The sequence below is a fragment of the Oreochromis niloticus genome, unplaced genomic scaffold (assembly GCF_001858045.2).
Source record: "Oreochromis niloticus isolate F11D_XX unplaced genomic scaffold, O_niloticus_UMD_NMBU tig00007510_pilon, whole genome shotgun sequence".
NCBI lineage: Eukaryota > Metazoa > Chordata > Actinopteri > Cichliformes > Cichlidae > Oreochromis > Oreochromis niloticus.
Genome location: NW_020328614.1, coordinates 1,026,714 through 1,091,502, shown reverse-complemented (window position 1 = coordinate 1,091,502; position 64,789 = coordinate 1,026,714). Strand labels below are relative to the sequence as shown.

At 40.5% G+C, this 64,789-nt stretch overlaps 2 protein-coding genes and 3 long non-coding RNA genes across 6 annotated transcripts; 2 read left to right on the top strand and 3 right to left on the bottom strand.

Annotated features, from left to right (window-relative positions):
• Window positions 1-1,735: 1,735 nt before the first annotated feature.
• Window positions 1,736-11,026, bottom strand: LOC109196983 (uncharacterized). The gene is made up of 2 exons (XM_019351768.2): window positions 9,717-11,026; window positions 1,736-1,832 (listed from the first exon to the last, which is right to left on the bottom strand). The coding sequence occupies exons 1-2, from the start codon at window positions 10,985-10,987 to the stop codon at window positions 1,736-1,738; spliced, it is 1,368 nt and encodes a 455-aa protein (XP_019207313.1). The 5' UTR covers window positions 10,988-11,026.
• On the top strand, window positions 5,027-6,555 carry LOC109201512 (uncharacterized). 2 transcript variants are annotated; one of them, XR_002061570.2, is made up of 3 exons: window positions 5,027-5,556; window positions 5,631-5,716; window positions 5,789-6,555. It is a non-coding gene; the product is annotated as an uncharacterized LOC109201512 (long non-coding RNA). The 2 variants fall into 2 exon arrangements; XR_002061569.2 differs by having other exon boundaries at window positions 5,027-5,716.
• Window positions 11,027-13,413: 2,387 nt separating the features above from the next.
• Window positions 13,414-64,233, top strand: LOC102080049 (alpha-2-macroglobulin). The gene is made up of 36 exons (XM_019357189.2): window positions 13,414-13,508; window positions 13,588-13,768; window positions 13,867-14,020; window positions 15,920-15,972; window positions 16,078-16,098; window positions 16,649-16,814; window positions 16,890-16,974; window positions 17,073-17,223; window positions 37,468-37,585; window positions 37,679-37,788; window positions 37,885-38,052; window positions 38,291-38,518; window positions 43,233-43,296; window positions 43,391-43,536; window positions 43,936-44,085; window positions 44,819-44,962; window positions 45,069-45,171; window positions 45,267-45,402; window positions 45,807-46,032; window positions 46,555-46,681; window positions 47,638-47,759; window positions 47,857-47,908; window positions 48,177-48,260; window positions 55,260-55,436; window positions 55,687-55,762; window positions 56,601-56,757; window positions 57,340-57,414; window positions 61,555-61,717; window positions 61,792-61,979; window positions 62,490-62,702; window positions 63,198-63,322; window positions 63,433-63,523; window positions 63,611-63,679; window positions 63,760-63,865; window positions 64,013-64,057; window positions 64,170-64,233. The coding sequence occupies exons 1-35, from the start codon at window positions 13,429-13,431 to the stop codon at window positions 64,048-64,050; spliced, it is 4,347 nt and encodes a 1,448-aa protein (XP_019212734.1). The 5' UTR covers window positions 13,414-13,428; the 3' UTR covers window positions 64,051-64,057; window positions 64,170-64,233.
• Window positions 27,471-28,037, bottom strand: LOC112845477 (uncharacterized). The gene is made up of 2 exons (XR_003218301.1): window positions 27,705-28,037; window positions 27,471-27,547 (listed from the first exon to the last, which is right to left on the bottom strand). It is a non-coding gene; the product is annotated as an uncharacterized LOC112845477 (long non-coding RNA).
• On the bottom strand, window positions 30,946-33,740 carry LOC112845475 (uncharacterized). The gene is made up of 2 exons (XR_003218299.1): window positions 32,587-33,740; window positions 30,946-32,491 (listed from the first exon to the last, which is right to left on the bottom strand). It is a non-coding gene; the product is annotated as an uncharacterized LOC112845475 (long non-coding RNA).
• Window positions 64,234-64,789: the final 556 nt, after the last annotated feature.

Sequence of the window (64,789 nt, the reverse complement as noted above, 5' to 3'; positions counted from 1 at the left end):
TTGTGGAGCAAGAGAATTCAAAATAGTACTGAGGCTATGATTATAATAAAATACCAGATCATCTTTTTGATTTGATTGATTTTATTGATTAGCATTCAAATATCTCAGTGAATATAGAATACAGAATAAAGATTACTACAAAGCAAAAAATCATGAGACAAGGATAATCAAAAGGTATTGGCTGAAGCATTTGCTTATTACGCCAACCCTTTTAACAAAAAATCTTTTGCATGCAGCTCCTGTACACAGGGCTCGAAGCAAAGAATAAAACAAAGCAAAGCAAAAACAAACAAACAAACAAACAAACAAAAAAACTTTCCACCTTAGATAACTACATCAAAGCAAAACAATCAAGAGTTTCAGAATTATTATTTTTGCTCTTTTCATTCTTGATTAATATATTTTTCTAATACTCTATTTTTAAACATGTTTTTAAACAAGGAAAATGAACTACACCTTTTTAAATCACTGTCATAACTATTCCACAGGTTAACTCCTCTAACAGAAACACATCTCTGCTTTATGTTTGTCCTTATCTTGTTTTTTTAAAGACATCTGTTCCCCTTAAGTCATATTGACTCTCTCTGACTTTGAACAGCTTCTGAGTACTGTGGCAAAGCAAGTTATTTTGTGCTTTATACATTATCTGTGCCATTTTATATTCGACCAAATCATAAAATTTCAGGGTATGGAGATTAATAAACAAAATGTTAGTTGGTTCTATATAGTTTGATTGATTTATAATTCTTATAGCTCTTTTTTGTAACTTGAAAATAGGAAGAGTATTTGTTTTATATGCATTACCCCATATCTCCAGACAATAAGTCACATATGGAAGCAACAGAGAACAATAAAGTGTGTATAATGATTTTTTTGTTCAGGACATGCTTTGTTTTGTAGAGAATAGCAATAGTTTTTGACATTTTTGTTGTCACATGATTTATATGAGACTTCCAGCTCAGCTTATCATCAATTAGCACTCCAAGAAATTTATTTTCATACACTCTTTCAATTTCAATTCCATTAACCCTGATTTTAGATACATTTACCATTTGTCTAGTGCCAAAAATAATCAATTTTGTTTTCTTTATATTTAATGATAACTTATTTACATCAAACCAGTTTTTTAATATATTTAACTCCTTTTCCGCTGTAGTCAGAAGCTGTTCTAGGTCTTTACCTGAGCAATACAGAGTGGTATCATCAGCAAACAATACACATTTTAACAGTTTGGAAACACTACATATGTCATTTAGATATAATATGAATAATTTAGGGCCCAGCACAGAGCCCTGAGGAACACCACAAGTTACCTTCAACTAATTAGATTTTACATTATTGATTTCAACATATTGATATCTGTCATCCAGGTAACTTTTCATCCACTTATATGCTATCCCTCTTATGCCATATCTCTCTAGTTTATTCATTAATATAGAATGATCAATTGTATCAAACGCCTTTTGTAAGTCTATAAAAACACCAACACTATATTCCTTATTATCTATTGCATTAGATATCCCTTCTACAAGTTCCATCACTGCCATCGAAGTGGACCTTTTCACTTTAAAGCCATATTGGTTATCACTTAGGAGATTATGCTTCTCTATATATTTATCAAGTCTATTAACAAATAACTTTTCTAAAATTTTTGAGAACTGTGGGAGTAGTGATATTGGCCTGTAATTGGTAAACTGACATCTCTCTCCGTTTTTATGGACTGGAATAACTTTTGCTATTTCATTTGTGAGGGAAACACACCAGTTCGAAAGGACAGATTACAAATGTATGCGAAAGGTTGCACTATATATTCTATAATACTCTTAACTAATGTGAGATTATTCGGTTATCATATGTTACCTTATATATGTAATCAAAGTAGTTGAATTATGATACTGCTGTAGATCATATTATGCCCCTTAATATAGAGTGTGTGATCAGTATGTAGTTTTAGTTTGCATTATACTTCTGACTTAAAAGAGTGTGAAAATCATTAGATCTATTGGATTGACCTGTATTATTCGACACTGTTGAATGTGTTACACTGTTTCTTGACATTTCATACTGCTGAATCATGAAGAGAATGTTGGGTGCAGAGGACCTTGTGCTGATAATAGAAGAGACAGACCACATTCCATACCCCCACCTTACAGAGAGCAGAGAAAGAAGGAGCCGAGGTCATAACTTAGGCGCCGTGTGAGAGAAAGAATGTGAATGTTTAGGCTTTTATGACTAGGTGGGGGCTACTAGAGGCTATAAGAAGCTGAGTAACCTGTCACCATTTTGAGACTTGCTGTGACCCTCTGCAGGCAGGTCTCCCCATCATGATGGTTCTTATGCTCTTAAGGGTTGAATTGTATGGAAATAAATAATTGTTGATTGAGCATTTATACACCGAGTATTGTCCTTCCTTCAGCCCAAAGATTAAAAGAATTGGGAGATTTTAACAACTTGGTGCCTGGTGACCCGGATCTTTGGCGTGCTGAGGAGGGGCAGATTTGGCCTGTGGTGAGATCGTGGGGCGAGGCGAACAGAGGGCCGGCCTAAACAAAAAGGTAAGCACAGCCTGTTGTATTATAAATACCAAATGTGCATATTGGGCTTTCCAAATTAATCTGTTCGCTGAGTTACACGTATTTTCACATTAAATTTGTAGGTGTCTGGTTTTTGGCGCAAGATACTAACAACATAAGTTGAGGCTGAATTCCAGTGTGTCAGATAAACTGCTTCTACCAAGATACTAATAATATAGTACGTTGAGCCTAGTTGCAGATGAACTGCTTCTACCAAGATACTAATAACATACTACGTTGAGCCTAGTTGCAGCCCACTTTACCTTCCACATTTAACTTTGTCTAAGACTGGCTTCTGTAGCAATAAGATATTAGAATCTCTTTCGTTGATGTGGCCATAAGTCCAGTACATTGAATAGAGGCAATAATAAGCTTCCGCTGGTGAGAGGCGCTCTCTGTGTGTCTTACTGCTGGTGAAACGCGTTGTGTGTGTGGGTGTGTTTCTGTGTGTGAGACGCGCTCTGGGTGTGTTTCTGGGTGTGAAGCATGAACACAGGGACAGTGACGGTTGATGTGTGAATTGGAGGACACTAGAGCAAAGACACATTTTAGGATCAAAGGTTGATGTCTAGTGTACCTGTGGAAATTAATTTTGTTCATGGTGTGGCAACCCCAGTCTGTGGACGCACAGGCCGGTCCAGCGTCGTCTGGGTGCCGAGGTGGTGACTTGGGAACTGAGGACTCCCGCATAGCTACAGAATAACACTGGAACGGCCGTGTAATCACGGGTTCACATTTATTCTGGACTAGAACAAGACACATTTTGCGATCAAAGGTTGAGTTCTAGAGTAGTCGAAAAAAAGAAAGGTTGAATTCCTCGATTCAGTGGTTGAAATTGTTGTGTGCCTGTCCCCTGACGAGTGTGAAATTAAATAAAGAGGGAATTTGGAGCCACATAGAGATAGACGGGCATAATTGGGTGTATTACTCTGTGGTGTAATAGAAATAAAAATAAAAAAGAGAGAGAGTAAGAGGTGTGTAGTGGAGAATTATTGAGAAGCAGAGAGAGGAATGTGTTGGGAGACTGGCGTGCAGTTTGCGCTGTCAAGGTGGGCGTGTTGCCTGCTTATCTGTTTAACAATGATGAAAATGATATTAAATAAATCTCTTCGTGTGTTAATACAGGAAGCTACGGACCTGGACCAACTGCCCCCACAAGCACAGCGGCCGAAGCAAAATTATAAGTAATGGGAACCACACCCAGCACGACTCAGCAGCTGTGAAACAGACAGCAGCGAGGAGAGAATTAGAGGAGAAATGAAGGTTTTAAGAGCACATGAAATTGGGTTGAATTTTGGGGCCAACAGACTTGTGGAGGTTGGGAAGGCGTCCGGAGCATCACAACAAGAGGTGAAACAAAAACACACACAAGCAGAGAAATGTGAGAGAAAGGCTCCTTTAAAGGTAATGCCTAGTTTGAGAAAAAGTTAAAATTAACCTGCCTACAAATGCACACACATGCAATGAAAAAAACAGCTTACACTCATGAACATGTGAAGATTTTCCAGCAAGGTTAAAGCAGCAAAAATTAACATACACCTGTTTTTTTGTTTTTTTTAATGATGAAGTTTATCCATTACTAACAAATAAACCCTCTGGGTTGCAGGACAACAATTTAGCTTCAAAGAAAAAAAGAAAATAAAGAGACTGGTATGACCAACTAGTGATGAAATAACAAATTTAGTGGTTAAGAGTCAAATTGTGAGATGTTTTCTGATGATTGAACAACACAAGTGATTACTGACGGAAAGAAAATTCTCTTTTGTGAGTTTAAACATGATCTTAAGAATTTGAACATGTGCATGTTGTCCTGTCAACTTGGTGGGTTATGAGTTGATTATATTGTGAGGAAAAAAAAAAAAAAAAAAAGGGGGAGAGAAGGCTGACACAGGGCCTGGCCCGGTGTTTCTCCCCTCTCGTTGTAACATAGCCAACACGACATCATTTTCCTGTTCGTACACTTCGGTTTGTTTTTGGTTTTGTTTTTTGTTTTTCTCTTTATGTTTAATTACAGGCTGCTTTGCCGGCCCTGAAAGCCGAGGCTGACCTGGACTCCTGCTCTCCCCTCTACGTGACCCTGACCAAATGCTGCAACAGCTGGACCCACAACAACAACCTGAAAATGTCAACAGTGCTGCAGGAATGCGATCTCATGCAGCAGAGACGGAGAGCATTAAAACCAAGGCCCGTTTCACTACACGGGGGAAAATTCTCCGACAGCTTCAGCTGACAGAGCTGTGACGAGACGCCCGCCAAACCCGAATGAAAAGTAAGGCCGAGCAAAAGAATGCTGACCTTGATAACTCTGCATTCAAACTGTGCAGGACAGTGATGGACCAACACGGCAGCGAAAAGGGCGTGACCGAGACCAAAGGACCAACTGAGGTCAAAAGGCACCTCAGAATGGACAAAAAACACAGAAGAAGAAGATGCAGGTTTCACCTACGGTGAGCATGGACATTGGAGAAAGGACTGCCCCAACTGGGGTCAGAACCAGGACGGACTGAACTTTGAACAGCAGCAGCAGCAATGGTCGCAAACGGACTGAAAAGGAGGAGGGCAGGACCCCAGGGCATGCTTCAGGCCATGGTTTACCCAAGACACCAGAACAGGAAAGTGATGAGCACAAACACACACATCTACATACACTGACTCAGAATGAAGAGAAACACATACACTGATTGCTTCAGTGAAAAATCACACACACACACATTGAAATGCTGATTCACTGAGAAGTGATCCACACACATGTAGCCGGATGGGCTACTCGCCTTTCTTTTCTCTCTCTCGCTCGCTCGCTCTTACTGCAAAACTAGGTCAATTGGGAACCCACCTGCATATTGATTGCAGGCTGGCATCAGGTATAAAGCTGAGCTGGTGCTTCTCTGAACTATTCCTCCCATGCATTCAGCGCAAAGCAGCAGTAAATGCTGGCACTCTGCGACGGACTGATCAGCAAGAGTAGATCATATGACAGCCACAGGTATGCTCTCGCTTAACCTCAGATTCCCTCAGAGTACCTGAATTTGTGTTAATAGTTTTTGCGGCCTGTTGTAGCGCGGCAGTTTATTTTATTCCGGCGTTGCGGAGAGAGGTGCTCGTGTGATCCCCACCAGTGAGAGTATAGCGCCTCCGGTCCTGGGGTAAGCCGTTAAAACTATTTTTTATTAGCATTCACAGCTACCAGAGGCTAAGGTTGCATTTATCTGTTTTAGGGTTTGATTGCTGCATTCATCTCTCCGTGGCAAATCGCCCCAACCTAAATCGGAAGAGTGAAACGCCTGCTTAGCCATTGTTGTGAGGGCTCCTCCTCGGTGGAGCCTGCTGTCTTGTCTTGTCTTGTTTGGTTTTATTAAGTAGGCCTACCATTTCCTGGTTCGCCTGGTTTTATTTTATTTTATTTCTGAACTGTGGCGTGTGCCCACGCTTCTGTGATCGGGCTGAAGCAATCCTTTGCCCGAGTGTCGTGCCGGGAATTTTAAATTGCCTCCGTTGCTGGTCTTAGCCTGTGGGGAGCCAGACCAGCTGGCGATTGAGGCTGGGACGACTACTACCAGTACGAGTGGACCCGTGGGGCATAAGCCTTCCATTGTGGTGTGTGTGCGTGTGTGTGTGTGTGTGTGTGGTTTCTTTTATTAAAGTGTGTTTTAGTTTTTTTTATTATCTGTAGCGAGCCAGACACTCAGTGTCCCTTTTATTCTGTTAACATATTTCTGTGTTTTATTTCAGTGGACGAAGGACGTGCCAGTGGCCCTGGGACCTCAGGTGGTGAGTCGTTTTCACACTTTCTTTTGTACAGCACCGGGTGGGCTGCAGTGATTTTCGTTTTGTGTGATTTTCTTTTGGGTCCACGGCTGCTGGTAAGTCCAAGTTCCATGATTGTTTTGTTTTCATTTTAGGACACTGTCAACAATGACGCTACATCTTGGTTTCTAAATATTTTATTTATTTTTACTATAAATAAAACTGTTTTAATATTGGAGCCAACCTGCCTCAGTGTGCATCCTTGAATCTGTGCGGCCTCCTTTTATTCTTTTTTTTTTATCTATTTTTCTTAAATATATTTCCTGGGGGTGAAATTCCCCTAGGTGGCGTTGTCATTTTATTATTTCTTTTATAACCCCGCCGACCACTTGGTCACACACATACACATACACATGCACACGCTTGTGCAACGAAGAGTGATGCGCACACACACACACACGCTGATGCAATGAAGAATGCTTTGCTAACAAATGCTTATGCTGATATGCAAAATGCTGCACACAAATATCCCAATACATAATTGTTATGAGGAGCCATTGATTACCATTGATTACTTAAAATGTGTTTTATGTCACCCAGAGGATATTTATGTAGATTTTAGGGGTAAGGTCTGAAACAGTTTGGTTATGAAAACAATGTCTGTGCGTGATGTCTGTTTATGGTTCATGGCCTTGACTGGATTCTTTGCACAGCCTGATGAGGAACAGAGGCACAGAGTGAAAATGTTGAATTAATAGTGTAAGTTTTAGGTCGGAGTGCGGCATTTTCTGTGATTGAGATTTAATTCAAGGAGGAACAAAAGGTGCTACGGCACCTGAGGTTCTCATTCCTACACAATATTGTCCCGGCAGGAAGCAAAATGTTCCTGTGAATTTCTGGTTGATTTTTGGGTTTTGCTTAGCGCTAGCTTGATTTTATCAGTGAGCTTTGGCTTGTGTTCTTTCTCGTAAGCGAGAGAGGGATAGTTTTATGCTTGGACATGTCTGCAACGGGCCCTAGTATGTGTTATTTTTATTAGTATTTTGTTGGTTACGTCTGTTTTCGTTTTTGTTACAGTGCACTGAGGAAAAACATCTGAGAGGTGTGATCCACCGGTGGTGATATTTTGTGAGTTCATGATTTAACAATCAGCTCTTTAAACCAGGCCTGAAAGATTGAGATTTAAAGCGGTATAAAATATTATTACTGTAAACAGTTGCAAAGAGTGTTTCTCCATGATTGTAATTGGCTTGAGAGAAATTCACTTATAGGGGACACTGATCACGTGAGAAGTCCTGAGTCTAAAAGGATTGCAGCGAGACAATCCACTCCAAAAAACAAGGAATTGTTTTCTTTTAAAATGATGACGTCATCTTGCTGGTGATGGATACTCGAATAGGTCGCGCGTGAGACTCCATTATCAGCAATATCTGGTATGAATGTGTGTGAATGAATGCATGTGACTGGACTGTGATGGACGGACTAAAAGTTTTGACTGACTTGATACTGAGACAATGACTGCACCAACTTTAGGATTAGTAAATGCCAACAAACAATTCACCCAGCCGGCAAGAGAAGGGTGGATGCTTCGCTTTGTTTTGTTTTGTTTTTGCAGGAGGATAAGAGAGACCAGAGGAGGAGACGGTAGCTTCACATGAGAGTGTGGAACTGCAGATTAACCCATTGGTTGCTAATGCTAATTTTGAGTTTTGAGATATGATGTCACTAACCTTCTCTTTTGATTTTCCAGCTCCGATGAATTGACACATGGGAGTGTGTCAAAAAGGGGGAAGTTGAGTCTGAACATCAAACAATGGTTTTATGAACATTTTATGACCTTATTTGTGTGTTTGATAATTTAGGTATGGTAAAACTTAAGCTTATACTGTGTTAGACTTAGAAATGGTTCATTAATTTTTTATTTCTTTTACACACACATAGATAATGATTAGAATGAGTTCCTTGGTCAGAGAGTCCTGAACATGATATTTTAAACCAAATTTGCATCACCGGAAGAACAATGGATAACAACATTAGATTATCAAGGCTAGGGAGAGAGGTGTTTTGGTTTTCTGCTTTGCAGGGAAGTGAGCGGACACCAGACGAGGTCACGGAGATACGAGGACCCTTCACAGCAGAGACAGATGTAGGGACTCCCGAGACAGCAACTGGGGTCAAGTGTCATGGCGTTTGGGCTCCTCGAGAAGATGGATCCCATAAACACAGCAATAACCATGAAGGGGTTGGCCAAAATCTAGGAACACCAGACCAACGAGGTTCGAGAGGCTCTTGGCAAAAAGGGGGACACGGCGGTGACCCCAAAATACACAGATCTTTGTTTGAAATCGGGGCAGAATAATCCCCTGATCTGTGCAACGACTAAAGGGTGGTCTAACCCCGGAGGTCGAAGAAAGAAGCTGAGAATCACCCAACTGGAAGATACTGGTAGCTGCAGCAATTAAATAAAGGTTAAAAGCTCCTTAGACAGAGGTTCTAGTCTGAGTACATTTGAAAGGTATAAGGTGGCACCAAAATGGGGGTGGAAAACTGGAGCACCAAAATAAAGCTGTGGGAGAACTGGAAAGTGATGGGAGTGTCATCTGTACTTGGTTGTTGTAATCATAGTTTTTCTTGCATTTGACATGCGCAAACACAGAGGTCATTCTACATATGGTCGACCCATAAAGGGGGACAGAGGGCCTCAGGACCAAGAAGAACTGGACCTTGCAATGCTGGAGTGTATGTTATAAGTGATCTCTTTTTAAGAGGGGGAATTGTGAGATTATTCTGTTATCATATGTTACCTTATATCTGTAATCAAAGTAGTTGAATTATGATACTGCTGTAGATCATATTATGCCCCTTAATATAGAGTGTGTGATCAGTATGTAGTTTTAGTTTGCATTATACTTCTGACCTAAAAGAGTGTGAAAATCATTAGATCTATTGGATTGACCTGTATTACTCGACACTGTTGAATGTGTTACACTGTTTCTTGACATTTCATACTGCTGAATCATGAAGAGAATGTTGTGTGCAGGAGACCTTGTGTCTAGAATAGAAGAGACAGACCACATTCCATACCCCCACCTTTACAGAGAGCAGAAAGACAGGGAGCCGAGGTCATAACTTAGGCGCCGTAAGAGAGAAAGAATGTGAATGTTTAGGCTTTTATGACTAGGTGGGGGCTACTAGAGGCTATAAGAAGCTGAGTAACCCGTCACCATTTTGAGACTTGCTGTGACCCTCTGCAGGCAGGTCTCCCCATCATGATGGTTCTTATGCTCTTAAGGGTTGAATTGTATGGAAATAAATAATTGTTGATTGAGCATTTATACACCGAGTATTGTCCTTCCTTCAGCCCAAAGATTAAAAGAACTGGGAGATTTTAACACTAATTTCATGTCAATACCAAAACAGTCGGTGGACTTTTTATTTTTAAATGTCTTCACAATGTTAATTATTTCTCTATGAGTTACAGCACCAATAAACATGGAGGACACATTCTGAGTAATATGTTTATTTAGGTCGTTATTATTTCTTGACTCTGGAATTTCTTTTGCTAAATTAAAGCCAACATTTACAAAGAAATCATTAAATTCATTTGCAATGTCTTTAGTTTTATCAAGCACAATATCTTTATCTTTTTTAAAATAGTCTGGATAATTCTTATTTTTTGAGCCCTTTTTGATTATACTATTTAATATCCTCCATGTTTCTTGTGTGTTACTTCTATTTTGCTCCAATAATGTGTGGTAATATTCTTTCTTACTTGTTCTTATAATATTTACTAATCTATTTTTATATAACTTGTACTTTATCTCAGCATCTTTCGTCCTCTGTTTTATGAATATCTTATATAGATTATTTTTCTTTTTACATGCATCTTCTATCCCCTTTGTGATCCATGGCTTATTTGATCTGTGATGCTTTCTAGTGATTTTCATTAAAGGACAATGTTTTTCATATAGTAAAATTATAGCTGATAGGAATGCATCATATGCACTACTTGAATCTTCATTTGCAAAAACCTCATACCAATTGTGTTCCTTTAAGTCCACCTGGAGGGCAGCAATGGCTCTTGTTGTTCTATGTCCTATCATATCAAATGTTTGATTCTTTTTTTTAGTTTTAATCCCAAAATAATTTTGAAAAATTGCAAAAACAGGAAGATGATCGCTTATATCAGTTATAAGAAGTCCACCTACTATTTCATGGTCAATTTTATTTGTGAATATATAATCTATCAATGTAGCTGTGTCAATTGTTATTCTACTTGGTTTTATAATTACAGGGAAAAGGCAGTTACTATACATTGTACTGATGAAATCTGTTGTTTTCTGATGTCCGTTTGGGTTTAGCAAATCTATATTAAAATCACCACAAATTATTTGCACTTTTTTATCATTTAGGTTGCTAAACATAGCAGCAAGTTTTTCATTGAATGTCTCAAGGCATGATCCTGGTGTCCTATAGATGCAACTTATAATTATATTGCTAGCTTTTTCAACATGGATTTCAATAGTAACACATTCCATTACGTCATCTATGATGCTTGACATACATTCAATCAGATTACATTTCAAAACTTTATCTACATATAAAGCAACACCGCCTCCTTTTTTATTCACCCTGTTCATTGTAAATAATTCGTATCCTTCCAGTCCCATTTCACTAACTTTCTCATTATCAAGCCATGTTTCTGATATTGCAATTATATTAAACTTTTTTAACTTACTTAAACATTCCGTAATTTTAGAAAAAATTTTATACAGGCTTCTACTATTGAAATGTATGACCGACAATGCATTTACCATTTTAATATTCATATTAAATTGGTCATCTGTATAGTACTCACAAGTACTATTATTGTTATTGTAGAAGTGATTATCTGGGTCAGTGTTACTTTCAGGGTCATGCATGTTGTGCTCTGCATAGTTAAACGTTTTGAAGTTCATCTTCTCAGCGTGTGTGGCAAAATAACCTCCTTGACAGTCCTTCTCATAATCAAAGTCATCCTCTTCAATATCTCTGAATGGAAACCTATAATCTGTGTCCAAACTTGTCATTTATGTGTTTTTGTTGTTGTTTTTTCCATTGTTTTTTGAGCCATAAGGCCAGAAACACTTTCCATACCCATTGTTCATTATCCAATCGTCACTTTTCCAATAGATTCCCCATTATTTATATTGCTCTAAGTCTTTGAGTTCTCTTATCATCACAACTTTCGCTTCTTCTGGATTGCCATTTAGTCTTATCATTACTTTGCAGTTCCTCGTCCATGTCGCTTGTATCTTATTTTGTTTTCTCAGGCTGTGTGCCTGTCTTGCAATTTCAGCAGTCTTTTTCGTTAAATGTTCATTTAAATACACACCGGTCCCTTTTAGCTTCTTACCCTGTTTCAGTAACTCAATCTTTGTTTTGCGACTCACAAACCGAAGAATAATTGCTGGCTTTGTTTTACTGTCTTTTCTGGGGAGCGTGTGGCATGCTGCGATATGATGGCTCTGAATACTTACATTCTTCGTTTGAAGGAATTTTATCACTTGCTGTTCAAGCGTTTGCAGCTCCTCTACCGGGGCATCTTCACCGTCTTTACCTCTGCCAGCTGTTACTCTGGCGTAGGTTCAGTGTTGCGTCTCCAGTTCACTTATGACTAAGTCATCCATTCTTGTGTACTGTTCAAGGTCCTCGAGTCGCCGTTCCAAGTCGTCTATTTTCTTGTCCTTCTCCTTTATCAAGTTTTTTAGTTGTTTTATTTCATCCATTAGGTCATGTAGCATACCTTGTTGTTTAGCCACTTTGCTCAGTTCATCAGACATGAAATTAAGCGATTTCCTAATCTCCTCCAACTCCTCTTCAACTCCTGGGTTTGCTTTTTTAGGCGGCATTTTGAAAATGGTGAGATTGGTATTACCTTGTGATGGCCCGTTGAAGTCTCTGTCGATTTACTTGTTGGTGCCTTGCTAGAGGAGCCTGGGCCCAGTGGTTGCTGGAGGATCCTGGGCCTGGTGGAGCAGGAGGATCCTGGGCCTAGCAGCTGCTGGAGGATCCTGGGCCTAGTGGCTGCTGGTGGATCCTGGGCCTGGTGGAGCAGGCAACATCTTGAATAGACAGATTGTTAAGAGACAAGCAGCTAGAGAGAGCAGAAGAATGGATATCAAGATTTATATTCTTGATATTCCAGAAAGACATTAAAGGAGAGAAGGAGATGATCAGAGATTGGCAGCTCATCAGCTGTGCAATTGGAGGGGGTAAGTCCAGAACAGCAGACTAGGTCCAAAGTATGGCCCTTAGTGTGACTTAGTGTCTTACTGCTGGGTCCGGAGGGTCGGGGATAATGACTCATTCTCAGCAGTTTTATGTCTCAGTTTAAAAATGAGAAAACATATCCATCCACAGCAGCAGTGCGACTGTCACTGCAGTTATTTCAGTGGGCTGAAGTTTGATCTGTGGTCTTTACTAAAGTGCAACAAATAGCTGTTTAACATGTTTCATTTTTAATTCGGACAGAAACATTGTTATATTTGTCTTTTAAGCAAATATAGCAGTCTGTGACATCACTGATGAATCCATCAGTTGTGTTTGAGCCTGTTATCACTACACAAACGTTTGTTTAGTCTTTCCCGAGAAATAACGTCACAAACATGGCAGTCAGACATCCCACGCTGGGTAAAGGTCACGGTTGGTGTTGGTGGCTACACTTAACTCCCAGTGATTTTAGAGAATATCAGTGGTTACACACTACAGTGGGATAGCCCACCACTGACGGTAAGAAAATGCACATTATTAAGTAAAACAGGCACATTTGGAACAGAAATAACTTTTTGTAACAGCTGCATTAAACTTGGAGCTGATTTAGAAACATCACCTCGGAGCACTGTATGTTACTGTAATGTTTTACACTGAATGACAAACTTTACTGTTGTCTATAGTTTAGTGTTCAGTGCTGAAAGCAGGATTGGGATTTTGTAAATGTGTAAGTTACTGACTTTGTGGAGATCAGAGTACATGAGTGCGTTTCAAACACGTGGCTGTAACAGTGTATGTGGGTGGGGACGATCAGCCGATATTTAGCAGAAGCTGACACTGAGGATTGTCACAACCAGTCATGGACTGTCTCTGGATCCTGAGCTGCACTCTGTGTTTCCTCCTGAGCTGGATACATGTGGATCAAGCGGTGGCTGAACCGTGAGTTTGTCTTCAGCGTGTTTTTGTCTGTGTGAGTTGTTCACTGCAGTAACTGCTGTATGTGCAATGCTGTATGCAGCCAGTACCTGGTGGCCATTCCTGCAGTTATTGAAGCTGGAGCTGAGACCAAATTCTGTGCAACTCTCCGACAGCCCAGTGGGACTCTGGTCATGACTGTCACTTTGAAGTCCCGAGAGAAGAACACGACCTTATTCACACATACGTCAAATGAAGAATTTCAAACCTGTGTTCAGTTTAAGGTCCGCAACCAGCACTTTCACCCACAAAGTGTGTTTGTTAGTTTTTATTGTAAGCATTATTGGCTTTAACGACTATCTACAATATCCCACTGTTTCAGGCTCCTTTGGTACAAAAGGAGGTGCAAATGTTTGAGGTGGAGGTACGAGGAGACACATTTTACTCCAAACAAGTCAGAAAAGTGATGATCCAAGCGTATGATCCCTTCACATTCATCCAAACAGACAAACCCATCTACCTCCCTGGACAAAAAGGTAACAATGTGATGTTATGTTATATATGACATGTAGTTCATTCAAATTCCATCATCATGAGCCAGCTGCTCCACCATCTCCAATTTGTGGAACAAGTTTTGTGGTCCAAAATTTGGACACACATACAGTGATTGATGTGAAATGTTTGCTTCATATAGCAAATGTTTTTCAAGATATTTAATATAATATTTAATACGGTCGATCGACCGAGATGTTTGTTCGCACTTTGAAATCCGACTCCATCTTTGAACATAACTACCGTATTTTCCAGACAATAAGGCGCACAGAAATCGATAGTGTGCCTTATGTATGAATTCTGGTTGTGTTTACTGACCACAAAAAGATTTTATGTGGTACACAGCGCTCAAAAATGTGTGAAAAAAATATTTTAGTACGCCTTTGGTAAGGTACGAAGCCGCACCGCTTGATGGATTGTTGGAGCATTACGGCTACAAGAGTCAGAAGCCTCACGGACTCGGCGTAATCTGGGTCCTAAACGCCATCTGCTTCAGGTCCTAAAGTCAAACAAACACTGCGGCATCACTGAGAGTTAAAAACTGTCTAAATTCTTTCCTCTTAATAAAATGATCAGTGTTGCTGCTTTACCAGGTGTAACAATTAAGTTTAACATCCAGGCATCCATGAAAATAGAATTTATTAAATTTAACAGAGTTAGAAGTTAGCAGGAAGTTAGCTCGCTGGTTTTGCTAGCTACCTAAACATGATATAGCATGTTCTGACTGAAAGATTTCTGGATAAAAATAAAATGTACAGCTCTGCTATCACTTCCAAAAATAAATGAAGACAGAAAACTAATCAGCAGTGATGTTAGTAGGTAGGGTTACTGAAGTTGGGCTAGCTGGTATATAATGATGTGCTACATGATCGCTAGCGACACTGCTATGTTAGCATAACATAAACACAGTGAAGCTGGAGGATGAACGCTAACTTTTTTCCACTCGATAAAAGTTCCCAATGGTTTTTGAAGAATGCAATCGCATGGAAAGATGCTTTAAATGGACCAAACCTCAGTCAGGAGAACAACCGAGATAATCCATCCACAATACCAGGTTAATCATTATTATACGATAAGATAACCTTTATTAGTCCCACACGTCAGAAATTTGTTTCGTTACAGCAGAAAGTGGACAGTGCAAAGTTACATAGCAAAAATTATAAGGCGTTTAATGCGCCCTATAATCCAGTACACCTTATGTATGAAAACAGACCCGTTTCAGACCCATTCATTGTCAGTGCGCTTTATGGTCCGAAAAATATGGTGTTTTAAAAATCTATAAAAGGAAAAAAAAATCCCACAAGTTTCATATTTGAGCTCACACTAATGAAGAACTTCACGTTGCAGAAGACAGCTACTGACAACGAATGCACAACTTCCCCCAAAGGCCATATTATATTTTCCATTTTGAGACCTGTTGCTGTGATGGAGAATTAGACAGTAATTCAGCTTAACTTTGTAATCGGGGACAGATAGCAAAAAATGAATCATGTCTGAGTCAAATTCTTTTTATGTGACAGTTTAATGGTTTTATTTTTAATAGTTCACAATAAAATAAATATGTTTGAACATGGCTTTGGAATTCAAAGTACAAAAAAATCGTGAGGGAAGAATATGGAGGGCCTCGGGTGCCAAAATGTATTAAGCACATAATTAAATAATGAATTAAATGTGTCATTAATTAAAATATAAATTAGCAATATCAGTTCAATTTCAATAAATTAGATATACGTATATGTCTTATACATGTTAGTCCATTATCTGAGATCTGTCTTGGCTTGCTGTGTAGGGTAACCAATCAGATCTATGTTTGATAAGTAGCAGTGACTTTGTTTTAAAGTATAAAGAGAGAAACAGAGGTAACCTCTCAATTTTTCTCAAAGTGAATTTCAGAGTCGTTACGATGGATAATAAAATGCGACCTGCCAATCAGCTGGTGAGTTTTTGAACAGTATTATTAATAATGCTGTTTGGAATTTGGATGCAGTGATTTACACAACAGTTTCTTAACTCCACCTGTCTTTCTTCCTTTTTCTTTCAGTATGATGTCATTGAACTTCAGGTAAGAGGGCGTCTCCAGAAAAGGCTTTTACTTCTCTTGTAAATGCATCAACACAACACTGAACACATGCAGTCAGACAGACTTGAAGGTTCCCTGCTCACTGCTTGCATACACACTGCTTCTGCAGTATTACTCCAAGTTACTGACAGTGCAAGGTTTAAAAATTGGACAAATTGGGTTGCATGTATGTAATACACACCGTGCAGGGGCCTGTTCTGTCACTTGATGCCCCACATGTAAAAATAAAATGACAGTGATTAAATCAAAATAATAATTTTGATTTAATTACTCCACAAACACAGCCACAGCTTCCCTGTCATTACAGCTTAGGTTTCTTTATATCTCTTAATTTTTTAAACATTTATAAACAAGTGCTTCACATCTAGAAGGGGACAAAGCTGGCTACAAATGAAGACAGGGCATTTTTAAGTCCCTCTAAATTTATATTGTCCAGTTTTAGCTCTAATGTTGTTGAAAAAGAAAATAAAGAATCTAGTTGGTACTGTATTTACAGCTGTGTAGTAGCTGTCACTGTCATTTGATTTAACAGGATCCAAATAGTAACAGGATTGGACAGTGGCTAAATGAAACATCCAATAGCAGAATATTGCAGCTTTCTTACTCCTTGGACACTGAGGCCCGTGAGGGACCGTACCAGATCATTGTGTCAATGGGTGAGACGAAAATATCTCACAATTTTAAAGTGGAGAAGTATGGTAAGTCAGTCTTATTTATTTTTAAATTCTTTGTTGTAATGGAGTGCAAATGCTGACATTCATATTTTTCCCCAGTTTTACCCAAATTTGATGTGACAGTAAATATATCTGAAGAAGTGAGTATTGGGCAGGAAGACATTGAAGCTAAAGTGTGTGCAAAGTAAGGAAAAATTCTTTCAGGACAAATTATGTGTTGTTGAAAATCTGGAGTTTGGAGAGCAAATGACTCACAATGTTTATGTATTTTTCTTTAAATAGGTACACATATGGACAGCCTGTACCAGGACGTGTTACAGTTAATGTGTGCAGACCTATTGATAGGTACTTTTTCCATGGTGTATCGGTGCACAGTGAGGATGATTTGGCCCTATTGCAGATAAGTGCACCCTGCCACACAGAGACAAAGCAGGTACAGTTATGACTTTATTTCTCTCTAACCTTTTTACCCTGATACTTTGGGTACATTTAGGCCCCTGCATTAGCATTACAGCATACAGGTTGCCTGCTCTACCCAGTTGAACTGGCGCCGTGTGTCCTCTTCACTGTTTTTCCCTACATTTCATCATCTCATACTTGTTTCATCCACGGATTTGAATTGTTAGTGATATCTCATCTTTCTTGGATGGACGTGTCAGCTCCAAAGGAGTGAAGTGGTTATTGTTGTGCCTAAAAGGCTGCATAGGTTGTGTTGGTGTTTCTAATATCTGCTAGATGATTAGCATTACTGGTAAGGCTAAGGCAAGTGGTGTGTCTCATTATGTCTGTCACACAAAAGAATACAACTTCTGTGAGAAATCTAAGAACTTCAAAAATACTCTGATCAGACTGCGACACCTAAACAAGCTGAATGAATATACACATATCCAAAGATTCAGCTCCTGTTTTAAGTTTGAACAATTTAGACTGATTTACTGAGTTACTGCTCAGTGTTGGGAAGGTTAAAATGTATTCCACTACAGATTACAGAATACATGCCTCAAAATGTATTTTGTAATGTATTCAGAATACGTTACTCAATGAGAGCAACGTATTCTGAATACTTTGGATTACTTAATAACTTATCATTCTTTTTACTACTACATGAATGAACTATTTCTGTGAGTTTTATTACTATTACTGAAGGCTACTCGCCATACCAATACCAATTAAAGCTCCAAGCAGCGTTATGAGGGCCCTCGCACCCCCCGCGCGTCGAGCCACGCTCAACACCTGAAACCAGCACGTCCGATCTCATGTCACATTGATGGAATTCATGCATTTAACCACCAGCTAACATTTCATCTCATTCAATTATGATTATAGTCCTCCCACTAGGTGGCGCTCTAACCATTACTGACAAATGCCATAACAAACATTTCCGAGCTCGAGTCTCATCATACCTGCGCCCTTTGGGAGAGATTGGACATTGTGTTTTTGAGTGACAGCAGATTACTGCTTTTTGGCGAGTGATTGAAACTCCACGTGGCGCCATGACCACCCCGTTTTCCTGAACGTAAAAAGCTTCGCAATTTAACATCACAAAGGTCTTTAGATTCAACCCACTGGAGATCGTGCCAATCTGATGAAATCCCTTGGAGGAGTTCGTCAAAGTACGGTGCCTGAAAAGAGGGGAAAATGTCACCAAAATTATACATTAATTTTAAAATGGCTGACTTCCTGTTGGATTTGGGATATTGCTCCAAGAGACTTTTTTTGTACATCTTGATATCTCCTATAAGCATACCAGGTTTCAGACTTATAGATAAAACACAGAGCAGGGGCTGTTGTTATGAAACTTTGTAGGGGGCGCCATTTCGTGCTATAGAATGAAAATGATCACATAACAAAAAAGCCTTCATCACATTGGAGGTGTGCGCCAAATTTCAAGACTTTTTAAACTTTCCAATCCCCTCAAAAGCCACTTCATTGTTCATGGTGAACCGCGTTGCCACCAGGGTGCGCCATTCAGTTTAAGTCACAATTTTCACACTGAAGCATCATGAAGGACTGATTGTGATATTCACCACTTTTGAGGTGGCCACGATGAACCTGTGAAAATCAGTACAACAAAGTGAAAGACATGACATTTCCTGTTGCCAGTAGGTGGCGCTCTGCGTATTCCTGACAATGGGCACATCAATCTGTTCAGGGCGGGTCTGACATCATGCCTGTAAAGTCTGGTTCTGATCAGACTGGATTTCATGGAGTTATACAAATTTGTTTCTTCATGGTGAGACATCAAAGTTCACCATGCTGCTGGGGTCACACCCTTTCACGAAAAGTCACAGTTTTCACTGTAACCCAAGACCAACTCCTTAAGGCTTTCCTGGAGAAATTTGAGGCTGCAGATGTCACCCATCGCAATACTGTACCCTAAAGTGTAAAACATGACATTTCCTGTTCCCACTAGGTGGCGCTGTCCCTGATGTCAAATGTGGCCATTGAAATCAGTTCAGGGGTGGAGCCTTATCGTATCTGTGCTCTTTGGTCCACGTCAGACCATGTATGACAGAATGAGAGGCAATAAGATTTTCATGACGAGTCATCGAAATTCGCCGTGGCGCCACCGCATCACTGTATCGCGAAAACTCAAAAGCTCGGCAATTTAACATGGCCCAGGTGTGTAGTTGACACTGACCGAAGATGAAGCTTGTACGACCAAATCCCAAGGAGGAGTTTGAAAAAGTTCGAGGCATGGAAATGGCAAAATTGGAGTCAAAATGTCACCTTCACTTCTAAATTGCGGACTTCCTGTTGGGTTTGCGGCAATTGGCCCACTGACTTTTTTGTTCGTCTTGGCATGATACACATGTGTGCCAGATTTCATACATGTAGCTCAAACGATGTGGTCGTAGGGCTGCATTTAACAACACATAGGTGGCGCTCTAGAGCCATTTCCCAGTGCTCATATGTAAAACCATTAAAATACAAAATTTTTCACCAGACCTGGCATGTGTGCAAAATTTCATGAGTTTTTGAGCATGTTTAGGCCATCAAGAAGGCCCTTGTTTTGCCTGAATAATAATAATAAGAAGAAGAAACAGAGCAGATACAATAGGGCCTTCACACTCTCAGTGCTCGGGCCCTAACTAGATTTTTAAATCTTAATATAAATGAGTAACAGTAGGTGGACATTAGGTAAGGCTGCACTTGTTGCAGCGAGCTCATATGGAAAACTATTTCGCGCTTTTTTAAAACAGGTCAGCGACTCCGACAGTAGTAAAGGGACCTCTGCCTAATACGTCGGGTTTGTGTCGGGCACATAGCTGAAAACTAGCTTTACTTTGGTGTCTGGGTCAACTTTGCTTGCGAGAGACAGAGAGAGGCGTTGAAAGGCTGCTCCAACGGAACTTATTGTTTCGGAGGAAAACACGAACACAGAGTACAGTCGATTCTCAATACAGTGGCTTGCTAAAGTATTCGGCCCTCTTGGACTTTTCCACATTTTGTCACATTACAGCCACAAACATGAAACAACTTTATTGGAATTCCACGTGAAAGACCAACACAAAGTGGTGTACATGTGAGAAGTGGAACGAAAATCATACATGATTCCAAACATTTTTTACAAATAAATAACTGAAAAGTGGGGTGTGCGTGATTATTCAGCCCCCTTTGGTCTGAGTGCAGTCAGTTGCCCATAGACATTGCCTGATGAGTGCTAATGACTAAATAGAGTGCACCTGTGTGTAATCTAATGTCAGTACAAGTACAGCTGCTCTGTGACGGCCTCAGAGGTTGTGTAAGAGAATATTGGGAGCAACAACACCATGAAGTCCAAAGAACACACCAGACAGGTCAGGGATAAAGTTATTGAGAAATTTAAAACAGGCTTAGGCTACAAAAAGATTTCCCAAGCCTTGAACATCCCACGGAGCACTGTTCAAGAGGAGGGATATTATACCCCTTATGTCAAATATTCATGAGCTTTTTGAGTGTTAGGTTCTAATGAATTATTCATGAGCTCAGGAAGTAATAAAAATATGATATTCATAAAATTATGATAGTCATAAAATTATGATTTTCATAAAATTATGATTTTCATAAAATTATGATATTCATCCAAAAAATGCTAGTTCATAGGTCATTGCTTTTCTTCCCCCTAAAAAACAACTAATTGATTATTTTAGAAAAGTTTTTATATCAAATAGCATTCTTTTATTTTTAATCCGTTAAAAACTTTTCCTTTTTTTCCTAAAGAAACGCCATCTGGTGGTGGGTCAGCGCATGACAGCGCATGAGTGCGCAGGGCGCGCACCTCCTGCGCCTGTGTGTCTGTGCGCAATTGTGCGCGTGCCTGTGTCTGGGGCTCCGTGTTTGTGTATTTAAAATGTGTTAAAGCATAGTATAAGTGCTTAGTTGTGCTTTTGTAACGTTCAGTATGGCCAGACATACAGGGTGCATGCCTTGTGGGAAAACTTTATTTCAATTTATATGCATTTGTTTAATCCGAACAAAGAAATTTAAAATCAAACTCAGAGTCACAAAAAAACACTCGCGATCTCCGCGGCTCCCACCTGATCCTTAGGCAAATAAGCAGGGAGAAACTCCTCAAAAACCCTCCGCGTTTTTCTCCAAAACCCTTAGAATAACTTCTAGGGAACCCCCGTATACCCAAACCCTTATGCTCGATAACAGGGGAAATCCTGAAACCAAATCCTTAGTCTTTTTTTTTTTCCTCAAATTCAGCGCCTTAACCCTAGGCACATAACCGGCCAATCCTCCTGAAAAACAAAACAAAACAAAAAAACCTCCGCGGTTTCTCTCCAAAATACGCAAAACAAAAAACCCCTAGAAATAACCTATAGGCAACCTCCTATCCCCAAAACCTTATATTCGATAACAGGGGAAAATCCTGAAACCAAATCCTTAGGCATTTTTTCTCAAATTCCGCTCAGAGTCTAAGTTCTCCTTTCGCTATCACTCCATCCCGCAACCGCTGCCAGAGCAGCATCTTTTTCCTTCTTGTTCGCTCCACCATCTACTGCTTAATGATTCTGGGTCTTCGTTTGAAATTTGCGCCGGAGATCCACTCCGCCTCCCAGGTAAACCTTACTGCCCCGCTGCCAATCACATAACAAAGGGGCGGCTCCATTCGCACCCCGGTTAGCCAATCGCGCTCAGCTTGGATTTTCATGATCCCCCCACTCAGGTTAAGACTCGCGTCTTGTCTCACATGCCATCTGACTTCGGACGCGTGGACAACTACCGCCACTCAGACCGAATCCACAATAATACCCCCGTCTCCAGACCACTTCAACAACTACCGCCACTCAGACCGAATCCACAATAATACCCCCATCTCCAGACCACTTCAACAACTACCGCCACTCAGACAGAATCCACAATAATACCCCCGTCTCCAGACCACATGGACAATTGGCGGCACTTTTACCTGTGTGCATATCAATCGTCCTAGGTAAACCTTACTGCCCCGCTGACAATCACGTAACAAAGGGGCGGGTCCATTCGCACCCTGCTCACCCAATTGGATACAGGCCCGATTTATCTTGTCAGCGATAGGTCTATTCTCTCACCTGCATCAGGATAAATAATCTCACATTTCAAGTTGAATTTAACAGTTTTTCCCTCTCAGAAAAACAAGTTTTCTCCTTTTTTCACAAACAACATGGCTCCAGACCTACCAACCTCACTGTGGTCTCTCAGACCCCCGTAACCAGCTACAGAGCCTCTGCCACGCCAGCGCAACTCAGACGAATGCATCTTTGCCGGGTCCAACCTGGGGCCCGTTCTTCGTACCTCGCTTACTACATCCAAGATCAAATGACACATCCAAGATCAAATCATCGCGCTAACTTTGAGCTCGCTAATCCGGTTCTCCGAACACACCTGTTGTTGACGATTAGTATAGCTGGATGAAGTAATCTGAGATCACTGGGTGGCTTAAAAGGGGCTACGCATCGATAGTAGAAACATTGATCGGCAACCCTGTGATTGGTCGGCGAAGATGTCGAAGGAGCGCGCACAGTATTTCACGGCAGCAGACCAAGAACTCTTGATTGAGGGATATCAGGAGTTTCAGAGTTTAATTAAAACGCAGGGGAACACTGCAAAGGCTGCAAAAGCAAGGAGAGAGGGCTGGCAGAAAGTTGCTGACAAATTAAACTCGTAAGTGATCCATGATATTACATTATATCATGTGATATTATATTATACCACATTATATTATATTACATCATATCCTCTTTCACATTAGAGCCACAACAGGACCCACTAGAACATGGGAAAAAGTAAAAGTGAAATATAAGAATATTCCACAGAATGGTAATATTTATCACTTATATTGCTTTTAGTCTATGACAAGAGACCCTGGAATAATCTGTTTGTTTGTTTATAACAGCAACCAAGAAAAGGGCAGAGCAAATAAAGACAGGTGGTGGTCCTGCACCCCCTCGTCACACCCCTTTTTGTACTGTGACATTTATTGACATTGTGGGTTTTTTTGTGTGTAGTTTGACATAACACTCCATCACTTTTACCTGTTCCCATGCAAGGGGTGACTGAAGCATGCACAGTAAGTCGGGAGTAAGTATATACAGTACAGTAAGTACATTATATATATATATATATATATATATATACATATATATATATATATAATATACATATATACATATATATATATATACATATATACATATATATATATATATATATATATATATATACATATATATATATATATATACATATATATATATATATATATATATATACATATATACATATATATATATATATACATATATACACATATATATATATATATATACATATATACACATATATATATATATATATATACATATATACACATATATATATATACATATATACACATATATATATATATATATATATATATATATATATATATATATATATATATATATACACATATATAAATATATATATATATATATATATATATATATATATATATATATATATATATATATAGAGAGAGAGAGAGAGAGAGAGAGAGAGAGAGAGAGAGTGTTAAGTAAATAATACCCTCACGGGAGAATCGATATCTCTCTATGAGCACACCGTCGCGCTGAGCTAAAGGATCCCGTCTATCCCGCAATATACGCTAAATTCTGTAAACTCTCCTTATCAATCTTGCACCTTCCTTGCTCGCGTACAAACGGACAGGACATGGCTGCGACAGACTTCCCAAATCCACCTTCGCTTTTATAGTCGTGGTCTCTCATCTTGATTGCACGTAGTAATTTACTATTACTACTCTAAAATATGAATTACATCTGACATGATCTACTACATGTAATAGAATGATTAATAGTACATTTCCCTTTTTTTAGGAAATGACCTGTATGTATCTGTATGAAATCAATAAAAGAATCAAATGCTGCATTATCTTTAGTTACATTGATAATATTTATTTATGGTAAAACAGTGGCGAAATATCGCTCTTGCTTTCATATAACTGCAGCGGACATACCTGAGTGGCCGCGATCTAATCCTGTTTACATAAAGTAAACCTGCTCCCGAGCAGGTTTACGCTTACGGATCTGTTGCTATGACAGCAAGTCCCAGATGAGCTTCGGAGAACCGAACGATCCAAGATCACGCGAAATCGTCAACATTCAAATCCGGCTAACTTACTTAGCGAGGTACGAAGAACGGGCCCCTGCATCTGCTATCCCTTTGGAGGAGAGATTCCCTCTCAACACCGGGGGATTTTGGGGCTATGCTTTCAGCCTCCCGGAGAGCCAAATCTATTTCTACCAGCTAAAAGCAGGTGAAAGTTTTGGCCCGCTGACACCACGGATTGCTTTTAGCTCCTCTGACTGGGCTGTTTTGACCCTCATCGCGACCCCTGAAATCCAGAAGAGCCTGCGGGAAACGAGCCCCCAGCAACCGCGAACAAGGGACCAAGAAACGCAGACGCCTCGTGTTTTCAAAGGGGCCCATGCGTTTCCACCATTCACCCAACAACACCGGCCTTTAAACGCGGTGAGAAAAACCGTGACATATGCGCAGTGGGAGACTAAGAGCACGCCGTTTTGCAGGTGGGTCTGTAAGGCGAGTCGTCAGACAGCAGATAATGCCGGCAAGGATGACTTTGTGCTGGACCTTACGAACACCCACTCCGGTGTTTTCAACACATTGCTTCGGATTCCCACTCAGGACTGGTTGAAAATGGTGGGTGAAAAGAACGGCAGAATTTTAGAGCTTTTTAAGCTAAGTACAAGCACAACTGAGTTGGTCCTGGTTGGAAATAACCCCCCGCATTCAAAATAACCCTGCCCCCCTCATCCGGTCCCCCTTACCCCGCCTCCTCCTCCCCAGTGCTTTTAAAAACCGCAACGACCGTCTCCTCCACATCGTCTGTAAACAGCCATGAGTCACCACAGCTCTGGAACTCCCTCTGCTCTAACCCCAGCATCCTTTCGGCCAGCAGCTGCTTCTACTCCAGCCGGGAACCCAGTGATGGATCTTGCTACTCCACCACCGAGTCCCCATCAGGCCTCATCATCTCCGGCCGCTATGCTTGCAGATTCGCCGCTCCTGCCTTCATCACCTCAAGGTTGGAACTCGCCCCGCCACCCTGCTCTCGGATGGCAATCACCCGAACAGACCCCGGTAAACAACCCAGTCTCCGGTGTCTCGCTCTGGGCTTTGGGTGACCCTGTGTGCCGGGCTCTTTTCAGAGAGCCTGAAGACAATGATCCCCACCCCGGGGTGAGCAGTGGACAATCTTCATCCCTGGACATTGATGAGGCCGCTACTCTACTCCCCACAGCCGTTTTTGAACTTATAAAACTAACTCTCAAGTACCTTGTCATGTCGCTACTCCAGAAACACCGACAAGACGTGTGTCAAGGATGCGCAGTCTCCCACCCCTCACAGAGACGCCATTCTTGTCTTTTCCCGCTGGAAAAATATTACTTTTTCAAGTACTATGATGAACTCTGCAAAAGATTATGGAATGGACATTTCACCAACACATTATTACAAATTTTACGGTTAGAAGGCTTTTCACCACCACCCGAGCAAGTCAGAGGTGTGGCCCAGGCGTATCTCTTTGAACTCAGACGCCCGCGATATAGAGGGCACTCTGCAAGAAATCGATGCCAGTGTCACTGAAGTTACCCGTACTATAATTGATCAAGTGTTAGATGACAATTACTCACTGTGGCTGTCCTAGTATTTGTTTTTCTTCTCTTTCCTATTATTTTTTCTTACTGTTAAGTATTTCTTTGTTTGTTTTTACTCGTTTCAGATGTAATTTTTTTTGTTTGTTTTTTTTTCATTACATCAAATAAATTGTTTTTGGAAAAACGTTGCATCAAATAAAACCTTTTTGGAAAAGCATTGCAAGAATCAAACTCGTTATTTTTGTTTTTACTCATTCAAATGTATTGTTTTTCATGACATCAAATAAATTGTTTTTGGAAAACCTTTACATGAAATAAAACTTTCTTGAAAAATCATTGCAAGAATCAAACTCGTTATTTTTGTTTTTACTAGAATCAAAGTGTAAATGTTTTTAATGACAACAAATAAAATATTTTCATGAACTTGTTACATGAGATAAGTAACTGCTCGATCATGAAATAAAACCATAGTTAAACATAACTTCAAAGAACACACATGGCAGAGCAGATTCTATTGAAACGCGCATATTACGACCCATCTCGCCCCGGTAGTTTTTGCGGAGTGCAAAAATTGATTAAAAGCGTGCAGGATGAAACTGGTACAAAGATTAAGGCGCAAACAGCTCAAAACTTCCTCGCAGAACAGGACGCAGAACAGGCAGACCTTCAATGAATTTAATGCTTTTATTTTTCTCTTGAAGCTCAGAATACAGAGGCTGAAAGGATGTATAAACCCACACAACATTGTCAATAAGCTTGTTCAAAACATGTACACAGTTTTCCAATACAGATTTCACAAAAAATGTCTTTCCCGAGCCACTTGGCCCAACAACCATACAGGAAAATGGCACATGAAGTCTGGGATCAAACTCGATTAAAGCAGGTTGAAACATTTTTAAAAAACATACAAAACAAACAAAAAAGAAAAAAGAAAAACAAAGATTAATCAATAACCAAAGGGTAAAGTCAGACCTCCTGGCAGCAATCTACGCTTGTCATAAACAACCCGGAATTTTTTGGGGAATGATGAATTTTTCAGTGCAAACCCAGCTTTATTACGAAGGATAGTGTGCTGTGGTGCCTCAAGTGTAGACCCGCCTTCACTGTTATCAATGTAATTGTCAACCAGGTTTTTCACAGATTCAAAGTTGACCCTTTCGCAGACATCGTGTGTTTGTGTGATCCCTTTTGCTTTCAAGACAACTTTACCTTTTTTGGTCATATAGCCATAGCTTTTGGGTCCAGCTGCAACAAACTCTGTAATGAAATCATCCTGCTCTAGTTCATTAGTGAGGTCACCCAAATATCTACCTAATTCTAGTTCAGATTGATTTTGTTTGGTGAGATAAACAACACTGTCAGTATCGTAGTAAATTGCTCTCTCCTGCAACTGATCCAAATAACTGTAGAGTTTCATATGCCCATATGAAGTAGTGAAGGCCGCAATGAAGATTGTGCTGCCCTCACGACACGTGACCATGTGAAGCTAGACAGCCAGCGAACAAAATAGACGAGATCTTCCACACAAGGCTTACTTTTCTTGCTTTTAATGAAGATCCTTTAAAGCCTTATCCTCTCTCAAGGCTTCTCCTTGCTATTTCTTATTTGTAACTGAAACATACAAAAGGTGAAAATAAATTGCTAGCTAATACACATCTTAATGAGAAACATAAAGATTAGCCTAGCTTAACACGTGCGTTACATTAGCATCACAGTTCACTCCATGTAAACACATATAAAAGTCATTTCTGAACACATTAATACTTACAAAGACGAACGTTTCCCAAGGTACAAGCGTGTAGAGCACTTTTAGCGTGTACATGAGCTTATTCACAGTTTTAATACTGCCGAAGCACTTTTCACAACATTAACGGAGAAAATACGTCAAAGATAGGTTAATGATCAGAACGCTCCCTCGCTCCCATTTCCGCACGTACAATACAAAGATAGCTTGCGACTAAGACGTCTCACTCTGAGCAAATTTCGAACCCACACATTTTAACTGTTTTTAGCATGAATCACATAATATTTCTTAACTTTCGAACTTATTTATCACCTTGCTTACGTAACTTAATCAGATTATGCACTAACTACTGACTTTTGACCAAAAGGCATAACAAAGATGTTATCTGTGGAGTTTGGCAGTGGGGTACAGAGATCGCCATAACACCACTGAATAAGCGCTACATCGTCACTGACAAAAGAGAAATAGGTCACTTTGTATTTTGGAGAAAACATCAGATTAAAGAATTCCTCGGGGTCACTCACCAGTTTGCTCTGTGTGAGATTATTTCTCTGGCCAAATTTTCCCCAAAAAGAGTTTAAACACAGTTTGGCCATTTGTCTTTTAGCTGGGTTTAGTTTTATGTTTTCAGGGTCTAAAGTGATGCCTTGCTTAGCCTGGTAGTCTTTAATGTAAAGCTGTTTATCCTCCTCAGTTACAACATCTGATGGATAGCCTGAAGCTTCTTGTTTTTTGCGCAGGAAATGATGTACATAGTCTGTGAATATTGTGTTACTCTGTTTCCCAAAGTGCCACACCTCGGTGATTCTGCTTATTTGATACCCCTTTTCTAAGGCAAGGTTAAATTCTACAGTGGTCCAAACCCCTTTGAGTGCTCTCTCCTCGTTGCTATGGTTACACGCCCCCTGTTGGTTGTTCATTTCGGCACAGGTGCGGCAGAGGGTAAAGAGAAGCTTTCCTGACTTAGTTTTATAGGGTAAAACTGGAAAATATAGTGCTCTGGGTGGGTATACAACCGCTTTGATAAACCCAAAGTAGTTTTTAGGGTGTTGAAAATTTCGAAAGATTATTTGAGGATGTCCTAAGGGGTAACTACAGGTGCTATTTACAAACGGATATAGCGAGGTAACATCCACATAACCGATTCTCTCCCCAGGGCCTGCACTGCAGCGCAGCTGTGCAGGGCTTGTACGCCCTCCAAAGAGGGCATGGCGGGGGTTCAAAGGTTCTGGCGGTTCGTAATGTTTGAGGAAGTTGATTACACTCTCATCAGTACGTTTCAACTCGGTCCACTCATGCTCCCAGATTGTAACAAGACACACGTTATGCTCAGTTCTCAATTTAGCGAGTCTTTCTTCAGTGCGGCTGTTTAGCTCTGCAAAAGTTAGGTCTAACAAGGGATTAATGTCGGCCTGATTTGAAAAACACTTAACACACCCATGAAAGTAACAACCCAAAAATTCCCAGACATATGGTTTATTATTAATTAGGGCATATCCATCTAAATAATAACTACCCAGCTTTTTTTCTCCTTGATTTAGAGCATGTCTGATAAAAACACCTTGCGTGTACGAGAGATATTCTAGCCATTGAATTGAGGCAGAGGAAAATGATTTGACCTGATTACGGTAATTTAAGGGACATGGTATTGCTAAAGAATTGGCTGGCATGAAGTTTGTTAAATAGGTTTTCAGGCAGGCACTTGCAAGCGTGTTGCGGCTGAAAGGATCTACTCCTGTTTCTTCAATAAACCCGTTTCTAAACAATTTGCAGCCCTCAGCTAGAATTTCAACATCGTTTTCGCAGTATGACAGGGCCTCTTTCATGAAATTGAAGGTACCAGAGCTGACTGAATCATACCATTTGTAAAAATCATCCCTGCCTTTTGTTGTCATTCTCTCTATGCTGTAAGCTGAGGGTGGAGGGTAGGGGCCTACATATTTTAGAGTTTCTCTGGAACTGAAAGAGTGAGGAAAGAAACCCTTTACGCTGTCTGAAAATCCCATTGCTTTTGGGATACCTGACAGGGGCATAGGGAGAAAGCAGCTGGAATCCATGTATCGTTGATTAAAGTCTGGGTCTGTAAAACTGATCACTTTCGACCCTTGCATAATTAAATGTGGTTTTAACCCTTGTTTAGCCATTCGGGATAAAATAAGGTACCCGTCAAAACCTTTTGCATTATGGGCGATAAAAATACACCCCCTTAAAGAGTGGACGTCTGAAATGAGCGAGAAACTTTTCCGCACAGTCCTCACCAACACAGTTCCAGGATTTGCCGTCTAAAGTTTTCGTACAAACCAGAAAAGGAGTGTGCTCACCGGTTTCATTTACAAACGTTTCAAAATCATAAAAAATCAACTTGTTGTTGTGTTTTGTCTCGCGTTCTAAAACCTGCATGTAGCACTGATGCGTTTGCTGATCAGTAGAGATTTCCTGGCGACAGATTGGGCATTTACTCTTAGCACATTTGTGGGGTTTACCTTTTACAGGAATATAATAAAGTCTCGAACACTTGGCACATTTTTTATAGAGCTCGCAGTTGCTGGCGAGTCTTTCACGCCTCTGCAGGAGTTTTTTATGGCTCTCGAAACAATAGGAAGAACGACAGGTGCGATTACAATCGCTACACAGAATAGGAGAGAGGGAAAGTTCGCTGCACTGAGGCTGCATACAGACTGAACAGCGAGCATGACAGAAGTGCGATAACACGTGGTTATACCCCGTGTAACAATGATTACATATATAAACTGTACCCATAAATCCTTTTAGATTTTTGACAGCATAGTAATGATTGTCAAATAAAAATAAACAAAGGGTTTTTTCTGTATTTGGCGTACTAGTTTGAAATTTACAAAGGCTGCGATCGTTTTCGTTACGGTAAAATACTATAATTTTACATCCGAGTAACATTTCAAATGTAATTATTTTATTAAAACCCACCGGAGTTTGATCATTTAGACCAGCTTTTTGCTGAATTTCTCTACCGAAAACCTCTGCTTGTTGATCGTTAAAATCGGGGTGCAGAAGGAGGGCGAGGCTTATAGCAAAACATAACTTATTTGCGGGGTTATGAACAATATATAAAAAGCGCCTCTTCTTTCTGACAATTTCATTGTTGAGTATGTGACTAAGATGTCTTTTTCCACTACCGGCTGGGGGTCTAACGATCTGAGCTACAAGCTCAAGTGAGCCTTCACACATAACGGACCAATTTGACTGAACGGTTCTCATGAATAGATTTTCAAATTCACTTAAATCACAATTGTCCCTTAAAATGACTGAAACATTATTTTGTAGCTGTTGGCCTATCAATTCTAATTGTATAAGATCACCTGGACGTGCATGGGAGAAAATCCTGCTTGTTATTTCTCGGGCACCGGCCATTATACCTTCATAATATCGGGCGTAATCAGGTATATCGTTTGGAGGAGGAAAATTCAAAATTTCTCTAATTTCAACGTTATTAAATTTATTTCTAACAATTATATGCGGCTGTGATGAATTGCTGGAACACCCCTACTCTGGATTACCCCCTTGTTGAAAGGAGTGATCGCGAGCATTGTTTACTGGGGGAGAATTGAGCAAATGCGGACTATTGTTGAAACCGCTTAACACCGGTGGGGGTGGACTGTGGTTAACAGACTCACCGCCTGGGTTAGAGCTGTGCGAATGCTGGCTATCATTAAAATTATTTTCATTTAACCTGTTTATTTGACTCAATAATTCTGGAGGTATTTGAACCTCGTGCTGTATTCGTGCTAAGGCTTCTAAAGCGCTATTTAGAGCTGCGAAAGGGTCAGAAGAGGCAATGTTTTGCTGAGAATGAGCCTCAACATGCTCCACTCCTAAATTTTCAGTGTTATTCTGGGGGGCACTTTCACTATGGGCTAGTTGTGCAAGAGCTAAATCAATCAGTTCTAGAGGATCGTTATTATTATTGATCACCTCAGGCTGTTCATGATTCTGTGAATGATGGGCGTTTTCATTTAACCGGGCTAACTCTATTTCTAAAGCAAGAAAGGGGTCTGGAATATCTTGTACCTGGTTGTCCATTGTTTTTTTATTGTTTAACAAAGAATATATTTAAAAAAAAATAAAAAATAAAAAATAAAAAACAATAAAATAAAATAAAACCTTATTATAAGATGAGTTGCACTAATTCAGCGAACAGAGATACAGTTCGAAGAGCGATGGAAGCAAGCTGGTTTCGTTGTCTGCGTCTTTGCCTTGTGCTCTTTGGCCTAACGGTCCTCCTACACCTCCTTCTGAGATGCCCTATGAATTTAAGGTAAGATACAAATCAGTTACTGGTGTTTAATAGAAAAGGAGATAGTTTTTATAAAATGAGAGAAAAAGAAAAAGCGAGAGTGACTGACCTAGATTGGATCTCCGAGGCAGGGGCTGTGGATGTCTTGGCCCCGGTGCAGGAAGAGAAGCTCCGAGACCGGCACTGGGAGCGTCTGCCGCGAACAGTTGTTGCCTATCCCGGGCGGTTAGATGGAGGTTTTTTCCCGAGGGACGCGGAGGAGCTGAAACGCCGAGACCGGCACTGGGAGCGTCTGCCGCGAACAGTTGTTGCCTATCCCGGGCGGTTAGATGGAGGTTTTTTCCCGAGGGACGCGGAGGAGCTGAAACGCCGGCTGGAGTGGATGAAGCTGAGCGACCCCTCGCAGAAAGCAGGGCCTGCCTCTCGCGGGTCGAGAGACGGATGTTCTTGCCTGTAACTCACTCTAAAACCGGTGGTGGTGAAGAACTGGGCGAAGAACTAGGTGAACTCGAAAAAACATAGTTATCCAAATCCGATATGTCTGAAAAAGTTTGATAAGTTAAAAAAAGGGTTACTGTTTTGTTTTTCTTGTACAATTAACTGTTAAGAGGGACAAGAAGAATGAAGCAGACCTACCGATTTGATCGAGATTATCCAAAAGCGAAGAATCAAACAGGCTTATTTCAGAGTCTAAAAAGAAATAACAAGGAGTATTTAAAAAACAGGAAATACAGTAAAATATAAGCATTATATGAACAAGAGTAAGAAAAAAAAGAGGTACCTGAGGAGGACATGATCGCTGTTAGTGTACTCAAGCACTTTTTAGCTCTGAGTGATAAACTGGAGCTTATATATATATATATTTTAAAGTGTATTACAGGTGTTAGACTACCTATTTCAGGATGGCTTTGAAAAGCTTTTTGAGAGAAAATGGTTAAAAAAAGGAAAGTGCAAAATGTAGTTAGAAAGCAAGAGTAACACTTACCGATTGATATGCACACAGGTAAAAGTGCCGCCAATTGTCCATGTGGTCTGGAGACGGGGGTATTATTGTGGATTCGGTCTGAGTGGCGGTAGTTGTCCACGCGTCCGAAGTCAGATGGCATGTGAGACAAGACGCGAGTCTTAACCTGAGCGGGGGGATCATGAAAATCCAAGCTGAGCGTGATTGGCTAACCGGGGTGCGAATGGAGCCGCCCCTTTGTTATGTGATTGGCAGCGGGGCAGTAAGGTTTACCTGGGAGGCGGAGTGGATCTCCGGCGCAAATTTCAAACGAAGACCCAGAATCATTAAGCAGTAGATGGTGGAGTGAACAAGAAGGAAAAAGATGCTGCTCTGGCAGCGGTTGCGGGATGGAGTGATAGCGAAAGGAGAACTTAGACTCTGAGCGGAATTTGAGAAAAAATGCCTAAGGATTTGGTTTCAGGATTTTCCCCTGTTATCGAATATAAGGTTTTGGGGATAGGAGGTTGCCTATAGGTTATTTCTAGGGGTTTTTTGTTTTGCGTATTTTGGAGAGAAACCGTGGAGGTTTTTTTGTTTTGTTTGGTTTTTCAGGAGGATTGGCCGGTTATGTGCCTAGGGTTAAGGCGCTGAATTTGAGGAAAAAAAAAAAGACTAAGGATTTGGTTTCAGGATTTCCCCTGTTATCGAGCATAAGGGTTTGGGTATACGGGGGTTCCCTAGAAGTTATTCTAAGGGTTTTGGAGAAAAACGCGGAGGGTTTTTGAGGAGTTTCTCCCTGCTTATTTGCCTAAGGATTGGGTGGGAGCCGCGGAGATCGCGAGTGTTTTTTTGTGACTCTGAGGTTGATTTTAAATTTCTTTGTTCGGATTAAACAAATGCATATAAATTGAAATAAAGTTTTCCCACAAGGCATGCACCCTGTATGTCTGGCCATACTGAACGTTACAAAAGCACAACTAAGCACTTATACTATGATTTAACACATTTTAAATACACAAACACGGAGCCCCAGACACAGGCACGCGCACAATTGCGCACAGACACACAGGCGCAGGGGGTGCGCGCCCTGCGCACTCATGCGCTGTCATGCGCTGACCCACCACCAGATGGCGTTTCTTTAGGAAAAAACAGGAAAAAGTTTTTAACGGATTAAAAATAAAATAATGCTATTTGATATAAAAACTTTTCTAAAATAATCAATTAGTTGTTTTTTAGGGGGAAGAAAAGCAATGACCTATGAACTAGCATTTTTTGGATGAATATCATAATTTTATGAAAATCATAATTTTATGAATATCATAATTTTATGAATATCATATTTTAATTACTTCCGTTATTACTTCCTGAGCTCATGAATAATTCATTAGAACCTAACACTCAAAAATCTCATGAATATTTGACATAAGGGGTATAATATCCCTCCTTTCAAGCCATCATTCAGAAATGAAAGGAGTGTGGCACAACTGTAAACCTACCAAGACAAGGCCGTCCACCTAAACTCACAGGCCGAACAAGGAGAGCGCTGATCAGAAATGCAGCCAAGAGGCCCATGGTGACTCTGGACGAGCTGCAGAGATCTACAGCTCAGGTGGGGGAATCTGTCCATAGGACAACTATTAGTCGTGCACTGCACAAAGTTGGCCTTTATGGAGGAGTGGCAAGAAGAAAGCCATTGTTAACAGAAAACCATAAGAAGTCCCGTTTGCATTTTGCCACAAGCCATGTGGGGGACACAGCAAACATGTGGAAGAAGGTGCTCTGGTCAGATGAGACCAAAATGGAACTTTTTGGCCAAATGCTCTGGGGGTGCTTCTCTTCAGCAGGGACAGGGAAGCTGGTCAGAGTTGATGGGAAGATGGATGGAGCCAAATACAGGGCAATCTTGGAAGAAAACCTCTTGGAGTCTGCAAAAGACTTGAGACTGGGGTGGAGGTTCACCTTCCAGCAGGACAACGACCCTAAACATAAAGCCAGGGCAACAATGGAATGGTTTAAAACAAAACATATCCATGTGTTAGAATGGCCCAGTCAAAGTCCAGATCTAAATCCAATCGAGAATCTGTGGCAAGATCTGAAAACTGCTGTTCACAAACGCTGTCCATCTAATCTGACTGAGCTGGAGCTGTTTTGCAAAGAAGAATGGGCAAGAATTTCAGTCTGTAGATGTGCAAAGCTGGTAGAGACATACCCTAAAAGACTGGCAGCTGTAATTGCAGCAAAAGGTGGTTCTACAAAGTATTGACTCAGGGGGCTGAATAATTACGCACACCCCACTTTGCAGTTATTTATTTGTAAGAAATGTTTGGAATCATGTATGATTTTCGTTCCACTTCTCACGTGTACACCACTTTGTGTTGGTCTTTCACGTGGAATTCCAATTAAATTGATTCATGTTTGTGGTTGTAATCTGACAAAATGTGGAGAAGCCACAGTAGCTTACTTACAGCTGGGCTCGTCAGGCACTCTTCTTGGCTGCAGTCGTTATTATTATATTTACATGCTTCCATCTCCCGTTTCTGGTCGGTAACAACTCGTACTTTTTGGCTCTCCTTTTTCTCCCTTCCTCACTCTCACAGACACATGGCAGTCCATTCTCCCCACAGACTACACTGTCCATGAGGCTACATTCCTCAGGGCTATGCCTGTAACACTCTGCCTATTGCCTTCACATAAAATAGATTTTTGAATAAGAATTTTAAAAAATATTTCTTCACTCACAGCTGTAAGTAGGGGTGACATTGGCCGCGAGATTGAGACCTAGGTATTAGAGCCTCTTAATGAGTGTTTTGTTTGGGTTTCCACCCGTGTGGAATTACCAAAAATAGAGAGAGCATAACCTAACATATGAAACAGGAAAAAACTGCTGTGTAATCCATTTATTTCAACAAAGTAACTGTATTCTGAAAACCACCTTTTTAAGCTTTAACTTGACGGAATGACATGACATGTATTCCGTTACTCCCCAACACTGTTACTGGTACAGTACAGTGTTGTTTTCTCTGTTTGTGTTATAAACATAGTATTTTAGTAGTTTCCAGGCCACATTATGGCATCATAATACAGTGCAAAGATACTGAGCCACCCCTAGTTTGTTTATATGTTGCAGGTACATGGGAAATAGCTACAGTGGTTTACTGAAACATGCAAACACAAATGGAAATGCAGCCTGAACTCTCTCAGGCAAGCTTTCATGAGTTCAAGCCCTGGTGTTGTTGGCGTTTGTTTTAGATTCAAAGAAGAAAATGGGAGTAAAAGATGTGTTTTTGCAACAGGCTGCTCGACAATAGGATAAAGTTCAAACTGGTTCTTTGCTAAGTTGTCTGTTATGTGTAGAAACAATAATCCCTTGAGGCAGGTGTCCTTGTTGTGCTTGAATGGTTCATAGGTCAACATCAAGTGCCTGATCCAAATAAAGGAATGAAAAAAAAAAGTTCTCTAAAAATGATCAGGTATGGGGACTGAACTGGAAATGACTGTAAAAGCTGCCAAAGTCTCAACACAAACTGCTCAAGCCCATTTTAAAAAATCCCAAGAAAGTTTAGCTAGTTGGAAGCCAACAAACAAACACACAAAAAGGTAGTGGGTGAAGATTTTTTTCACAGTACTGTATAACATATATATATAATAGTACTGAGAATTTAAGGATGTAAATGAGATACTGCCGGGAAATTTAAATGATACAGTGGTTTTGTAAGGTGATACCATCATACTGCTTTACAGGCCCAGTTCCAAAGCATGTTTGGGATGTTGTGGAGGATACGGCGTCTGTGTTTTCCAAAAAGAATTTCACATTTTGAATCATCTGAGTACAGAGCAGTTTTTGTTGTTTTAAATGAGCTTTTGCCCAGAAAAGAATGCAGCGTTTCCAGTTCGCATTCACATTTGACTTCTTCTGCGCGATGGAGCTTTAACCTGCGTTTGTGGGTGGCACGGTGAACTTTGTGCGCAGATATTGATTTGTGAAAGTGTTCCTGAGGCCATGCAGTGATCTGAGTGGCAGAATGATGACAGTTTTTCATGCATTGCTGCCCGAGGGCCTGGAGACTGCAGCCATCTGATAGTGGATTTCAGTCTTATCCTTTGCTCGTTTTGATGACATTATGCGCTGCAGATGATGAGATATTCCCCGTCTTGATCATTTTACATGAATGAAATTTTTCTGTCATTGTTCTACAATTTGTAGACACAGTCCTTTGCAGATTTGTAAACCTCCGCCCATCTGTATTTCTGAGAAACTCTGCCTCTCTATGAACAGAGGCCTGTTGCCAGGTAACATAATCAGTTGCAAAATGTTCCTTCAGCTGTGTTAGTTTAGTAACACTGACCCCTCCAGACTTTTGTCCCCCCACCCTACATTTTTGAACCATATTGCTTTCATCAAATTCAAAATGAGCTCATATTTTTCATGACACTGTAAAATCTCATAGTTTGAACTTTTAATATATTTTATAGATTCAATTGTGAGTGAGATTTGATTCTAATTTTGGTTTATTTCTAGTAAAATTGTATCGCACACAGCAGTCATTTTCTTTCATTCTTGTTCTTTCCAGGCAGACAAGACTGGCTGTGCAACGTTTTCCTTCAACATGTCAATTTTTACTAAAATGGACCAAAAGGTGCTTCAAGATGTTCTGGATATCAGGGCCAAAGTGGAAGAAGAGGGAACAGGTAAGTTGTGTTATTCCTTTAAAATGACACATCAATGTGTATTTAACCAAAAAGACATTCACAGGATTGTAACATGAAAGTTTTTACATTCAGGTATTTCACACCCTCAAGAGAAGAGAATCAGGATTTCTTATGTCCTTGGAAAAGTGTCTTTCATTAACATGCCCAAGGTTTGGGAACGGGGATCTAATGTGGAAGGAAAAGTAAGCCTAACATGTTGTTTTCAGCTCAGTTTGTCGTACAAAGCACATTTATGTTATTTGTATTTTCCATTGATAGAGCATTGTGTGTTTCAACAGGTCAGAGCAGTGTACCACAATAATACACCAGTTTGTGACGCACCGGTCTACCTGTTCACGGGAGAAATGTGGCAACCACGCTCACTACAAAATCTGACAACTGACAGCAACGGTGTGGCCTCATTTTCTTTCAGCACTGATAACTTTGACCAGGATATCCAACTCCATGTGAGCTGACACACTGAAACAATGTGTAATTTAATGCAGCCATCACAGCAGCCTGAAGCCACAATTGGTTTCTGATAGGCTGCAAATGTCCAAATACCTCCCACAGTAATAAGTGGCAATACTGAAATAGTTTATGACTCATCTTCCTCCACCTTTGCCTTGCTTATAAAGATGGCCTTGTTGTCCAATGTTACTTTTAGATCAAGTTTTTAAATTTTTGTTTCTTATCCCCAACTAGGCAAGCCTGACACCAACAGTGGACTACCCAAGATATAGAACTGCATACTATGACAGGGAATTTCACACCTTATCCATGTCCCAGCCGTCTTCTCCTTATATTAAAACAATCAGCTCTCTAGAGGTACAGACGAACGATAAAGCAGTGCCCTGTGACGCAGAAGAAGACATATCAGTAAACTACACAATAGTGGGAGAGTCTCCAGGGTCTGTGGATGTCATTTATCTGGTGAGTTATCTCTGGGTTTACTACAAAGTTGAACATGACCAGACTTTTGTGTGTTTGCTAAAAAACTACTGTTGTAAAACCCATCATGACTAGGGATGGGTATCGTTTAGGTTTTATCCGATACCGGTGCCAAACCGGTACTTTTGAAACGGTGCCGGTGCTTAAACGGTGCTCAAACCGGCGCTTAAAGAATGGAGAACACAAAATTGGTCCAAAAACCTCTCATGTTTAGCTGTTTTTTTGTAAAAAGATAACAATGTTAGCCTTTTCTGCAGCTATAGGGCATATATGGTATCACTCTTGGCTGGAAGCAGTGCTTAAACAATGGAAAAAACACAAACTTTGTCCAAAAACCTCTCATGTTTAACTGTTTTCCACTTTTTCTTTGGTCATTTTAGCCTTTTTGGCCAGGGTGAAGGGAGCATCTGCCATCAAACAAGAAGACAGCCGCATGTAACTACGACGGTGTTTGCTAGTTCACCTTACATGCATTAATGTAATAATGTGGTTAGCGTACTCAATCAAACTTAATTACACACGAACAACATGAAGCTACTCACGCAGAGGAGAACGGCTGCTGCTGCCATCATCATCCGTCATCATTTCTGCTACGCTGACAGGGCTAGGGGCCAGGACTCTACTCTTTTGGGGGGATGTTGCTAACTCCAGGTCCGCTAACAGGCACCACACCCGCAGTAGATGTGCACGGTGTGAGGTCTCGCAGCAAGCTATCAAACACGGCAAATTTCTCAGCTTTAAAAAAAACGCTATGCGTCGCCAGGTGTTTCATCAGATTTGAGGTGTTACCTCCTTTGACAGTATCACAGTATCAGCTTAAAGCACTTGTTGCAGGCTGCTGAGTTTGCACCTTTTTGCTGTGAAGTACAGCCAGACTTTTGATCGCTTCGCCTTGGGCATTTTTAATCTGTAGCTCTGCTCTGAAAGAACGTACGTACCTGGCCCCGCCTACTATCCTCGGAAACGTAAAATGATTGGCTAGAATTGGCTCAGGACAAAAAAAAAAGCACCGAAATAAAGCACCGAAATGTGCGCTGCTTTTCGGTCTGGTTACTACCGTTTATGTCAGAACGGCACCGGACACCGGTACCCATCCCTAATCATGACTGAAGAAGACACTCTCAGTCCATCATGAGAATCCAGTAGCCTCGATCTATTTCAGCATAAATACTGATCCAGCCCAAACTATATGCTTTAGCAAAAAGGATATTTGAAGACTAATCTTAAAAGTAGAAATAGTGTCTGTCTCCTGAATCCAAACTGGAAGCTGGTTTCACAGACTTCCTGTGTGGTGCCTTTGTTTTGTCCCTTATCATTTTCTGTCAGCTTAGTAATTAGCCTCAGTGTTTAGTCCTTTGTTCATGATATCCTCAGTTTTCTCTCTCTGCTAAGTATTTAAATTCTTAGGCCTTCTTAGTTTTAGTCATCTGGGTTCTGCTCTCAGTTAAAGTTGTTTGTATTCTAGCCCTCATTATAGTTATTATGCTTTTCCTGTGTTCCCCCTGCACTTTTGACTGATTGATTGATGAACTTTATTGATCCAGAAGGAAATTGGGTTAAAGGCTGCCAGCACTTCAGTGCTATCTTACCCTTCCAGCCAGACATATGTTACACCCCTGAAACCAGGGGGAAAAGAATCACGAGAGTGATTATGACTTGCGTCTCTCACGCAGTGGTTTATTGCAGTGAGGAGAACACGCGAAGGCCCCCTACTGGAGAATAGAGACACTACTAATCCATCCCAGAAAAAGCTTACTAGCCAATCAGTGATGTATAGATTGCAGTTCTCTTAAGTAACATAAAACCATTAATATAACCATTAATATTATAATATAACCTCTTAACCATTTTCTTACCATATTTACATTATTTTTGTTCTTATATCAACTGATATGAATTAGTATTAACTGAACAGTTTTATATGCAGTAGTCGTTCAACAGTATTCCTTCATGCTTACATTGCACAAACATCACATGGGGACGACCGGTCAGAAGAGGTAGAACAATGGAAATACACAATACACGAGGAAAGACGAGGAGAAAAAAGACCCACCCAGACTGAGCCCCTAAAGGGAGATCGGTTTGAGAACAGAAAGAACACCTCAGCACATGAATGTTCAAATCTCACAACATAAAAGACATCAGAGGCATTATTAAGAAGAGAAATCTTGATCCTAATGTTCTTTCTAACTTCAGGCCAGTTTCTAAACTCTCTTTTGTGGTGTATTTGACAGAAGAACGGAGACGGAGCTTAGTTTATAATGGAACGTGTATTCAGCAGTAGTTAGCCATTCAGTACATACCACAACACTTTCTTCTTCCTCTCTCCTTCTATATCTATCAGTTACAGAGCCCCCTACTGGTAACTGAGTATATGTTTATATTCAGTCCCCCTGTAAAGCAACCCTTCACCATCTTAGCAGTGTATGTAAACATAACATATTTTATGTCCAAAAATCTGGAAAACGTTGTTTTCAAGCAACATCAGACCTTTTTAGATGTTTGTGGCATTTGTGAAGCATTCCAGTCTGGTTTTAAATCTCGTCCTGAGACTGCACTTTTACGAGTTTTTAATGATCTTCTTTTAACTGTAGACTCAGGTTGTTCTGTTGTTTTAGTCCTTTTAGATCTGACTGCTGCCTTTGACACAGTTGATCACAACATTCTCTTATGGAGACTCAAACACGTTGTTGGTCTTAAAGGCTCAGTTTTATCATGGTTTAAATCATATCTGTCAGAGAGCTCATGTTCTGTTGCTATTGGGACTCTTCCTCTGCCCCTGTGTGTTGTGGTGTGCCACAGGGCTCTGTTTGGGGTCCAGCTCTGTTCTCCTCATACACGCTGCCTTTTTTATTTTTATTCCTATATTTAGGAAATACAACATTCCCTTTCATTGTTATGCTGATGGCATCCAAATTTGCTTCCCCTTGAATCAGGATGTCTCTGTCCCACTGCAGCCTTTGCTTAACTGTCTGCATGATGTTAAAGACTGGTTAACACAGAATTCTCTCACCCCAAATAAAAATAAGACCAAAGTTTCTGAAAGTCATGCCCCTTGGATAAGTTAACTGATACCCTCGGTCTGCTTGCTTGTCATCATTCTCACACTGTATGAAATCTCTGAGTGTTTTTGGATAGCTCTTTAAATTAGAGAAGCAAGTGTCGACAGCTGTGAAAACTAGTTTTTATCAGTTACATGAAATAGCCAAAGCAAAGCCATAAAAAAACAAATTAAAAAACAAATTAAAAAACACATTGAATTAAAAGGTGTCAAAGCTTTTCACTGGTAGTGATTAGAGATGGACCGATCGGATATTATGTATCGGTATCGGTCCGATACTGACCTAAATTACTGGATCGGATATCGGTGAGAAATTAAAAATGTAATCCGATCCATTAAATATAAAAAAAAAAAACACCTCACAAAACTTGCGACACGGCGTAACTCGGCTCATAACCGTAGCATGTCGGAGCAGTGTGCCTGGCTACCAAACCAGCATTTCATCTCCGAGGAAGTTATCCCAGAGAGAAGTAAAGCAAGTGTGTAAGTTCATCTCTGAATGTTTGTAAAGCGTTCCCATGTTAAGCTTAACAACCGATATATGGAGCAACTGCCTCTCTCTCTCCCTCACCTTCCTGTGGCTACTTCAATCCTGAAACTGATCAATAATCAGCTGATCGGCTTTTCTGTCGCGAGTCCGTCTCTCTTCTTTGTTTTTGGCCCACTTTGCACCAGAAAGAGGAAACCAGCGGCTGAACAACAGCAGCACGTTTAAGCTTGATAAGCTGTTGTTAGAATTTATTTAATGTTACTTTCTACAACAGGATCCTTTTCTGCGTAGCTGACGGCTGGTAACTGTGCAGGGGCGGATCTAGCAAAGTTTAGCCAGGGGGGCCGATAGGGCATTAACAGGGAAAAGGGGGCACAAAGACATACTTTTTTTTCTTATTCTCATTTAAAATGTCTAGCTTTTAATAATTAATTATCTGAATCTTACACCCAAAGTTTTAATCTGATGTAAAATGTATAGAAGTCCATTACTGTATATAGTAACTATTAAGTCTATATACCCTAGTAAGCTATAGTACTTTTTCCTTTGGGAAGATACCATCTGTGCAGTCTGCAGTTCTGTAGAAGAAAGATGTTGAATCTATTTAATTATTCTTGAAAAATAATTTGTTTCTGTGCATTTTTTTTCACCCTGCATCAAATTAAAGTTGATTACATCGATTAAGCATCATGAGGTGGAGGGTGGGGGGTGGTTCCCTATTTTTTTTTGCTGGGAGTTTGAACCCTATTAGTTAGGTTGCTTAATATTTCTGCTAAGTACTCTTTAAAATACCAGAATAGGGAGGATGGAGTAGGTTTAAGTTTATTAGATTGATCAGTGTTGCTGAACTATGAAATATTTTGGGTGCAGTGTATTTTTTATATACAGGTATAACAGAAAAGCTTTAGTGTTGTTGTTTATTTAAACTTGAGTATGAACTTATACAAAATGCAGCAAGATATTAAAAAAACAGTTTTATTGATTAAAAAACACACTACATCGGATTCATATCGGTATCGGCAGATATCCAAATTTATGATATCGGTATCGGACATAAAAAAGTGGTATCGTGCCATCTCTAGTAGTGATTTCCACAGATATCAGTGCTAGTTCATTCTTGTTTTTAAATGATGTCTGTCTTCCAGGTGTTGTCCAGAGGAGCTGTCATCATGCAAGGACAAAAACAGGTTGAAGTGCAAGACAGATCGGGTAAAATTCCCATATTTCCACAAATGCCACAGCCAAGCATTGACGTTGGTCTGTTTTGTTGATCTGTGGATGTATGTTTGGACCTGTGTTTCAGTTACTGAGGGCCAGGTGTCCTTTAAAGTCAGAGTGTCTCCTGAGATGGCTCCAGAGTTCCAGCTTGTGGCTTATGCCGTCCTGCCAAGTGAGGATGTAATTGCCCACAGTGCTGACTTCTCTACTGACAAATGCTTCAGCAACAAGGTGAGTGTAATTCTAGAGGTGTGCTGTGTGCTTGGTGTCTGCAGTCATGCTCTGGTGTTCAAATCAAAGTCAAATTCAGTTGGCTAAATCACCTGAGGATTTCTAGCATATACTGGTTGTTGCACAGCTGTTTCTACTCTACCTGAGGACTCAAAGTGCTTCTTTATATGACCTCATGACCTGCTCACTCCCATTTATACAAGCACCTTTTTCAATGATGATGCAAGTCCTACCTATCTAACACTGACACAGTGTTCATACAGTGTCCAATGTAGTGTACAGCCATCCCACTGGGACTCATGATTTGTCACTCACCACAGTGAAGCAGCACATTTAGCCAGCAGTGAGTGGGGAGTTATCACAGTCACTAAACATCTACGGGTGTTTTGTGTGTGTCAGGTGTCAGTGGAGTTTTCACCGTCTTCAGCCGTCCCAGGTGAAGAGACCAACATGCAGGTGACGGCCCTGCCACATTCTCTGTGTGGTGTGAGCGCCATCGACAAGAGCGTTCTCATCAAGGAGCCTGGGAAGACTCTGGATGCAGATAAGGTAACTGCTGATATTAACACCAGTGACATGGACACATCCCTTATTTCCAGAGCCCGTAGTGTCACAAGTTACCAACAGCTTACGCCTTCGCTCTGGTACTTGTGTCCTGATAAGTATTCTTTGGGCAGTCGTACATTCAACTGTTTTAAACAGTCAAATGCTGAGTTTGTCTTAAAGCAAACTTGTATAGAAATAATACAAGGTTACAAATGCATGTGTCTGTGATGACAGTCAGGTAAATGTATCACCTGCTAGTCAGTGTCTACTTTATTGAGAAGACTTTAACTTTACATCAAAACTGCTCAAATACATTAGTGTTTGTTGATGTTAAACATACAGCAAAACTTGGAAAAAGTGAGACTTAAATTAGGTAAAGGAGCTACAGAGACTGTTACAAATGGAAAACACTTACTGTAGCCATATTAAGTCACTAAGAACGAACAGTTTATAGAGAAATTGTAGAACTTCTGTAAGATCCCTCAACTACAACACCTCATATCTGTGGAGGCTTACTGCTAACTTGATCATTTTTATTTATTTATTTTTAAGAACCCTTCTTAGGTAATCTAGCATTTCAGTTGAACCTAATCGGTTCTAGTATTTACACCAGTACTTCATTTAAGAGTTTAACAAACATGTGGACCAAATGTGACATTGATCATGATAGAACAGTCAAAACTTCATAGGACTAAAAATGTTTGGATGTTTTGCTGAACTGTACTTTTCTTTTCAGATATTTGACTTGTTCCCACTCAAGAAATCCTCAGGTATCCCATATGAGGTTGAAGATGCTACAGAATGCCTTAATGTGAGACCAAAAAGATATGTTTTGCCGTACCCCAGTCAAGAGCAAAATGACGCCTATGCAGTTTTCCAGGTAAAATACATGTATACCTGTGAGTCAGTCAAACATAATGTAAATGCAATAGTTTTTGTTGTTGCACCAGTTTTTGCTGATCTTTGTGTGTTGCTGAAATATCTAGAAAGTCGGACTGAAGATGGCGACAAACTTGCTTATTCGATTGCCTTCATGCCTCCAGTTCAAAGGAAAAGTCTACCATGATGGCTCTCATCATGTCTACTACGGTGAATCATTTGCTTTTTTGCGTTGTGTTTTTGATACAAATTTTCTTTGTTTTTACCAAGAAGAAAACGGGTAATTATTTTCCCTTTTTTTTTAGATGTGGCTCCACAGGTTAGTTATTTTTTTGTTACTGGTCTGGGATCTGCTGGGCATCTTCCTCCTGAAGCTGCACCAGTAGAGACAGTTCGCTCTTTCTTCCCTGAGACTTGGATTTGGGATCTGGTGGAAGTTGGGTAAGTATCTGCTGTGAAGAGATCTGATGCATGTTAAATAAAAAAACAAACAAACACTAAGTATATACGAGTACATTTAGAAACCTAGAGGGTATGTGAACTTTCTGCTGTCTCCTTTTCACACATGAATAACATGAAAATAAAATAATTGTGAGTTTTTTCTTAAGCACGTTTAGTCATGTTTAAAGTGGTGCTTTGTTTTGATGGGATATATTATTTCACTGTCATCAGTAACGTGGAGCTCTTTCACTTTGTCAAGGTTCAAGAATGTAACATATACAAGAAGTTCACACTGCAGGATGTTCTTAGGTCATAGTAACTTTACTATCATACAGGTCATTTACACACGTATGGACATGTTTGATTATGTTACAGAATATGTTTGTGTGTATCTGCTACTTCAGAGACGATGGAAAAAGGGGCGTGTCCCTGACTGTCCCAGACACCATCACCACCTGGGAGACGGAGGCTTTCTGTTTGTCCTCTCAGGGTTTTGGTTTGGCTCCTCGTAAAGAAATGAAAGTCTTCCAACCTTTCTTCCTTGAACTCACCATGCCCTACTCCATCATCCGGGGGGAGAACTTTGAACTGAAGGCGACTGTCTTTAACTACCTGACCAGCTGCATCATGGTAATGAATGATTAAAGAGTTTAAATACATTTCTGTTCATAGCCAAGGAAAACCACACCTAAAACATTACTTTCTAAGCAAAAATTATATCATAGTTATTAAAATACAATAGAAAATATTTTTTTCTTTGGCAATATAACCATGCAGGATGCAGGCTGTTCTTGAAGGGCCCCTGCTCACCAACACCTACAAGTTCACCTGCAAGCACTGACAACAGGATTGCCCAGTCAAATGTCTTTACACTACCAACCCTCCTCCAGCTTTCTTTGTGCGCTCATGAACCTTGTAGAACAGAGTTTAGTGTGGAAGCTGTAAGAAAACAGATGGAGGGAAACGATTAGGAAGGGAGTGATTAAAGTATCCAAGTCAAATGAAGGTCTACTTTGATCATGAGTTCATAACATCAAACTTGTGCATTCATTTAGATGCTTAAAAAATGTCTTCACATTTGAACTCAGCTTTAAATGTAGCCATGAGATTGTTGAGCTAGTTTAAAATATAATGTCTGTGTTCCTCGTACAGGTTACTGTCACTCCTGGGCCGTCCTCAGATTACACCCTCACTCCTCTCTCTGGTGACCTGTACACATCCTGTTTGTGTGCCAACGAGCGCAAGACCCTCAGGTGGACCATGATCCCAACAGCCTTAGGTGAGAATCAGGCTTTGGTCCTCCACACTGCCAGGAAACCACTGTGTGGCAGACTGAGTACGACCCAAGTGCAGGACCCAGAGCAGGAAGTGAACTCTCAGGAAGTGACTTAAAAGCAGCTTCAAGAAAAAAGAATCCACATAAGACGGCTAAATAGAATAAATGGAGATTAAAACATTAAAGAGAAATTATAAAAACACTATGTGAGAAATACTGCTGAAATATAAGTTATCATAATCAAATGAGACAATCTGAGACCCAATAAGCTTTATTCATGGAATTTAGAATGCTGTATGTGCATTAGACAACAGTGAGTGTGCAGTGTAGAGCTAGGACATGTAGACAGTCAAATCCAGCTGCAAATCGAGGTAAACCAAGAATATAACCCCTGTGTTTGGAAGGCTAAACGTGGGGGTTGTAGGGAGTGGGGCAGAACTTCTTTACCTCCAGTCTGAGAGTAGCAGCTGCCTCCATCCTCATGCTTTACTTAATGCAGCTGTCTTAGCCAATTATAAGTCATTTTGAAACCTTCCTTTCAATTCTCATCAATTACTTACATTATGCATGCTTCCCTTGGACAGTATCATTAGAACAGACTGTTTGCAGTTGCATTGCCATGTAAATTATTTCTTCTTAATCTTAATTAGATCTTATGATTTGCAGTACTTTGGCCTCCAGCAGGACTCAGCAGCAACCCTGACATCATTTTGGACTGTTTTTTTTTCCAGCTCATGTTTTTCATGCCTGATGCAGTAAAATTTCCAATTATAATTTATCTTACCTTCGATCCAACATTAAATCTAGAGATCTAGATTTAGATCTAGTGTGATCACAGTTAACTGTCTCCTTTTGTCCCAACACATTTCCTTCTAGTTTCTACAAAATCTGTAAAATAACATCAGGAACCTTTATTTTAATGGAGAGATAAAGAAGGTGACCTGTGCTGCTGTTTTTAGGGGCTGTGAATGTGACTGTGTCTGCTGAGGCCGTAGCGTCCCATGTGTTATGTGATAATGAGGTTGTGAGCGTACCAGACAGAGGTCGCATCGACGTGGTCACCAAATCTCTCATAGTGAAGGTCAGTACCATAAATACAAGACCAGAAAAACATTTTTACTCATAAAATTTAAATTGTTACTGATTTTAAAGATAATTTTGCACGTCCTCTTCCTCAGGCTGAGGGAACTGAGATGACAAAGACGTACAACTGGCTTCTTTGTCCAAAAGGTCAGTGTGATGTCCATCAGCAACACCAGTTAAATAATGTAAATAAACAAATGACCTAAATGCTCAAAGTTAGCAGTGGAGTGCATTGTGTAAATAAAATGTTAATTTTTTAAATTAATAATGTTAATAAAAATGTGCCAAATTTTCATCTTTTACTTTCACAAACTGTAACGATATGTGCTGAAGATCAGGCCACCTGGTGACTTTGAACAGTAACTCTGTTGTAGTCGTGACTTCCTGATTGGACTTTCGTTGTGTCTGTACACAGGAAGCCCGCTGACAGAGGAAGCAGAGATACATCTGCCTGAGAATGTGATAGAAGGATCTGCCCGCACTTCTGTATCAGTCCTGGGTAAACCTCATGATTTCATCTCAATTTTGATTCAGCCAAATAAAAATATGGCAAGTATCTATATGTTTACATATAAATATATACGGTGGCCCCTAGAGACAAAGCACGTAAATTCCAAAACACGCACAAACTCAAAAACACATTGCTAGCATTAACTGACCTTCCAGAGCTACCTAGATCACTTAAATTACACAACTGAAAGCATATGTGTATTGTTTGTGTATTTATACACAAGCACTCATATATATTCAAATAATTTAAAAAAAATGTTCATTTACCTGTTACTACCACACACCAAATCTGGTCATTGGTACTTCCTGGCTTATGTAGCCACTAGGTAACAAAAGCTCAACACTGCGCCTAGCATCCTGGAGCACTTCTGGTGTGTTTTGTACGTGTTTTGAGTTTGTACGTGCTTCTAAGTTTTTACGTGTTTTGGAGTTTGTACGTGTTTTGTCTCTAGGGGCCACCGTAAATATACTTTTATTTATTCACTCCACATAAAATGTAATAAATAAATCATATAATACAAAAAACTATTTACATTTCAATTTATAACTATTTAAATTTTCAGCTTTTTCCTTTTAAACAAATTTAAAGTGAAACAACACAAAACACTGCAAAACACATGTCAGCCAAACAAAAAATGATATGGCAACATGTGGCACTTGGTTATTTAGGGAGAAGGCAAGGCAAGTTTATTTATATAGCACAATTCAACAACAAGGTGATTCAAAGTGCTTTACAGAGACATTAAAAACAAAAACAAATAAAAAGCATGATTTAAATTTGATTAAAACAAGCAAACAAACAAACAATCAAACAAAACAGTATATAAAATCAAATATCAAAACAGTAGATAAAATCAGAACAGTAGATAAAATCAGTAGTTAAAAAGTAGGTTTTGACATTTAAACTTAGGTGTGGATTTGGTGCTTTATTCAAATGCAGCTGAGAATAGGTGAGTCTTCAACCTGGATTTAAATAAACTGAGTGTTTCAGCTGATCTGAGGCTTTCTGGGAGTTTGTTCCAGATATAAGGAGCATAAAAGCTGAATGCAGCTTCTCCGTGTCTGGTTCTGACTCTGGGGACTGATAACAGACCGGATCCAGATGACCTGAGAGATCTGGAAGGTTCATACTGGGTCAGGAGGTCACTGATGTATTTTGGTCCTAAACCATTCAGAGCTTTATAGACCAGCATCAGAACTTTAAAGTCTATCCTCTGACGGACAGGCAGCCAGTGTAAAGACCTCAGAGCTGGACTGATGTGGTCCACTTTTTTGGTCTTAGTGAGGACTCGAGCAGCAGAGTTCTGAATGAGCTGTAGTTGTCTGACTGATTTATTAGGTAGACCTGTAAAGATGCTGTTACAGTAATCAAGCCTACTGAAGATGAATGCATGGACTAGTTTTTCCAGGTCCTGTTGAGACATCAGATCTTTTATCCTTGAAATATTCTTGAGGTGATAGTAAGGTGATTTTGTTATTGTCTTAATGTGTTTTTCTAAGTTTAGGTCTGCATCCATCACTACACCCAAATTTCTCGCCTGGTTTGTGGTTTCTAGGTGTATAGATTGAAGTTCTCTGGTGACCTGTAATTGTTTTTCTTTGGCACCAAAGACTATTACTTCAGTTTTGTTTTTGTTTAGCTGGAGAAAATTGTGGCACAACCAGTCATTAATTTCCTCAATGCATTTACCAAGAGCCTGTACAAGGTCTCGGTCTCCTGGTGACATTGTGATATATATTTGTGTGTCATCTGCGTAGCTATGATAGTTTATTTTGTTGTTCTTTATAATCTGTGCCAGTGGGAGCATGTAAATGTTAAACAGAAGGGGTCCCAAGATGGAACCTTGGGGAACTCCACATGTGATACTTGTCTGCTCAGATGTGAAGTTACCTATTGATACAAAATATTTCCTGTTTTCTAAGTATGTTTTGAACCAGTTTAGCACAGTTCCTGAAAGACCTGCCCAATTCTCCAGTCGTTTGAGTAATATGTTGTGGTCAACTGTATCAAATGCTGCACTGAGATCCAGTAAAACTAAGACTGACATTTTTCCACTGTCTGTATTCAGACATATGTCATTAAACACTTTGGTCAGAGCGGTTTCAGTGCTGTGGTTCTGTCTAAAACCTGACTGGAAGGCATCATAGCAGTTATTCTGTTTTAAGAAGTAATTGAGCTGTTGAGAAACTGCTTTTTCAATAATCTTACTTAAAAATGGGAGATTTGAGATCGGCCTGTAGTTATTCATTTGTGTCTTGTCAAGATTGTCCTTTTTCAGTATAGGTTTAATTACAGCAGTTCGCAGTGGTTCTGGAAACACACCTGACATTAAAGAAAAGTTGACGATCTGTAACAGGTCTGACTCCAAAGTCTTTGTGACCTTTTTGAAAAAACTTGTTGGCAGGACATCTAAACAGCAAGAGGAGGAGTTCAGTTGACCTAAGATGTCCTCCAGGTCTTTGCTGTTAATAGGGTGAAACTGTTTCATGGTGTTTAAACAGTTTTTCGGTGGACACAGTACATATCCTGGATCTGCTGTTGATGTACCAATTGCTTGTCTAATCTTTTGGATTTTTTCTGTGAAGAATTTGGCAAAGTCATTGCAGGCCATGGTCGAATGAAGTTCAGCTGCCACTGACACAGGAGGGTTTGTTAGCCTGTCAACTGTAGAAAATAAGACCCGAGCGTTATGACTGTTTTTGGTGATGATGTCAGAGAAGTAGGACCTCCTTGCACTCCTCAGTTGTAAATTATAATTTTGAAGTTTCTCTTTATAGATGTCATAATGAACCTGAAGGTTTGTTTTTCTCCATCTGTGCTCAGCTTTCCTACACTCTCTTTTTTCATTTTTCACCAGTGTGGAGTTTCTCCATGGAGACTTTTTCCTTCCAGAGATAACCTTCACCTTAATGGGAGCAATAGTGTCCATTACATTTAACATTTTAGCATTGAAGCTATTGACAAGCTCATTGACTGAACCTCTGGACAGGTCAGGTGTTAATGGGAAGACCTGGTTAAAGATCTCACTACTGTGTTCAGTTGTACACCGTTTTGTGATCACTGCTGTTGATATATTTGTGTGGGCTGAGATTTTACTTTCAAAGAAAACACAGTAATGATCAGACAGGCCCACATCAGACACAGTAACGTTTGAAATGCTCAGGCCCTTGGAGATCAGTAGGTCAAGAGTGTGTCCTCTATTATGTGTGGCCTCTGTTACATGCTGAGTCAGCCCAAAGTTGCCCAGAGTGTTACTCAGGTCTTTAGTCCCTTTGTCCTGAGGGTTGTCCACATGGATGTTAAAATCCCCAATTACACAGTCGAAATCAACACAGATCACAGACAGCAGTTCACTGAGGTCATTAAAAAAGTCTGTGCAGTATTTGGGAGGCCTGTAAACATTAAGAAACACAACTTTGGATGGGGCCTTCAGCTGTAAAGCCACATATTCAAAAGACTGAAAACTTCCAGGAGATAGCTGCTTACATTGAAATGATTCATTAAATAAGACAGCAACCCCTCCTCCTCTCCTGCTCACCCTGGCCTCACTGATAAAACTGTAGTTAGGAGGGGTCGACTCGATGAGAACAGCTCCACTGTTACTTTGGTCCAACCAAGTTTCAGTTAAAAACATAAAATCAAGGCTGTGCTCAGTGATTAAATCATTAATTAAAAATGTTTTCCCAGCTAAAGATCTAACGTTTAATAAAGCCAACTTAAGTGTTTTAGAGGTATTATTTGCCCCCTCGTGTTTGGGAGCAGTCTGTGGCACACAAGGTATGTTTACTATATTTAAAGATCTTTTAGAGTGCAGCTCTCTGTGTTTTGACCAGGCCACATGTCTCCTTCTGTCACCTAAAAGTACAGAAATTTTAAAACCTTCTAATAAACAGGGTCCCAGCTTCTCCTGGGAAAAGTCACCACTGCCATAATCCTCGCAGCCCGGACCCTCCACACATCACACATCAGACTGCGGAGACAGAGCATGAAGGTGGTAAGGAGGAACTAAGGGGCGAGGCTGGGCAATGTAACTTCGATTGCTCTGTTGAGGGCGGGGCTCGATGGCGAACCTTTGGCTGCTCTGGTGGGGGGTTTATGGGGGACAAAAAGGGATTGGGCTGGGGGTAGATCTGAGCCCAGCATTGACCCGCTCCATCATCTCCTCAGTGAATTTCAGGTGTGGGGAGGAGGGAGAAAGGGAGGGGGAGGAGGGTGATGGCCTGTCAGGGGTTTGGGGGACTGGGGAAGGTCGTGGTCCCTGGTCCGACCTTCCAGGGAAGTTTTAGTAGTGACGGAAAGCAGGCGAGCGAAAGAAAGAAAGAGAGAGAGCGAGTTTTCATATGTGAGACCTTAGTGATGTTTAGCGTGTTTGGAGGCTGTAGTTAGTGTGTTGTGTAGTTATTGTTTTGTATTGTGTGTCAGTTATACTGCTGAATGTCACATTTGCTCCAAAAAAGCCACCAAAGGCAGATTCCAGTGTAAATGCTGTTCCCACATGGAAAACAGGACCGATGCACCTCCTGCTGTCAGACCTGCAGGGTTTAGGCCTGTGCTGTTCTCCTCTGTCTTATACTGAACACAAACAATTTTTTTGTGACTGGCAAAAATAATTTGTGTGCCTTCTTATCTGATGCAGAACACCTGATTGTTCTGTAAATAGATTTAAATGGTTAGATAAAAAAAAGCCTGAAGCCTTGGCTGCATTTTTAGGTAAATAGTACCATATAACTTTGCAAAACTTAATTTTTAGAAATGTACAACTTTTATTTGCATTTCAAGTTATGAAAATAATTTGTTAAACATGTTTGTGGGTTTTACAGTAAAAAATATAACTTTTTTCTACTTTTTTCTGAATTTAGATCAGTTGTGCTAATATAGTATGCCAAAATGAAAAAATAACTCAAATTTCAGATATTTGAAGTTGTGCTGAAAGTAACGATACCAAACAAGGAAAGACAAACAGTTTTTAAAGGTGAGATATAGAGGTAAAATCAAGAGTAGTTAAAAAACGGCCAATTATACCCTGACCCAGAGGGTTAATTGCTCAAGTTTGAGATTGTCCGGAGTGGTAGAATATTTTACTTCTATTATTTGCTGCTATTTTTATAATCATCATTACCATTTTATTATTAATAGTGATGTTGCATTTAGATGCATTCAGATGTTCAAATATATGGTTATAGTCTTTATTACAGGTTCAGTTATAACCACTTCAAACTGTGGAGTTGAATCTATAATTTAAAGGTTTTTGAATGTTTTTATATTCTTACACTGGAGTCTTCAGTGGGTGAGAAGACTGAGCTGCAGCGACAGGAAGTACATGTTTTTGAAGTTGCAGGCTCTTGCAGAAGTGAAACCGAAAGCAGAGCCTGCGTGTACGTACAGACATACACACACACATAGTTTCAGTACATGCTGGCCTTTTGTCTGGTGGAAAGGTTACGAGGGTGGAACAAAGGGCAGCAGAAGCTGACACCCATAAACACACATACAGACACATATAGTGAGAGAGGTCATGACACGTACGCAGTACACAGCACGCACGCGCCCTCGCACGTGCACGCACACACAAATTAGATCGACTCATTTAGGTAAGAGTTTATAACTGCAAAGTTTGGGTGCGTACGTGGTAGTCTGTTCCAGGAAGTACACCAGATGTCCCAGAGATGAGCGACAGCGAGGATGGAGACAGGAAGCACCTGGCTTCGACCCGAAGATGATGTTCTGTTTTAGACTATGTTAAAAGTCATTGTGGTTTTGAGTTGACGTATGCTTTGTTTGAGTCTGCCTGGTAACAGGAAGACTGCCAACCCTATAAAACCTTTGTCTAATTATTGTAAGTTTAGTTCGACGCTGAAATCTGCACAGCGGTCGGACTCACACATGTGTATTCATTAAAATGCCGTCTAATTGCACACCGGACCGGATCAGTGCTTATTTATGGATTCCTCCTCAACATTTTTGAACCATAACAAGATTTAAGGCACAAACTGATAGCTGGACATGCTCCTGGTAGAGAGTTCTTCCCTCCAGGTCGTGGCGTGCTACTGAAACAGCAGAGGCATGATTTAACACTGGGCACCAGACTCCTCCGTCACTAACCACCTGAACCCAATGCCCCATCCCTCCCCTACAGCTGAGCCACAGACACCCCTACGCCTCATAGCCCCAGAGCATCACACTGCTACCACCACTGTTAGTATGATGTGATGTTCTTTCTATGAAATGATGCGTCACTTTTAAGCCAAATGCAACAAAACTCAAATCTTTTTCTCTTCAGTCCATATAATATTCTTCCAAATATCTTGTGGAGCATGGAGATGTTTTTTGGCAAATGTGAGATAAGCTTTTGTGTTCTTTTTGGTCAGCACTGGTTTTGTCCATGAATGCTGTTTTTGCCCCGTTTCCTTTGTATTGTTGAATCGTAAACTCTGACCTTTACAGAGGAAGGCAAGGCCTTCAGTTCTGGGTGTTGTTGGGATTCGTTTGACTTTTTCAGTGAGTCGTCGATGTGCTAATGGAGTAATTTCAGCCACATCTTTTCTAGTTTTCTCAGTTTGTGGATAATGGGTTCCAACATGGTGCACTGGTGCTCCAAACCTGTAGAAATTGTTTTTAACCCTGTCCAAACTGATAGATCTCAAGACTTCTCGCCTATTTTTGAATTTCTTTCAATCATGGCAACGACGTGTTTCTTTTAGCCTGCTTCCCTTTGTCAAACAGATTGTACTTGAGTGATTTCTTGATCCAGCAGGTTTGGCCTTAATCAGGTCTGGGTCTGGTTGGTGAAATGAAACTCAGTCTTCTCAGAAATATTTGGTTAATCACAGTCAATCTATGATTTTCAGTTTGGATGTTTTTTCGCTCAGCAAATGAAATCATCATTTAAAATTGCATATTGAAATTATTCAGGTTATCTTTGCCCAATAATACAAAGTTGTTTTACACTAGTTTTGTTAGTTTTAGTGAATCAGTGTTTTTGATCAGGTGACATCCTCGGCCGGGCTCTGAAGAACCTGGATGGATTGCTGCAGATGCCGTATGGATGTGGGGAGCAGAACATGGCTCTCCTGGCCCCCAACATCTACATCCTCCACTACCTGAAAGGCACACAGCAGCTCACCACAGCCATCATGGAAAAAGCTACTAACTTCCTCACCAGTGGCAAGTTTTTATTGTTTCCTCTAAGAAGGAAATCATTTGAATCACTTCAACACACACGGTTCAAGAAACAAGCCGACATGAGGCAGAACATTAGCCACAGTTTTGGGTCAAATGTGTCATTTTCCTCATCTGTCAGCAAGAGTCATAGAATTTCCCAGATCTTGATGTACACATGCAGATCCATAAACAAATGGAGTCCAATCATCACCATAGCAACAATGTCTCGATCATTGTGTCCCTGTTGTTACAGGATACCAAAGACAGCTCAACTACAAAAGTTATGACGGTGCTTACACCACATTTGGAACAGGACCAGGAAACACTTGGTGAGAACATCACTGATCAAACATGTCATAAACCAGAGAGCATTAATAACATAAACATGTCTACCTCTAATACTTTAAATAATTCTCCATTTAATCCTTTGACTAAGCTAAAAACTTTTGGTTAATACTGTGTAATTTAGTAGGTAGGAAGGAGTATTAGAGCCACATAAAAAATGTTATTGATCATTATTAGAATAAAGTCAAATTTTAAAGATTAAAGTTGTAATTCTAGTTAAAAAAAAGTCTAAATACTATTTCAATAATAAAGTCTTAATACTGTTTTGTGAAAAAAGTCAAATTCAAATCTAAGAAAACAGTTGAAATGATTACAGTTTTGTTTCAAACGACTGCTATACCCTGTATAAAATGCCTTGTGTAGATGTAGTGAAATAAATCAGTCTTCCTGTGATACAGCATAGATCCTCTTTATTCCACGAACGTGTAACCATCGGTATCCTTGCATCTGCACATTAGCAGCCATTTCCTTTTATACAAATCTAACCACATGCAGATTTCTGCACCACTTTCTGCTTTTCAGTGTACTTATACTTCCTGCCACACGGTTTTTATTGCTACAAGTGACATCAGTTCCTTCCTTGTTACTAAAACTGAGTCTGAAGTACGATTTCATTAATTCAGAGGGTAAAGCAACCGTGGCAGTTTGTCCTGAAATAACTCGCCCACATTTTGGCTTTTTTCTCAAAATACATTTTCAAATTTAATCTTGAAATTTCAACTTTATTTTCAAAATGATCAGTATTTCTTTCTCTTAATGTGACCTCACAGCCAAACATTTCCATCGTTGTAAGACGTGTAAGTGTTGTTTTCTTTTTGTCAGGCTGACGGCGTTTGTGGTAAGAAGTTTTGCCAAAGCTCAGTCTTTCGTCTATATTGATCCCAGAAAGATCGAAGAGTCTAAGTCCTGGCTGCAACATAAACAACAAGAAAATGGCTGTTTTGAAAAGTCTGGGAAACTCTTCAACAACAGAATGAAGGTAACCTGCAGTTCTTTGCTGTTAGACTGTGGAAACAGCCTCCAGTGTGGACGCACTTTAACAGACTTTATTAATAATGTCATGCATACATGGAAAACACTGTATTAAATACTGTAATAGCCCACACCAGTACATTCTATTATAATATTTAAGAAATAATTTCCATACATCTTGCTCCATTCACACCAGCACTGCCTTCTATGTAGCATTCACACATATATATACAAAATACAAAGTATGCACCAGAGACCAACTTGGGATTAGTATCTTGCCCACAAATATTTGGCATGCAGGCTGGAGCAGCTGGGAATCAAACCACCAACCTTCTGATTAGTAGATGACTACACAAACTGTTTATAAGGTTGGGGAAACCCGAGGTGAAGAAACATCCATCTCACTGGAAATACAATGTCCAGATGAACAAAATCAACTTCCTGTTCATCTCTTTAGCTGGATGTTTGAACATGCATCAAGACATTCATGATACTAAAACCACATGCAGCTAAAAATCATTTTCATGACTTCATATCCCTGAATGTTGGTGCACTGATGATAAGTGTCAATGATGTCTTCTGCTGACAGGGTGGTGTATCTGATGAAGTGACTCTCAGTGCGTACGTTACTGCTGCCTTCTTGGAAATGAATACATCCCAACATGTGAGTAGACTCAAAGAATATCAAGATATTTAAACAAGAAATGAGTACAGAGTAAGTAAAATTTATTTATTAAGTGCTTTTCACAGACAGACAGTCACAAAGCGCTGTACACAAATATTAAAATAAAGTTTTTTAAAAGAATCCACAGAGTCAAGCAAACATAACTGTAGTGGTAAACTATTCCACAGCCTTGGTGCAACAGACTGAAAGGCTCTGTCCCCTTTTGTCTTCAGTCGTGTGCGGGTAAGAACTAAGAGACTGAGTCTGTGAGCGGAGATGACGAGCAGCAGTGTATTTTATAATAAGCTTGGATAAATAATCTGGAGCCTGGCCATTTAGTGCTCTGTATGTTAAAACAAGAATCCTATCCAGCTGATGAGGCTTAAAGGACATATGGAGCTGAATGTCATCAGCATAAAAATGATAAGACAGGTCGCTAAAAGATTGAATGATACCAGCTAAAGGAAGCATATAAAAAGAAAATAGTAATGGACCTAAAACTGAACCTTGTGGGACCCCACAGGTCAGGGCGGCAATGTCAAAGGTGAACCTGTCAGTCCTAACAGAAAAGGTCCTGTCTGACAAATAGAAACAAAACCAGTCTACGGCAGAGCCAGATATACCAGCAAAACCCTTGAGCCTGTTAAGTAGAATTTTGTGGTCGATGATGTCAAAGGCTGCACTAAGATCAAGCAGAATGATCACAGAACAATTCCCTGCATCAGATGCCATTAATAGATCATTATAGACTCTTAGGAGAGCGGTCTCTGTAGAGTGCTGCTTTTGAAAGCCAGACTGAAAAGGGTCAAGAATGTGTAATTTATATAATAGAGACCTGAACTGATTTTCAACAATTTTTTCAAGTAATTTACTTAAAAATGGCAATTTTGAAATAGGTCAGTAATTACTAGCAGAGGTAGGATCAAGATTCTGTTTTTTTAACAGAGGAGTTACCTCAGCATGTTTAAAATAAGATGGAACACAGCCTTGCCTCAGTGAACTATTACTGATGGATAGTAATGTGGGACCAATGCTGGTGATAGACCCAGACAGGACAGAGGGAGGTAATATATCTACAGAGCATGATGCGGATTTCATTTTACCTAAAACTATAATTAAGTCATTAAGTGTGATTGGAGAAAAGGAGGTAAATGATCCAAGACACCAAGGGGTATCTTCATAAGGGGAGGCACTTGAGGAAATTTTGGATCTCAAGTCCATCACCTTATTTAATTAAGGAAAGTATTACAAACTTCATCAGAAAGTAACAGAGCATGCTGGGTTGGAGGACAAACAGTACTGTTGATGGTATCAAATAGAATTCTTGAATTATTTTTACGACGATTTATAAGATTATTGAAGTAAGAGGATCTGGCCTCTTTGACTGACTCATCATATAGGTAGAGTAGTTCTTTAAAGTGCTCACGATGGACAATCAGACCAGTGGACTTCCACAGACGCTCTGCTTTTCGATAGGAGCGTCGAAGACCACGAGTTTGATTATTTAACCATGGTGTGCGGGAACTAACAGAGCAATAACTGGTTTTGAAAGGAGCAACCTGATTAAGAATGGCAAGACAGTCTTCATTAAAAGAATTAGTTAAAAGCTCAACCTCGGTAGAAGAACTTTTAAAATTAAAAAGAGAGGAAAACTCAGAAATTATAGAGTCGTCAATAAAGCGCCCGATAGAACCTTGAGGATGGTACTCTGAATTAACAGATACAGTAAAAGAGACTGACTTATGGTCACTAAAAACAATTCATTTAAATTCAAGTGGTCAAGGGAAACACCATAGGTGAAGACCAAGTCCAGAGTGTGCCCAGCCGTATGAGTAGGCCCTGCTACATGCTGAACAAAGTTGAAAGAGTCCATAATGCTCAGGAACTCCTTAGTGGTACTGTTTGTTGAGTCATCCACATGAATGTTGAAATCTCCAACAATGATAACCATGCCCATTTTAATAGTGGAAGTTAAGATCAGAGTTCGTCCTGCTGATCCATGGAGTTAGGTTGAACCAGCAGTCCTTACACATAAGCAAGTCCCACTACCAGAGATGGGCAGTAACACGTTACTTGTAAGTAATCCGATTACTTTTTTTAAGTAACGAGTTAAGTAAGGGATTACTATTGCTACCCATCTATTGCAACTACCGACCAATAACCTGCCTCGGTACTACATGGAAGCAGGCATCATATCGGCTAAGATGAACAGGCACATGGGTCAATACATGAGCGGGGCACAGAAAGGGATTGGCAAGAATACCAGAGGTGCAAAACACCACCTACTGGTAGACAGAACAGTCAGCCGAGACTGCAAGACCAGACTGACCAACCTGTGCACTGCCTGGATTGATTATAAGAAGGCCTATGACTCAATGCCCCACAGCTGGATACTGGAATACCTAGAACTGTACAAGATCAACAGGACCCTAAGAGCCTTCATCAACAACTCAATGGGGATGTGGCGTACAACACTAGAGGCCAACTTCAAGCCCAAAGCACAATCACCATCTACCAAGGAGATGCTCTGTCCCTACGCATACTGACTACAGTATGCGTAGGGACATACTGTAGTCAGCCTACAGTTGTCAGCCATCTCCTGTACATGGATGACATCAAGCTGTATGCCAAGAGTGAACGAGACATCGATTCACTGATACACACTACCAGGATATACAGCAATGACATTGGAATGTCGTTCGGACTGGAGAAGTGTAGTCGGATCGTAACAAAGAGAGGGAAGGTAGTCAGAACTGAGGGGATTGAACTACCAGAAGGCAACATTGCAGACATAGAGGACAGTTACAAGTACCTGGGGATCCTGCAAGCGAATGGGAACCATGAACAGGCCGCTAGGAAAGCTGCAACCACCAAGTACCTGCAGAGGGTCAGGCAAGTCCTGAGGAGTCAGCTGAACGCTAAGAACAAGATCCGGGCCATCAACACCTACGCCCTTCCCGTGATCCGGTACCCTGCTGGAGTAATAGGCTGGTCAAAGGAGGAGATAGAAGCCACTGACATCAAGACAAGAAAGCTCCTTACCATGCATGGAGGGTTTCACCCCAAGTCCAGCACCCTGAGGTTGTACGCTAAGCGGAAGGAAAGGGGCCGGGGACTGGTGAGTGTCAGCACCACAGTCCAGGATGAGACAAGAAACATCCACGAATACATCGCAAAGATGGCCCCAACTGACAGCGTGCTCAGTGAATACCTCAGGCAGCAGAAACCCAAGAAAGAGGAGGGAGACGAGGAACCATCATGGAAGGACAGGCCCCTGCACGGTATGTACCACCTCCAGATAGAGGAGGTGGCTGATACCCAGAAATCCTACCAGTGGCTGGACAAAGCTGGACTGAAAGACAGCACGGAGGCACTAATCATGGCAGCACAGGAACAAGCTCTGAGTACAAGATCCATAGAGGCTGGGGTCTATCACACCAGGCAAGACCCCAGGTGCAGGCTGTGTAAAGATGCCCCTGAGACAATCCAGCACATAACAGCAGGGTGCAAGATGCTAGCAGGCAAGGCATACATGGAACGCCATAACCAAGTGGCCGGCATAGTGTACAGGAACATCTAACCTGGAAGTCCCGAGGTCAAAATGGGAGATGCCCCCTAGAGTGGTGGAGAATGACCGAGCTAAGATCCTGTGGGACTTCCAGATACAGACGGACAAAATGGTGGTGGCTAACCAACCGGACATAGTGGTGGTAGACAAACAGAAGAAGAGTGCTGTAGTGATAGATGTAGCAGTTCCGAATGACAGCAATATCAGGAAGAAGGAATACGAGAAGCTAGAGAAATACCAAGGGCTCAGAGAAGAGCTCGAGAGGATGTGGAGGGTGAAGGTAACGGTGGTCCCCGTGGTAATCGGAGCACTAGGTGCAGTGACTCCCAAGCTAGGCGAGTGGCTCCAGCAGATCCCGGGAACAACATCGGAGATCTCTGTCCAGAAGAGCGCAGTCCTGGGAACAGCTAAGATACTGCGCAGGACCCTCAAGCTCCCAGGCCTCTGGTAGAGGACCCGAGCTTGAAGGATAAACCGCCCGCAGGGGCGAGATGGGTGTTATATGTATATATATATATGTACACTACTGTGGACCTTTGTCCATTAAAGTTCTTTGTTTTGATCTTTTAAAGGATCCTGTGATGAACAAGAGCCTGGCTTGTCTCAAGGAGTCTCTCAGTGACCTGAGCAACACCTACACTACAGCTTTGCTGGCCTATGTGTTCACTCTGGCAGGAGACGTGGAGACCCGAGCTCACCTTCTGCAGCACTTAGACACAGTTGCAGTGAGGGAAGGTCAGTCATCCTTTAGCAGGACATCATTCAGGCTTTATTAGCATCACTGTGACTGTTATTGTGTGTGTTTGTAGGAGGTTTCCTCTACTGGTCTCAGACAGCAGCAGAAACATCAGCCTCCCTGTCAGTGGAGATCAGTTCTTATGTGCTGTTGGCCAAACTCAGCGCCTCCCCGACTGCTGAGGATCTGGGATATGTCTCTGGTATTATCAGGTGGCTGACTGGGCAGCAGAACTATTACGGAGGCTTCTCCTCCACTCAGGTACTACACCACCCGAACAGCATGAAGCTCATCTTTGAGTTCATATACAGTCTTAGACAAAATCAGGGACAGAAGAAATAATACTGAAGCTTTCATTTTTCTATCAGATATGTAAAACAGATTTGTTTTAGCCAGGCAGGGATGTTTTTATTCTTTAGTTAGAATATGACATTTAAGTTTTGTCTAAAAATTCATTGTTTTAACAGAATAGCAATGTTACCTCAGACTTCTGTACACCAACTACACGTAACAGCCTGTAAATAACAGATCACCTGCAAGTTTATACCTGTAATTTCTATACTTTGATAATTCTCAGTTAAAGATATTTTAACCTGTTTAAAGTTTATTTAACCAGGAAGTGAAATTTAGAATAGTTGAGATTAAGGATCTCTTTTGTGAGAGGGTTTCAAAGTGACACGGGCAGTTTTAACTTTATGTCTATTCCACTTAAGCCCATGTAATATGGAGACATATGCTGTGTGTGTTAACCACAATGAATCCATCCTGTAGGACACGGTGGTGGCTCTTCAGGCTCTGGCTCTCTACTCCACTCTGGTGTTCAGTCCTGAAGGTTGGAGCACAGTGACAGTTCAGGCTCCCAGCAGTCAGCTGACATTTGATGTAAATCAGAGCAACAAACTGCTCTACCAGGAGGGGGCGCTGCAGGACGTGTCAGGAAAATACAGCCTGGAGGTGAAGGGCACTGCATGTGCTTCAGTGCAGGTCAGTGACAGCATCATGTGACAAGCTCCTGGTTGATGTCAGAGAAAGGGTTTCTTCTTTTACTTTTTACTCATAAAACTTTAGAGAGCATTAGCATTTCCACATGTAATAAAGCTCATCTTGCACATTATTTTCATACACAATAAAGACATTAGACCTGGCAGTAATAACTGTAGAGAGTACAATGCTATTTTAAACTAAATTAGAGAACTGAGCAAAAATAAATGAACTTTCTGTCTGTATCAGAATCAGGGAAACTATTTATACCAGAGGGAAATTGAGTTGTCATAGCAGCAAATATACAACAAACATCAAGCACTCGTATAAAATGAGTGTAGATATAACAGAGATACTCATATTAAGATGAATATAGACATATAGGTATGAATATAAAAGTATGTGTGCAAATATGTGTCATGGTGTAGAGCAGTGACAGCAGGGTGCACTGAGGTGTGATTAGTTCTGTTCCACACGTGACCCAAGTGTGTTTCCCAGATTTCTGCCACCTACAACATCCCAACACCTGCTGATGTCACCACTCTCAGTGTGAAAGTCCAACTAGAGGTCGACACCACAAGTGAATCTGCTAGACCCAAATTCACTGTGCAAATACAATCGCTGTAAGTATGTGACAGGTTAGAGGAGTGCTCTTTACCCGTGTGGAGGAACTGCTGGTAGATGAAAAGCAAGTGTGCACACAGGTCAGTATAATCACACTGTTCAAACACAGGTACAGTGGAAAGGAGAAAACTACAAACATGGTGATCCTGGACATCAAAATGCTCTCTGGATTTTCCCCAGACCCCGAGTCTTTGAAGAGTGTGAGTAATTAGACAGATTCTACCAACACGTGTATCTCATGTGATAATTGTGATGATAATAATAAAAATGATGTCATCTCCTCACAGCTCAAACATGGCCTCCTGGTGAGTCGTGTTGAACAAAAGGAGGATCATGTTCTGGTGTACTTAGAGGAGGTAAGTGAAAGTCACCGTGGGGACACCAGATGATGATCTTTGGTACAAACTGTGTCTGCAATTGTTTCTGTCTCGTCCAGTTACCAAAGGACACGCCCATCAACCACAGCTTAGACATCATCCAGGAGCTCCCAGTGGACGACCTGAAGCCAGCCGTGGTCAAGATCTATGACTACTACCAACCAGGTCCAAGTCTAGCTAAGCTTTACTCCAACAGCACACTGACACACTTCAGAGGATTCATCAGACTGAACAGTTCATACAAGCTGATGTTTCCATCAGTGGGACACAGAGAAATGACACTTTCATGTTTTTCTACCATGTTTCTGTCAGGTGACCAGGCTGAGACCCAATACATGTTTGTCTCGTGAGCTGCAGGTAAGAAGCTGTAATAACACACAAGTACACCTTTCACACACATTCATGTTCACAGCATCAATGAAAAGGACCAACTTTGAGCTTTTACTAACTTTTATTCTTCATCTCACAGTTTGAAGGTGTGGCTGGTCCTGAGGTTTCAACCTGCATTTGAATAAAGATACTTTTTCTGCTCACATGTGTGTATGCGTGTGTGTTAACAGCTCCAGTATTATTAATGCTTCTTTAATAACATGCTTCATTATTAATAATAGGCAGAATGGAAAATATAGTGCTGTGAATGCACCCCTGAGACTGGCCTTATGCCACATTTCTGTCTTTGTGCAGGTTTAGGCAAAAACAAAATGGTGCAAGTGGGCAAAACATTAAAAAAGCAAAATGTGCTCTTGAGAGACGTTCAGTGACAGCTGGCAAATGACGTCCACGGAAATAAAAGAAAGAAACATAATGCGTGCGTGTGTGTGTGTGTGTGTGTGTGTGTGTGTGTGTGTGTGAGCCTTTAACATACAGAGTGTGTCTGTGGAATCCAACAAAGCAGCGTCTCTTTCGCTTGTGTACTTCATGTACTTCATGTACTTGTGTGTTTGTGACAGTGGAACAACATCACAGCTGTTTCCTCCCCAAAGACTGGACACCTTTAACAGTGTACAGGATACAACAGCCAACCATAAATGCTAACTGTACATGAAACTGTAAAAGTACACAATGACATCATTCAAATAACATCTAATG

Bases quoted from the DNA above. Each gene is read 5' to 3' on its own strand.
- LOC102080049 (XM_019357189.2), top strand. From the start codon at position 13,429: ATGGACTGTCTCTGGATCCTGAGCTGCACTCTGTGTTTCCTCCTGAGC. The intron at 56,758-57,339 runs GTAACCTGCAGT...TTCTGCTGACAG, and splicing joins TCTTCAACAACAGAATGAAG to GGTGGTGTATCTGATGAAGT. The intron at 57,415-61,554 runs GTGAGTAGACTC...GATCTTTTAAAG, and splicing joins AAATGAATACATCCCAACAT to GATCCTGTGATGAACAAGAG.
- LOC109196983 (XM_019351768.2), bottom strand. From the start codon at position 10,987: ATGGGACTGGAAGGATACGAATTATTTACAATGAACAGGGTGAATAAA. The intron at 1,833-9,716 runs ATTAGTGTTAAA...GAATAATCTCAC, and splicing joins TGTTTTGGTATTGACATGAA to ATTAGTTAAGAGTATTATAG.